At 40.9% G+C, this 72089-nt stretch overlaps 1 protein-coding gene across 6 annotated transcripts; it reads right to left on the minus strand.

Annotated features, from left to right (window-relative positions):
- Positions 1-3797: 3797 nt before the first annotated feature.
- Positions 3798-31073, minus strand: GALNT15 (polypeptide N-acetylgalactosaminyltransferase 15). Of its 6 annotated transcripts, none has more exons than XM_082046434.1 (11): positions 30967-31073; positions 29478-30026; positions 23979-24145; positions 23066-23270; positions 14615-14782; positions 13905-14022; positions 12927-13121; positions 9168-9299; positions 8040-8141; positions 7096-7236; positions 3798-6175 (listed from the first exon to the last, which is right to left on the minus strand). In XM_082046434.1, exons 1-11 carry the CDS (start codon positions 30990-30992, stop codon positions 6029-6031), a joined length of 1950 nt encoding a protein of 649 aa, XP_081902560.1. In that variant the 5' UTR covers positions 30993-31073; the 3' UTR covers positions 3798-6028. The 6 variants fall into 6 exon arrangements, 5 of the variants coding, with proteins under 5 accessions (XP_081902560.1, XP_081902561.1, XP_081902562.1 ...); XM_082046435.1 differs by having other exon boundaries at positions 29478-30187; positions 30967-31039; XM_082046436.1 differs by lacking the exon at positions 30967-31073 and adding an exon at positions 30233-30566.
- Between the last annotated feature and the right edge of the window lie 41016 nt (positions 31074-72089).

Consider the following 72089-nt stretch of genomic DNA (forward strand, 5'->3'; position numbering starts at 1 on the left):
AGGAGGTTGTTCCAACAGGAAGAACTGGAGCCGAAACTGCTCATTGTTTATATAAAAACTAAAAGTTATTTCTTTAGCGTCAACACCAGGCTCCGTTCCTGAGGTTGCACGTGTGTGCATCAACACAGACACCCCAGGCTGACTGCGTTTCAGTACACTAGGAAATCAGCATTTCCTTTGTTGCTGCAAATAAAGGACTGGAGGGCAAAGAGCCCCGGAGAAGCAGCGGCTCTTGCTGCCGTTCGGATGATCCATTGGCTGAAGTGCACGAACACGGGAAGCACTCGCTGCTCCGTCAGACAGAGCGGTCTCCCAGGCTGTGCAATTTGTTGGCTGATTTGTAAGTGAAAGCAGCTCTTGGCAGCACAGATGATGAGTTTTCGATGAGCGTGACAAATACGCAAAGCAGATAAGAAGACAAAAAGCCAGTGTTTTAGATAGACTTGGCCAAAGAGGATTTTACTGCGAGGCTTATTTTCAATTGATATGATGGGTTTTATGTATCTGCCCACCTGAAGTATTCTGATTATGAAGCTGTTCACTGCATGGCTCTTGATTTCTAAGCAGGGAGTGTGTGCTAATAAAAGGGAAAGAAAAAGAGGACACTAATGCAATGAACTTCTCTATAGAACCATTTTGCTTTAAACATTTTTGGTTTGGCTACAGCTTTTTACCACTTTTGGTTTGTTCAATAATCCCAAACCGTGTGTATAAAGAGGGATTGACAGAATACACTGTGTTTGAAGCAGCCTCCCAATGGCTTGTACTCAGATATAAATATCTGATGTTCTAAATCTTGAGAGATGAACTGATGCATCAAAGTACCAGTTGATTTTCTTTCATATCTACAATTAAATTTTTCATGTAAATGTCACATTAGATGATGAAAAAGACTGTAAAAACAACCCCAGTTTTCACCTAATAGGATATTAATTTAGAATTTTAGAAAAACTACTGTCAAAAACATAATACCAAAGGATGTAATCTCTTAAAGCTCATTTATATATATAAGTGACATTATTAGATAATTTTTTATCAGTCTGTATGACGGAGAGACTAATAAATACATGGCAAAGAATGGAGATTTGTGGTAGTCACCTTTTGAGTAATTCCATAAAAATAGTATAGATTATTTAAAAATATATTAGTTTTATACAATGCACATTTTAAAATATAGCTTTCACCCTCTTCTCAATTTGTAACACAAAATTACCACTGTAAATAAACATCATGATAGTTTTACTGAAAGTCGTGGACTTTAAGGGAGGTCATTCTGTAGCTATGCAGAAACTGAATAATGTATTCAGCCTTCAGGCTGGTCTGTATGTAACTTAGGTTCAAGCTGAAAAGAACTACCTTGCCAATAATCCTGACACCTGTATCTGTTCTGTTTCATCGAAATTCTGCTGTAGCTTTCTAGCCTACTCAGCAGAATGATAAGTATCAGTAATTTTAGAGTTAAAATCTTCAAAATCTTAGAGAGACTTTTCTGAAAATTTAAATTCTTACTTCATTGGGATTCGATCCTGCTGTAATAGAGCATCCTACACGGTGAGGTCTCTCAGGCTGTGAACAAAGAAGCCATCTGGAAAAACAATGTGCTGCTGGACATAAGCTCTGAAGAGCTGGGCGCTGGGGGTGGGCTCCTGGAAGGGATTTCAGCCTGTGTACCCTTTGGATGATGTTCCTTCCAACTAACTCCAGTTTAGAAGCCATCTAAATTAATCCTTAAGACTCCCTGTCTAACCAGCAGAGAAAGCAAGCACCTCTAGATAGTGATTCACCCGTCTTGTTACCTCTGGACGTGCTTTCTGCTGACCAGTAGAAGAAGCCTGGACAATCAGCTTAGTTATGACTACTGTTTAGGAGGCTGCAGCCATGGGGTGAAGCCCATCCCATGTGTCTAATGTATAATAATCCCCAAGTGGGAAGCTATTTCACAAAAAACTCACCATTTGCAACTAGAAAGACAGCAAAAATGCTATTCCTGCCATCCCAAGTCATGTAGCCAGATGGTTTTTCTAGTACATCCTTCCAAGCCACCTGGTGAAGAAACAGCCGTGAGCTGTCTGAGGAGTGTGCCAGAGGTCATGCTTTCCAGGGATTCTCCTTCTGTAGCCTCTGTTCAGACCTTTCCACTGACACTCATAGAAATTATGGCAAAGGACTATGAAATCAAAGCCCCTCTATGATGTTAGCGGAGTCAGAGTCTTCCTGTACATTTCTGTAAGACCATTAAGTGACAGTTAAATAAAGGTATTGCCACCGGAGGCTTTCGACAGGGTTGTTTGCAGACCAGCTGTTGCGTAGCATAAGGAAAAACAGGCATTAGCCAAACACATCACAATGAAGAGGAATAAAAACACAACATTTCTCTGTGCACTGATATACTTTATTTAGGGCAGAAGTGGTGCAGTTTGTGTAGCTTAAAAACCCGAGCCAAGAAGTCATCATTTTTTGCAAAACACTCCTTTTCTAATCCCTTCCAATATGTTTTTGAATAAAACTGCTGGAGATAAAATGAGATACAAAGGCAGAAACAGAAAGCTCCCACCCACATGTCACCTTCCAGCTGTTAGGAAAATCTGAGCTGCTACTGCTCTTCTGGTTTCCTCAACATAGCCCCATTCCTTCCTGGGGAAATCTGTAATCGAAGCTATTGCATTTTAGTCAGCAGAGAGTATTGTAGCTCAATCAGCATGTCCAAGGGAGGATATGGACTGAGAGATGCCCTGAACATTTCTCTGCTACAGGATTTAGCATAAAGGTTCTTCGAACCTCTCCCCCGTTCAAACTTCAGGTTACCGCTGGAAGAAAAATGCCACCATTCTGTTTCTCTGTGTTACTGGTGACAGGACCAATGCCAAACTGCAACCCATACCGACTGCATCAACTGCATCTAGGTTTAGAAGTCAATTAATACTTCAAGCCTTTATGTTGTTCCATTTCTAGTTAGCTGGAAAAGGAATAAACCAGGCTACTTAGTAAGTGTTGTCAACTGAAAGGTGACCTGTTCTTGAATTTGACCTTGTAGCTCAGCTTCATGGGTGGGTTTGACTCAAAGCAGTCATCATGCCTGGGCTGCCAAAGTCAAAGAAACAAGTGGAGTTAGACCGAAGATGTTTACTTGTGTTATGTTGGTATTCCTCTGCTCTTGCCCAAGGCTCTACTTCGGTTAAAATGCTACTAAAGTCAAAACTGCTACTCCGTTCTTGCCTGAAACATTTTGTCCTTAATATTTCTCTCCTCTCAATTGGAATTAGAGGAAAAGGAAATGTTGTCCCTGTCTACATACAGAGCTAAAAGTAGTAATTCCACATTTTGTGATGCTGAAAGCATCGCTGTCTGCTACATGCTACCACCATTAGCAGAGACCCTTTCTTGGCTCCCTCATACAATGGGAAGGGTCTAGTTCATGGATCCAACCACAGGGCCAAAGTGGAAATGACCACAATGAGGAAACAGCATTGGTACAACCAACCTTTCCATTTAAAAGGCATATTGGAAGGAAGCTAGGGAAAACAGGGGATGGATTTTTTTGTTTGTCTGTTTGTTTTTGCTTTATGTGTGTGTCTGTAACAACAGGATATGTTTATATCAGAGGGAGGCATGTTCCATGGTATGGCCCACAATGTGTGTCCCCTGGCTGTCCCCAGATGGAGACCTTCTGGCCCACATTGCAGTTCCCTTCTGGCCTGTGCTCTTGAGTTTAGCTCCCTTGAAAACCAAACGGATTTATACTGTTACTAAAAGCAAGAAGTATAATAACAATTTTTTTAACGGTACTGAACCATGTATTTTCATTTTATTTTTGGAAGAGGTTTTATGTAACATGTTTTTCTATTGTACATATATCTACAGCAAACCTTGTTTTCTAGGGTTTTTTCAGTATGTTAAAAAGCAGTATAGGATGAGGACATCCACATCTCTTCAGTTTTATCCCAAATTTTTTCATTCAGAAACAAAAATATTTTCATCTTTGTGATAACTCCCACTTGTGATCAATTATCATATTTGTATACACATTTTTTAACATTAAGCTAAATGCTGAAGGAATGATATTCCCAGTGTAGAGTCCAAAATATAATAAATAATACATAATTTAAAAAATCTGGCATATTTATAGTTTAAAATAAAGGAATTACATGTCATTAAAACAGCATTTCACTCAGCTTATATGCAATTTTAGAAATTCTCTTTTCTCACCCTAGATTTGGGCAATGGTCAGGGATCACTTGGTGTTCTGGAAGAAGTTGCTACCATCCTTTCAGCTGAAAGTTGAAGCATTTTCAAGAATGTCACAGGAAATTTTAAATGACACAGCAGCAAATGGTATTAGATTCCGATGCTATCAAAGAAAGAGTAAATGGTAATTATGGTGACTGGAGTGAGGCCTGAACATGGTGTGGTATCTGTAGCACTCAAAGCAAACAGAGACCACACTGGGAAATGCTTTGGACAACACAACGCAGAGTGCTGTTCGCATCTTCTGTTGTAACCAATTTCATATGCTTGGAACAATTTATTATGATTTACCAAGAGCAAGTAACTGGGAGGCTCTGAGCAGAATATCCTGTTATTCCTTCCTTCATTTAAAGTTCAAATAATGTGCTGTACATTTTACAGAAGAAAGCGATTTTCTGTCTTTTGAAAATCTCAAAACTAAATTAAATTTCATTAATGACACCCTTCTGTTTTAATAAATACATATGATTATGACTGATTCATAGTATAATCAGGTGTGGTGCTGATTTGGGAAGACTCCCGAATCTTTGTTCTTTCTTAGAAGGCTCCTGCAAAGTGCCATAATTATTGGTTTTAACTCCAAAATTGAAAGTGCCCTAACAAAGTATAGATAGAAGTTTGCTTTGTTGGTGCATATGGTATGAGACCATCCTCATTACCTTGCAGGAACTCTCCTTCACTTCTGTGAAAGGCAGGAGGTCAGTGGGCACACAGGCTCTGCAGAAGAAGCTTTTATGTTACTGTCTTTCAAGGATCAGCTTGGAGCAAGAATCTAGAAGATCTTGGCTAAAGCTGACAGTGTGAAAGACTCACTCAGCACAGTAGGCAGCAAGGAAGTGGAAGCGGGCATCAGTATTTTCTTTTTAGGTAGCCACTGTTGCAACCTGACATTTGCCTTAGTTTGCTCTTTTCAGACAGCACTTTTGTCACTGGAATAATAACGAACTCATCCCATAGCTTTATCAGAGCAAATGGATGCAACTGACTCTTTCTGTTATTCGTCCTTCTCATCTAATTCAATCTTTCATACTCCACAAAAGTTTCCTGAAGAGTTGTTCTTAAATTTCATTACAGCTAAAACAAAGTTGTTAATAATTCAGTCTCATTTTCTGATCCAAATTAGACTGTGAGAGAAGGATTTAAGGAAGGCTGCGCCAGACCCCGAGGACTGTTGGTATTCCAAGTCAATTAGAGCAGTTAGTGCCTAATTAAGTGCTAATTTATGCCCTGTGCAAACTCATAGAGGGTAGAAATCTGGCTCAGGCTAGTTGGGAAAAAAATTTAGCTATTACACATTGCACATCTATAACTTTTATGCATAAAAAACCTACTTTGTTTTATATGAGTCAAGTGCACTGTAAAACAAGGCTCAATGCTAATCCTGATCTGGCTTTCTTCCTCTTGCATTTTCAAAAGTTTCACAAATATTCGTTTTCCTGTATCCTCAGAAGTCACAGAATATGCTAAAGACAAGTTGTCTGCCAAACAATTTTCCATGTTTCCTTCAAAGGGCAAACAACTGTCTCCTGCAATAGCAGAGTTGACGCTCACAGTATCTTTATTCCCTGCTTCACAGAATAAATAGAATTTTTAGCTAGAGCTGAATAAAGCCAGGAACTGGTGGCAACTATATGAGCCACACTTTCAAAGGAGTGACCTTCCTAACTTGCCTGCATGCTACAGCAAACACAGATGTTTCATGTCCATGCAGGAAATGTATCTTAAATCCCAAACAGAAGTAATGTTAAATTTTGGAGACTTGACCTCCACAGAGACCTGTGGGTCATCTCTGACGTAGCACATGGGAATGTTCAAATTGCCACACCTGATTTGCATTCTTATTACATACACATAAAAACAAGTCCTTCTCATCATCACTCTTCGATGCCTCTATGCATTTGCCAGAAAGGACATGGACAATCATTCCATTCTACAAGATGAGAAAAGAAGGGAGAGAAAGAACAAATTAAAATTAGGGGATTTCCAGTAAAAGTTAGGCCATGTTTCTGAAACTTTTTACATATAATAGGTCGCCAGTAATGACTGGTTGTTCAAAATTTTTTAAGTATTGCTCTAAACATAATGACTAGGTTTAGCTCTGAGCCCAGGGCATGGTGACTATGCGTAATTCCTTTTGAAGCTGACAGGAGTGGTAGGTGCAGAATCCACTAGATCTCCTTTTCACCACTATTTATTTCCTATGGGTACCAGTTGTCATCAGCATCAACTACAGTACTGCAGGCTACAAAATTTCAAAAGGACCAGTGTTTCCCTTAGGAATCAAAACAAATCAGAGTAGGAACTGCACCTGAGGATTCTAGCATCTACAGGAACTGCTGTTTTCCCAGGCTGTCCTAAAGCATGACATTTTTCATTCTTGTAGAGGAGTTCCTGCTCTGCTGGGTGAAGTCCACTGAATAACACCAAACTCCTGTAATAGGAAGTTTGCTAGTCTCTTAGAATGCAGGAGGAATTGTAAAGTTTCCCCTTCTCCCAAGGGCCTCTCATTTGGGAGGGTTCAGGATCCCCAGACCCTTCTTCTATTCAACAGAAGTGGGCAAGGATTTGCCCTGCTTTTATATTCACAACCACTGATTCTGATTCTATTCCTATAAGGCCAGTAAGACAAACAGTTAAAACCAGGACATAAGAATTTAGCTAAGATTCCTGTAACTTGTATTTTTAAATCAAATTTATTTCATATAGACTGTGTAAATGGTCAAGAGACATCCTAAATTTCCTGGGTGAAAATGCCCTTCAAATACCTCATCCCTTCCCCACACACAAATCTTGTCAATCACCCACAGTCACTGTCAGCTGCCCTCCCCTCATGGCAGAGTCACTACTGACCTCCTGGACCTCCCAGCGCTGTTGGCTGTCGTCTGTCTCCTTTGTACAGTTTTGAGGGATAACTTTCCCGTGTCTGACATCAAAGCAAAATAGCGGAGCAGAACCAAGCCGGATTTCCTTCATGCTGTTATATTCAAAGTGCTGGAAAAGGGAGGGTTTGTTTGAACAAGAATGAAGGGACATCCGGATTCATTTTTAAATGCTAATTCCAAAAACAATTTCCTATACATGTTTGTTAAGATGAAACCCAAACAGGAGTGATGGAGACCCAACAGCCTTGACCCTGCAAAGCAATCCCCCCTTTAGCTAATTCTGGCTTAACTATTTACCAAAGGAAAGGCTTTGCGGACTGTAAGTATGTATAAAGTAAACTCATCCTATAATAAATTTTTCTAGCTTAATAAATATTTGAACAGAAGGGTGTTTCTGACAGTGTCCGCACACACTGCAGTTAGAAATGTGCCTGCAGCTCATCCTGAGCTGAGAGTGAGCAGCAAAACTTGCCAGCGACTTAAATATCTGCAGTCAGCCTGTATTGGTTTGGCCTCTCTTAATGCATGAACTTGCCAGTTTGGGAGTCTACAAGCATTTCCCTCCTGTCTTTGACTGCTGTTTAGGCACTAAACTTCGGTTTTAGTAACTACTGGGGAAACCCATCCCCATTATTATAGAATTGTTATATACTTTTTACTCCTTTATGTTCTCCAGACATTAACAAATATACTAACAAACAGGCCAATAATTATGTGTGCTGGAGCAAAGTGTGGGTATCTGGAGTCACTGACACATGGAACACTACCATTTTTCAAAGGACACTCAGCTGCCTAATTTTGAACGCATCAGGATTTCCACTAATATCAACCCAGCCGTTTACATGTTGGGAGACATTGTCTTCTGGATGGTTCCCTAGATCTGATACAGTGCCTATATAAAGTATACAGTACCTGGGTGAGGCTGTCACTGCAAGGGGAGAGTTCAATAGAGCCTTCTGCAGCGGCGCTTGCAGGTCTGTAATCTGCACAGAAGCCAACACCAGTATTGTAAAGCTGTAAGTAAAGGTTTACACTGAAATAAAGCACAATCAGATACAAACAAAACATCCTTCAGCCAGTGTTACCTAGTGAGCTTTGTTTAAGTTAGAGATACCCACTTCTGGTTTTAACTATGATAGTTAAAAGAAACCTGTTAAAATTTTTATGCTAATGGAAAATTGCACTTCAACTGGACACTATAGTCAGAGAAAAACAAAGATATTCCAGAAGAAAAGAACCATGTGATAATTCCTGTGATCCACAATCAGTTTTTAAGCTCTTCTCAAGCAAACTTTGATAATAAAGAACAGACAAACTAGTAAAACGACACAGTAAAATCTAGCTACAGATATCAGTGTGTGACTCAGTTAGTGGACCTTGTTGCCTTGTTGGGGGAAAATAGCTTCCAGTAAGGCTGCTTGGAATAAATTCATATCTTAATGAATTATGATTACCAGCTTTTGCTTCCTGTACATTCTGCTAAGGAACTGCTATTGCTACCACTTCTGCCCTTGGGGGAAGTGCAGGACTGAAGAAATGTTTTTTGCTCTTCATGCACACGGGTCAGCACAGAGATATCTCAGTGGCTGTTGCTCCTGCCATCTGCATGAGGCAACACAATTCTTTTCCTTTACTACTGGCCCCAGATAACCTCAGGTTAGGATTCTCTGAGCTGTGACACTGAACTGAGTCGGACAATCTGGGGTCAGCTCCTGTCTGGCTTTCAAGATTTACGTGAGAATTTGGACCAGATGCTTGTCTCCTCTGGCCAGGGAAGTGGTGGAGTCACCATCCCTGGAGGTGTTTAAAAGATGCAGATATGAGGATCTTAGCAACATGGCTTAGAGGTAAACTTGGCAGTGTTAGGCTAGACTCAATGATCTTAAAGGTCTTTTCCAACCAAAATGATTCTATGATTCTATGACTCTGAAAGCAGAAACAGCCTCTTACTGCATGCTCACTGGGTACTTGAAGTGATACCAGGGTCTTTGAACGATGCAAACCCACTAACTGCAAACCCACTAGTGTGTTTTGTCTTACCTTGCCAGAGAATCTTGGTGTGTCTTCAAGTTGGGAGAGTTCAGGGTACACATTTGATATAAACCATTGGAAACTTCTACAGCCCAGTCTCTTCTGTAGCTGAAGGCGCTCACTGCAGTCTGGCTTCTCTGCCTTCATGGAGAAAGCACAGGGGCAACAAGGTTACTAGTATATTTGTGTTAGAGATGCTGGAAATGAAAATGACTACATAGAAATTATTTTCCTCTTCTACCCTCCATAGATATTGATATGTATCTCTCATGAGCACACAAAAAAGAATCAGCTATAGCCTTCCGTCAACTTTGCGCCAAAACAGCATTTAATCTGGCATTGTGATGGAAGTAAATGTTTCACAAGTAGCATACACTGTGAAAATAAGTATTTATTCTAAAAATTATTATTATACTTCAAGATAAGTCAGTCTTTGTGATCTTTTTAATTAAAAAAGTCAGGGCCAAGTTTGATACTTGTTGCACTGAAATCAGTGGGTTTCTATTAGATGGTCATTCAGTTTAGAATTTGCTGTGCTGATTAAAATTCAATTTCCTGGTCTTTAAGAGCCCAAATTACCCTGTTATTGTCAGTCCTCCACAATCAGAGGATGTAAGTGATCACAGAATTTAGCCCAAAATATAATCTATTACATGATTATCTGACAGTCACTAAATCTAGTAAGTGAATGTGTTTTGCAGCTGTAAAGGCATAAAACTTTACCTATGATTTATGTTTTCTGGAATTATATACACACAACTTTAACTCCTACACCTCCTGATAGCAACTCTGTTCTGAGAAAAGACAAGCACCTTCAACCCTCAGTGCAGCTATGGGCATCTGCACTGCAAAGGACTGACACTCTGAATATTCGAGGGTATTTAGTATTGAAGATGGTTCTGAAAACCTCTAAGCAGGTAAATGTTTAATCCTTTAGTTTCAAAACCACACAAAACACTTCCCTAAATTTCTCAGTCCCCAGATGCTAAGAACACCTCACCACCCTCCTCTTTCTTGCCAGCAGTAGATCTCCCCCTTCACATTTCTACATTTCTAAAATGTAGCTTTGGATTCCAGGAAACTGGTCTGGATTCCAATGTCAGAAAATAAAATTGGTAACATAAGCAAAGAATTGCCCATAAATAACTTTTCCCCAGTCTAGTAATTTCTCTGCATCCATAAGAAAGAAAAAAAGACCTTTCCACATGCCTGGGGAACACTGACAAATAAAGGGCCTTGTAGATGAAGGGAGAGCTATCAGCTTCTCAAGGCAGGGATCAATCATGCCCTGTGACACTTTGTGCCAGCCCCTGTAAGCTGCACAGGCAGAGCTCAACTGTTGCAATAAAAGAAAGAGAACCTCACAGTTTAGCATCAGTCCTAGATTCAATAAGCACAGCAGCAAAGTTCAGCAATTCAGTGCCATGCAAACCTGGCCCCACGAGGTTTTCTTGGAAAAGGGAAATACAGGAGTAAAACGCTTTCTCTAAAAAAAGATGTTTCTCATGAGACTCTGCTTTGGCTGAAGAAAGTGATGGCGGTAAATCTCATTTTGTCATACTAGTTACAGTCTGCATTTGATGTTGAATAAATGGTGTAAATAATGTAAAGAAAGTTATTATCTCTGTAAACCAATCAGAAAGGAAACTGTGCTTGTAAATGAAATAAACAATCCACATAAAAAATGAGAAAAAGAGATGGTGTTTGAAACGGGAAGAGCTTTATGTATCTGTATTAACACTCACACCATGGGCATCCCATGTGGGATGCAGCTGAGACCATAAACCCAGGAGACTTCTAAAGCAACCTCCATGGGCGCCACTAGTTATTTTCTGCAGCGGGTGATGTCGGTGGTTTTGCAGCGGCCAATAGGTGGCTCCATTCAGCCTCTCAGTGCAATAAATCCCCGCAGGGCCCATCTGCAGCTGAGCGGCAATAATGTCATTGCTTGCTCGTGTCTTTTGAATAACATCCCACTGCACTGACAGACTGAAAATATTGGCTGTGAAAGAAAGGAACGGAGAAAAGGGCCTTTTATGTTATGGTATACTGAGCACAGAGATCATAAAATTGATCATTTGAAGGAGCATCATACCTAGAAGTACTAAAAGTATTCTGGCTAGAATAAATTCCCAGGCAAAAGTTCATGCTGCTTACAGCTAGTAAACCGTATCATTGGTGGCTGTAGTTTTTAGTACAGAATATTGCTTCTGAGTTGACAAGAAAGACCTTCAGGAAATTATTAAATGATTAAAGGACCTAACAGGCCATCCTAAAAGACTTGGCCTAGTGTCCTCCTTTCAACTACATGGCTGTAATCCTTGCCAGTCAATTGATGGACTTCTGGCCAGTGGAGTTCAAATCTACAACACGGACAAGGAGGGAGAAACTTTTTAAAAAATGTGAAAATAGAATTAATAAAGAAATGCAACAGTCTCAGACTCCAGGATTAGCACAGCAGGCTGACCAGAGACAGAGATCCAGTGGTGGATCACAGGGAGGTCAGACTAAGTGACAGGAGAGAAGCCACAATGCCACACAGACCTTTTCATTTCTCCACTATGGTGCAGCTACTGCTGGATCTGGCTTTCTTAGACAAGAGTAGGCACTGCAATGACTGAGGCATGCAGGACTGAAATGCAGGAACAAAACTGATTGTGAAACTTTGCACAGCACCTACCCATCCTCTGCATAAATGTGAATCTTTTTCTCCTTAAAAGTATGGCAACGTTAAATGAACAAGACGACTGTCACATTTTCATTCAAAGCTGCTCACAACTTAGTCCACTGCCTTGTAGAAGAGGATATTGCCATAAGAAAAGCTATTGGAGCCAGAGAGTTCCTGAGAACTGCAGCAACATCAACAACTTTACATTATTTGCAACTTAATATTAACAACATTAACCACAGCTGCATGACACCCAATAAACAAACATCCACTGGTTTGTAGTACATGGGATATACAGTCCCTTGACTGACTCTGATCTGCAATGGATTATACAGTGGCTTAAAAACAAGTGTGGTTGTTCTGTAGCTGCTGGAGGGTGTGCAGCCCTCAGGCAGTTCAGGTGTGGCTGCATGCCAGGTCTACCCCACATGCTGAGCTGCACGCCTGCCTTAGCATACAGGCTGCTGGGAATCCAAATCCCTGGAGGTAAGACTGCAGTCTGTGCAAAGCTTCTAATGAAAAAGTAACTTGTAAATAGTGGTTATGTTGAGATCTGACTTTCCCAGTAACAGACAGTTGCTTCTGGATGTCCATCAGTTCAGGAAAAAAATCACCTTGTCACTAGATGGCTCAGATATGTTCCCTTCCACTAGGGGAAACACCACAGTTTGCCACATGCCTGTGAATATTCCTGAATATCCTCATGAATCACATGAGGAAGACCTTTGGTAATGAAGAATGAACCCTCTAGGAGAGCTTTCAGTACTACTAGCTTCTGCTTCAGATGCACTGCAACCCTCCATGTACTATCGGTGTGAAAATAAATAAGAGCTTGTTGGGCAAGCTGAAGAAGGAGTCATTTGGAGAAAGGGTCATACTCTAAGAGACTTGATAACTTCAGCATAACTCCTAGGCACAGGTTTCTCTCCTTTCTGATCTGACAGCTCTTCCACTGGCAGGTTTCATAAAAAAACTATCCCCAGCACCATGCTTCTTGAATATTGGACTGCATACAGACACCCTCACCGCTGTTGCACCCCCTTCATCTACCTCAACACACACTTCTTCCTTCAGAAACAAACCACTATAGATGTTTTTACCTTGCTGATTAGGAAAGCCACAGTGTCATGCTTGTAGAAGTTATCTTTAAAAGAGCCCAGCCAGGTCTCTGCTATTCGGATTTTGTTCCTCACAATGGCCTCTTCATAGGAGAAAGCACGGGGAAAGTGATTTCGATAGACATGCCCAACTCGGGAGCATGGAATAATTTCTACAGAGCCACCACAGAGCCAGGTCTGAAACACAGGTGAAGGCACAAAAAGAGATTACCTTATTTAGATTACCTTTATCTAAAAAGGACAAGGTCCTTTACTATAGATTCTGCCTCAGGAAATTCTTATCTGCACGTTGCTTGAAACAGTAAGAGCATTATTGTGTGCTTCTTCATACAGTTTTCCCCACAGATACAGAGACACAGAGAAGATACTGGGCAAGACAGATATTTGATTTGACCCAGAATGGCTATTTATATGCTTTTATGTTTTTCTGTGCACAAACAGTGCAGTGTAGTGAAGAGACGTGGGAGCACACCTTCTTTCGTCTGGGACATTAACGACTCTACATCCTTTGTGCCTGCAATTTTCATTGCTTTTTAATATGTTATTTTTTGTATTCAGCAAAAATCTATGCAAAAATCTAATATAAATAATTTGGTATTAAAACTACAGGTTGGCAAAAGAAATAAAGCTATGTTCACTTTGGTGCATGTTACTTGCCGAAAAAGAAGAGGCAGCTTTCAGAAGGTGACACAAAAAAGTGACTCAGTTCTCAGGCAGATAGTGATAGCCAGTGAAACTGCCTTCTCCTCACATAATACTTTTGACAGCAGCTGCATGTTCTTGTATAGTCCTGACAGATCACGGAGCGTGGGCATAGATTTCTTCAAGGAAAGTGATATTCTCCACACCCAAAGATGTCCTACACTTAACTGCTTTTATAAATTGCTTCTTGCCTTTAAATTCAGGTTCCTTAAAAGCCCAATAGTTACCATGGCTTGACATTTTCATGAAGGTTCTTACCCTTATAGATAGCTCAAGATTTTCTGCTCCCCACATGGTCATGTCAGAATCATAAGCTCCAGTGTTTTGGAAATAATGTCGATCCATGGCCACCACTGCACCAGCTACCACAGGAGTCCTGTGTAGACAACAGTTTGGAAGTGAACACCTTGAGTTTTAGATAGGGAATTTTGTGAAGAGTGAAAATCCTACTTTTCCACAGAGCCAGTGTTACAGAACGGTTAAATACTACTCCACAGAAACTTGAATGAATTGATTATCTCACCAAAAGAAAGAAAAACTGGAACCTAATTCTAGGATTTGCTTGGGAAATGGAGCCAAGAGCTGAATTATTAAATAAGGCTCAGAACAATGGGAAATGTTGCATACATGTACACCCAAAGCAACAGACAAACAGGTCATGATTAAAACATCTGTATGATCCATATTTTGCTTTCCTTACAAACCTCCACACCTTGTCTGGTCAGGTTGTATACTAGTTGTGTCAATATGTGGAAAATGTTCATCCTGTTGAAATATGACTGCAATCTAGTTAGAATGATTATTAAAGGTCAAATAAATGCAGTGTAAACCAAAACCTATCCCTTCAAAAAATGCTACCTAAGCATCTGCAAGTAACCACATCTCTTTTCTGTTAGCTGGAAGATGACCCAAACTGTACAGTTTTGCTGCTGAGCTGAGCAGAGGCAAATTGTCTGATAGACTGTTACCTGATAGGGCTGATGGGAGACTGTCGTACCTTCTCTTCACGCTCTGGCACTGGTTCCCAATGAAAATCTAGTTTCCAATCAAATACACCTCGATGCAGGCCCATAGAGTGATAGTACTGAAAAGTCTTCCAGTCTATGACATCTATGACAGGGGAGACAACACTGTTTCTGAAAAAGAAAATATAATTTATTTTCAAAACCAAAGAACAAATTAAGTTCACTACTCTGTTAGAAAACAGTGGTTCTCTTCTTTGACAGTGTCAAGCACAAACACTTCTCTAGATGTCGAGTGTCCTTATTTTCCCTGCTGATAGAAGCTCAGGTGCTCAGTGCATGGGAATACTGAGCCTGCAGTGAAGAATTGAAAGATCAAGAATTTATTGATAACCTGTACCTTGCATTGTCATTTAAAGCTATTCAGGATTTTGCTATGAGTTAACCATCAGAAACCTTACAAAGCTGTTTCACACAGAGGCCCCAACCCCTGATCTTAAAGGCTCTGCATGGGTGTAAGGTTTATAGCAAAAGATGATTTTGGCCTCACATACTTCATCACGCTTTGATTTTCCTGTAGATGTTCTACACCCTTCATTAGTTTGTCACTTCAGTCACTTCTGCTGGTTGTTTTGCAAAAATATTTATCATCAAGTTCATGAACGCTTTTCTCTTTGTATATTATCACCAGCTTAAAATGCTCATGCAAATGCACTGTCACATTGTGGAATCTACTTTTAAGAGCCAGAATAGAGCCACTGCACCAGAAGCAGCAATCCTCCAATTCATTTCTAACCTGACTTAAATTTGGACTAGTCTGAGAAGAGGTATTAGACATTTCCCCATGGCAAACACGTCATGTTAATTCACAGCGTGCTTGTACTTCATCTTGGAATTAACTAGTAGTTCAGAAGAGCCATCAGCGTTCCTTGTTTCCAGGTCAATGACGTATCACATTTGAAAATTTTCGGAGTAAAAATGCCTTGGTATTAGGGACTGCAGGAAAAAAAACCCCAACAAACGTGTTGAAGAACAACATTATCCATTTCTTCTCTGTTACGCAAAAAGAATAGCCTCTGGTCTCAGTGTAAGGGCTTGCCTATGGACAGAAGTTCCTCTGGAGAAAAAACAGTAACATTTACTAGAGATTCAAGTACACAGGAAAAAATTACTCTTGTTCTACAGTAACAGTATCCATATAGGATATTATTCTGGAGTATCTCTTTCCCTAGAAAATAATGTTAAAATTGAGAGAGAGAAATGAAATGGTCAATTATGGGGCAAAAAGTAGTAGGTTTTATCTCCTCTTTTAAAAACTTATATGTTGGTCAGAGACCACTCTTGAGAGAAATACACTTAAACCGTAATACTGTCAATGAAGAAAGGACATCATGGAAGTCTCCAACGCAGTGAGTCCTTTGTACTTTTCCATGGCAGAGAGCAGAACCAGAAGATGCTAGCTCTGGGTGATGTTAATGTAGCCTTTTGATATCTTTTCTGCCTTTACAATCACTAGAGTAATGTAATTTTCAGTATCAGAGTGGGAGGAAACTCCAAACTTTGTTTTATCACAGTTGTGATTTCCTGTGCAGAATCTTAGAAGCCAATGAAGAAATAGACGCTACTGATCATCAGTGAATTGTATGAAGATGAACTACGTAGAGGATAACATTAAAATGACTCAGCTATTCCTTTGTTTCCTAATAAGAGCAAACTGCCCTGTGAGGAGCTAAAAGCAGAGAGTTTTAAAATAAGAAGTGATTATATTTCTCCATTCAAGTGTAAAACCAGCCTTTGTAATATGTAATAATAGGCACTCTTAGAAGCAAGCACTGGGTTTATAAATAGATGAGAAAATTTCATGGTCACCTGCAACATTTGTAGGCACATACATTTAGGCAGTGATTTGTTGTCAATTCTCTCACAGGACACAAGAAGAAATACAAAGAAATGATACTAAAAATAATAAAACTGATATGCTCCCCTGATTCTCTTGATGATACCCCTGTGATATAGTTTTGCATCCAAGACAGGAGCAGCCACTTCAAACTCAAGACAGCAGGAGCATTTCTTCTGAAAGCTATATTTAACCTTTGCTCACTAACAGTAGGACAAAGAAACTAACTGCTTCTGCAAGTTACTAAAAGGGAGTGTCCTGATGGACTCATACGAGCAGGTGTTTTTCTTTGATGAGCTGAGAAAAATTCATCTAACAAGTTAAATGGATTTTATATGACTAAACCTCAAAAAATGAAGAGTCACTGTAATTGTAATTTCTACAGCCTGCTGCATTCTCCATTGTACGAGTCTGACAGCTGTCTGGTTAGGAGTGTAGTCGCAGTTGTATCCTTCCCACCTCAGCTTGTTGCTGCTTGCTGAAATGCATGCTATTTATTGCTACTTGTTTATTAGTTCTTATCCAGACAGGACCGAGGAACTAATGACCCCAGGGAAGTGCATTTTACTATTTCAGAGTTAAGAGGGAAGTACCAGGAGGATGTATTTGAGAGAAAGCCAGAGGAGGCAACGTAGACTAAAACATTCAAAAAACCTTGAACATGAAGACTGAACCACATGTACATATCCAAGACATTTCAGAGAGAGATAATGTGGATACTCAGTTATGGTCAGATATGCCCTGTATAGGGATGATCCAGGTATTTCAGACTATCCTACATCTTCACATCATTTCAGCCATTTAAAACCTGTCCTTCTTATTGGATCCACCTTAAATCTGTTGCCACTATAAAACTCCAAACTCCAATGGTGCTTCTAGTATCAGTGCAATTGCTCATAAGAGTAAGCACCACAGCAGTAGTTCTTGTAGAAATAATCCTTTATTTTTAATGCACGCTTTTGCTTGGCTTGTTATTGGGCATTGATTCTTCAATGCCATTCAGGAAAAATACCTGCAGTGATGTAATGGATTCTGACAGTTTGGTGACCAATCGATTATCCAAACTATCTGCAAATTACAACAAGGAAAATTACAGTGCTTAAGACAGCTGAAAATAACTCACTGGCCAAGTCACATTCTACCCTGGCTAAATTCAACAATAAACCAGAACAAAATAAACTCTAATCTCCTTTCCCACAAGATTATATTATACAAACTGATAACTGTGTTTTATAGCTATTACTGTAGTAGCTCTTTCAGAATGCTGAGATTAACAGTTTTCAAGAGTATGTTTGTAAGTGTAATGGTAGATTTTCACCTGCAACAAACTGGTGTAGCTCTGCTGAAACCAATACAAACACACCTTATTTAAACTTTAAATATTGGGAGTGTCTTTATGATCTGAGATAGAGGAATCCAGTAACTTGATCTTGTGTGAAAACTGGTCAATGCCCCATTTTTTTACATATCTTTTGGTAATTTTTTTTTTAAATAAAACATCTGTTTTCTGCATATTCAATGATGGCTTGATGTTTATATGGTTCTAAATGCAAATTTGCTGCAGAAAGTAATTGAAAGTTGGAAGATGTTCTTGGCTATTCTTTTTGTTTTTAGCTGGGTAACTGGCAGACAGTCAGCAGCTTCTCGGCACTTTGAAATGAAACACACACTGGCAAACTACTGCTAATTTTACTCTGTGGAATCTAAGAAAAAAAACAGGAAATTCAAACACAACTAGCAGCAAGGCTTTGAACTGTTTGACTAATTTGCGAATATTTCAAATGCTTGGAACACGAATGAACTACAAAAGGTCACAATTCCATGAAAAAAACCAACCCAAACAAGAGCAATTTCCTGGTTTGGCATTTCTCAACCAAATACAATTGCAAAAGAAATGTCTTCCCATGACCCTTTACAGTCACCATGGACATTATGTTCTTTTCTATTTTTAGAATAAGTAAAATTATGAGAAGAAGAGTTAATTAACACATCTGTTTTGAAGTTTTAGATATGTTGTTTTTTGAAAGTGTTTTTTAGTGATCTTTGTTTAGCTGGGAAGGGAACAGACTTTAATATGTTTAAATCCCTCTTTAAATATGGAGGAACAAAAATACAAACATGAAAATTATGTATTTTCCTCAACCAGTTTCAGAGTGGATCATTCCCTGCAAAAAATACATAGCTAGGAAATCCAGGCAACCCAAGTTCTCTGGCTCTGCATGTGGTTGAAACATCAGTAAGTAACTGAGAACCCAAGCTGGTTCCACAGCACGCTGCATTTTCACTGAAATTACCTTGCTGGCTGGCTGAAGTCTTGAGGGAAATGGTAATGCAAAACATTTGAGATTAGATAGGGTTAATAAAAAGATAAAATGCAGTGATCAGACATGGTAAATGGTATAAAAAATTACTTAAATACTGCCTAACAGACCAACTCCAGACTAACTTACGGCATATGAACAGTCTCCTTAAATTGACAAACTAGTCATATGCTAAGCACTAAGCATATACTTCAAATCTCTGCTAGGTAGAGTGCTAAGGGAATACTTTACTAAAAAAAACGCAGTCTTTTGAACCTTTTTCGTTAAGATATTCAAATTTGTATATGGGGTACCAAAATCTGTAGGAGTGACCAATACCTTTTTACCCTGGACAGTCACGCCACTGTGCCATGAATTATGCCTAAATCCTCATTGCTCCTACTTTTAGCAGTAATATTTGGCTTTAGATTCTTGTCTTCAGTTTCTTCACCTCAGCTTCTTTAAAATAGGTCACCTGCTGATCCTGATCAACTGTGAAAGATTGTAAAGAGAGAGCATATCTTCACATAACATACCATGTAAATGCAGAACATTAATTTACTGAATTTGGAATGTGTGTTATTGACAAATGAGGGATATAAAAGGATCAGGCATAAAGAGAAGTCCCAGGAAGGAAGCTCTTACATGTGAAGTATATGGAAGGTTTTCAAAACAAGGAGAGCAGCATGGAAATGCGTGCTCAGAGGCTGGGGTTGTGTGGGTTCTGGAGGGATAACACCATGCTTCCTGGGCCTGTGAGAAGGCAGAAAACAGATGGCTTATATATTTGATAGCTTCAAAAGCTGGGATATGGGCCACTGAGAGTGAAGAATCAGGTGAAAAGAGATGAAGGAGCTGTTCTACTTAAATGCAAAATATTTCCCTTCTCTCTAGTGTATTACCTTAAAACTTGAGCCACATAGAGATTTTCTGGACAGCAGAACTCTGTTTCTATTCCTGTATCTACAAGCAGAGGCTCCAATTTACTCCTGAATGGGAGCAAACAGTGGATGAGACACCCTTCCGCTATGTTCATTTCTCATTCTGTTGAACAGCATTTTCCTTAAAGATTAGTGACCAAGAATCACTGAGCTAAGTAGAGGCACTGTGAATTTTAGAAATGAGACAGGCTTCTTCCAATAATACCACAGGCTTCTGTTTCCTAACATAGTATTTAAGCTGTTGTATGGGCAGTACACCAGCACAGAGGGAAACAGCCCTGCTTCAGCACGATGGTCACTGTTTTTAGGTTAAAGGAACAACCTTTTCGAGGCTTCATGGCACAGTTCATTATATGCCCCCTCTGACTTTCACTGCCTTTGGACCGAGTACAAAATAGCAGCTGTCTCCTGCACTCCCCTGGAAAAGGCAAACCCCTCGAAAGACAACTGTAATAATTGCACAGCTGCATTACTATGCACCATGCTACTCACCTGGAATTATCCTGGAACACAAACAGTTGTCAAATGAAATGATCTGTTGGGCATCTCATCTAGTTTTCTACTGTTGTCCAGGTGCGTATGCTATTCATCCTTGAATAATCAAAATGTCAAGGGATGCTTCACAAAAATGCTCAACCATTCTCTAGGCAACAGACTAAGCTGATGCACAGCATCCCAGTCAATTTGTTACATGTGGTTCACAGAACTAGTCCCAGTCAAGGTGCCCATAAATGCATGTGTAATGATTTTAGAAAGATTCAATACTTTCTGGGAAAATAATTTTGATTGGGTTAGTGAATAGAACCATCACATTGGGACATGAAATGTCATCACTCAGAGCAAGTCAAATAGCTGTCAAATATTTCCATACCTGTAAAATTGGGATAATTTTTCGTGTTTGTCCAGTCTGTCATTACCACAGGCTACTGAGAACTGGGACTATCTCCCTTTCTGTGAGTATGTTCAACTCACAGTGAGGTCTCAGTTGGGGTAAGGATCTCTCGGCATTGCTCTAAGACAGGTCACAATGATAGTGGTAGATCTGATCAGGAGTCTAGAAAATCAGGCTTAATCACAATTTTCAAATTTGAAATCTCCCTCCAGTTCTGCTAAGTTCCTGCAAAGGTTCAAGATTTGGAAAGGCTGCATTTCTTCTTGCCAGCAAACAAACTCACTCACTCACTCACTCACTCACTCACTCACTCACTCACTCACTCACTCACTCACTGTGATTGTTTTCCCATCCTGTCTCTCCAGTAAAAGTGTGTGAGTTGCAGCTTGACTGGTATATTAAGAAGAGGAATGATAGATATTTCACCAGTCACTATTAACTTTTTTTCGATGCACTTACCTCATTTGGGTAGTCTCAGGGAATGCACATTTCAATTTAACAGCTCCTCAACTGCTAAATGAAGCTAAGTTGACTATGCTAATGCTTCACATTTCCACAGTGATCTTCATGCAAGCATTACAAGCAATTTGGGAAAAATAATGAATTAACTTCCTTATCAGGTCAGTGCTACTATCACTATTCTTCAAGTGGGGAAAGAAGGACAGCGAGGAAAATGATTGCCCGGTGCCTTAGAACACGTCTTTCCTGTGCACTGTAGAGTGGCACAGGTTCTCCATACTGGCAATGACAAAGCTTCCAGGGTCAGAGACAGTGACCGAAAGGAATGGTTTAGACTGGGGGTGTCTAACTACTCCTACACTTATACAGTCCTAAAATTACATTTGGCCCTTTGAAGGCAACTGCAAGGCTGATGTGGCCCCCGGTGCAAATAAGTTTGACACCCCTGGTTTGGATCATAATATTATCCAAGCATTCTTCTACCTTTGCTCTGTGGATCCAATTAGCCATTAGCTAACTCAGTGTTAAATTCTGCTTTCCTGGAGGAACGAATGAGCACATGAGCCCTATAGGGTAAAGAATCCCTTTCTCACCCCCTGGTGACAGTGCTACATAAATCTCAGAGCTATCGCAGGCTTGGTGGCTTACCATTCCCTTAGAAGAGATAATTTTTTGACAGTGACTCACTACAATTCTGGTGAAGGTCCTGATTTCTCTCTCGCCACTGTAATTCCCTCTTCACTATAGCTCTCCTGTGAGACTTTTTGTAACTCTTAACTTCAGCAATACAGCCTTGAATAAGGACCGGCCAATTAACACAGACAGGAGTTTTGCATGAAGATCAACAATAGACAGAAGAATCATGAAGTGTATTCATAATAAACCATCTAATAAGTCTGCAGACAAAACATAATCTGCTTTTCCAAGGAGGATCTTTTAGAAAATAATATTCCTAACATCCTAGGACAGCATTATCTTGCTTGCAGTATGATTAATGCTTTCATCCAAATGATGTAATCATTTCTAAAAACTCAGATGAATTCTTTCATAAGCAAACATAATCAGCCATAAAAGCAGCTTGTTCCAGTGCCTTAGAACAGCCTTTGAAGGTCTTTAGTATGACTACTTAATGGTCTAGTAAGAGTTTTAAAGATGTATTTTTTTTCTTTTACCCCCTCAAGCAATTATCCATTTTTTCCCAAGTGGCTTATAGGTAATGACAGACAAATTAATGTATAAGTTTTTCTTTCAGAAAAGTCATTTTAGTGAAGGATTTAGTTCCATGTAATTCTTGAAACATTTTCAGTGATTTGATCTCTTTGAAGGCCTTTGGGACTGCATAGATGAGCTCAGCCGTACATTAGAGAGCAGGCCCAAGCACCAACCTAAACATGAAAGACTCAGAAAATATGAATCTGTATCTTCTTCTGTTAGTTCAGGGACAGTGAAAGTACCTGTGATTAGCTAGAACTGTCTAGGCTGCCCAGAAAGTCTATGTTTTTCTGTAGAACAGAGACAGTACAGGTGGTGTTGGTATGTAGCCAAACTGGCTCAAGGGGACAAAGCATTTTATCCTTGGCTCCATGACTTAGACAGCTAAAAATTAAAAATAATGGAGTCTTGCAGTAGTTTCTCTGGTGGATGTTTGCCAATTTCCAAACAGCTCGAGACTGCAACCTTTTTAATTCAGACCACCAGGAAGCCTTCTTATAGCTCTAACCAGATACAAACTCCAACAGTTCAGTGAAACTCTGTGTGAAGTGATAGTTATCAGCTGTGTGACCTATCCTGCTTTTCACAAATGTGAGATGCATGTGGTAATGAGGTAGAAAATAAAAGCAATATGACCAGAAGAAAGAAGGTAACAAAGAGAGGATTAAAAAAATACCCAAATCTTTCAAAGTACCTCTCTCTCTTTCACCTGAAATTAGTATATGTAGGGAGCTCAGAGGTCATGGGGATATTTACCGGTTGCTGGACAGCCTAGCTAGGAGGGGTTCCAGCCAGCCCTTCTGACACTCGCAGTGCGAATCCATGAAGACGAGCACATCTCCGGTTGCTCGTGCAGCTCCCAGCATCCGACCTCGGATGACTCCAAGCCTTTTGTTGCTCCGGATGAGTTTCACACCATCCAGCTTAGAGATGTATTCACTCAGAGCTGACTTCAGGGGCCCTGTCAGGAACAGAACAGTCACCAAAATGTTTTAGTTTTGATTCAAGCTGTTATAAAAAAGCAACAGGTAGTAGGAGATGCTGCTCATTGCTAGTAAAATGTTTTGTGGGCATTTGTTTTAGATGGCCAAGTAGGCCATGTTCCAAATATTCCCACAGCAGCATGATGTCAAAGAGCAGAGACTAATGGAAACTGAGATTCACTAGGTGCGAAGCTATTCCTGTGGGAAACTTAATAGCCTTCTCTTCTGTTTTCAGCAAAAGGTGGATGCTCTCATCATCTCATAAAAGGCGCAGATCAGAGTGAGATACTACAGGTGTTTGGCTTTCCCAAGCACTTAAGATTACTTTAGCAATGTGGAGCTTTCCACTCTATGTTTCAGCCAAAGTATAAGTCTGAAAATTATTACAGTGGATCTGGTCCAGTGGGAAGGCTGAGATTTGCATACTGTGATCTTATTTTAAAGCAAGAAAGTTCAGAGAGATTGGAAATGATGGGAGAAAAAGAAACATGTTTCAAAGTTGAAAAGCTAAGCTGAATTCTAGGGATGGAAGAGTAAAACCTGGCAGTGAGCTCAGGGCTTTGCTTAGCTCTCTTTCTGAGAGTCCTCTTTGCCTTCTACTCCCCTCACGCACTTCTTGGGAGGAGGACAGTTTCTCCCCTGGAGCTCTGGCAGAAAGTACTCACATACAGAGATATGGGGACTACCTTGCTGGCTGAGGTCGTCTACTAGGATGATATCCTTGAGGGAGGCCTTCGGGGCTGTGTCCATAATGCTGTGCACGGTTCTCAGCAGAGTAGACCAGGCTTCGTCATGGAAACAGATGATGACACTAGCAGTAGGCAGACTGGAGTCATATTCTTGCTGTAGGCACCTGCATGGGATCAGATGAGAGAGATGCTAGACACTGGTACAATGGGCTACTTGACTCTCAGAGTGAAGTTGTAAGCTACACCTCAAACTTCAGGGATGGAAAGCAGTTTAAGGTATCAGCTCATTTCTAAAAAAGCAAAGGAAGTATTAAGTGTCCGAGACTATAAGAGAAAGTGAAAACATGGGAATGACATTACAAAAATTAAAATACAAAAACAACAACATTTTGCTGTATTCTGGGATACCTCCTTCTGCTCTGGCTGCCTGAAAATACACGGCTCAACAGAAATGGTCCAGAAAGCAAAGAAAGAGAAACTGAAGACAATCAGAGCAAATCAGAGAGGGGAATAAAGCAGGTCAGTCAGCCCCCACCAATTTCCACATTTTCTCAAGTAGTACACGAAAGAGTAAACTGAAATGCAGTACCTTTAAGACTAACAAGTAAAATAACTCATCTGCACAACAGATTGGTATACCTGTGGACTGCCTGACCAGAGAATGAAGCCAACACCTCAGTCCTGTATGGGAAAGAAGTGGATGCTTACATGGGCAATGAAAACAAATGTAGGTGATACATTTAAGAAACTAAATGTATTTTCCCTATAAAGATTGCAGAGGTTGCTTTCTTCAATGAAAACAAATCAGTGATGAATGAGGTTCACAGGTGGGTAGATTATCTTTATGCTATTTTCTGTTATTTCCTTTACAGCTCCAGGTACAAACACAACCTACTGCAAGACACTGGACTGTGTGGGTTAGTGGGTTGCATTTCCAGACATGCTTCAGAGTGCCAGCTGGGGCCCACAGCTCCTCAGTTTTTCATGGGGCCAAGATTTCACACACGACATTGAAAAACTTCCCTCAAAATTACTGTGACTTGGATGTTGCTTTGAAAACTCAAGTGTTTAAGAATGAAAATCACTTTCTATTAATCCTCACAGAAACTGTATATGAAAACCATAAACCCTCATGAAACATTGGCTGTTTCATAAATGTAAGTAATAGATCTACAAATCACATTCACAATAAAAAGTGTTTTCTGATGCACCAGTCTGGGTTCAAAGAGACAGGACAGACTATACTGGCATGAGGGCACACATTTTCCCAAAAAGGCCTTCAAATGCCCATTGTAGAGATGCAAAGATGGTGCTTATATATCTGCTTTGCTTACATTAGAAAACACATTTTGAAATCTTTTCATTTCTTGAGGAGCAGTTGTTCAGTTTCCTAACTCATTTAACCCCTAGCAGCAAGGACTTCGTCCAGGAATTACAGAATTGGCTGAATATGGGCCACTGTTGTTTCAGCATTTTTGTATGGCTAAGCAAATAATCATACGGATTTTACAGTGGTTGTTGAACAATTACCTGCTCAGCAGAAACTCATGTCAGGGATATAATTTTAATATTGCTCTGTTTTTTACTATTTTACTTAGTGCTTCTATTTATGAACTGAGGCCCTATGATGCTGGACATTATCCACACAAAAAGCTGCTTATCATTTAACAGAATATATAGTCTGAATGATTTAATATTAATAGCAAATATAAATAAGCAAATATGATAGATACAATTCTGGGAATATAAACTAAAAATGAGCACAATTGTGATAATTTATTATAGTTTATAGTATTTCACATTAATGCCTTTTCATATTGAGAGGCAAATTTTCTTGAAAATTTTTACATTCTAATAATATATGTTGTCCATGATTTACTGATTTTCTTTAATCAACAATTCTGTTCTTTCACAATTTCATAAGGGATAATTGTTTCCATTTTCAGCAGGATGGAGAAAAGGATACTCTCATGACTTGGCAGTGTTTGTATTTTCAGGCAGAGAAATCTAGAGGTGATTAAGAAATGTGAAGATATGATGCAGTCCTTTTATTACCAGTCAGCTTCCAACCAGGAACATTCAATACAGCTATAAGCATCTATATTTTGCAGCATAATACTACAATGCCTTGTTGCTAGTACTGTGGTTATAGCAAGAAAATAAGGCTGTTGTGGAGTCTTAATTGGAAAAGAATTGAAAATAACTGTACTTGAATACATAAGCTAGGTGGCGAGTGTTTGGTTGCCATGGAGATTGGCAAAGACTTGCAATATAGATATCTGATGTTCAAAAAAATGCAAAAGGGTACAGGTATTAAGAAATACCTTCCCTGTAATTTGAAGCAGCTTCATAGACTGTCCATCATAAATCGGCATTTCAAAAAGTCAGGGCTGTGACTGGTATGAGGCATAGTGATTTAATCCAATTTGTGGAAAATAAAGGATCATCACATGCAACAACGAACAGGAGAACAATTCTGCCACGGCAAAGGCGCTGCCAATGGGGACTCTCACCCACCCTCAGGAAAATGTCTCATTGAGATTCAGCTCCCAACAGCCCTCAAGTGGAAGCTGCGCTTTTGTAATGAAACTGAAAACCTTTTGAGACAGTTTGCAAATTTCTGTTCGCCTGGACACATTTGACACTCAAGGCCAAGAGAGGAAAACAGACCTTTTTTTCGCACAGAATCCCATCACAGAAGTCACAATATAAGGCTTGATTCAGGTCCAGTGTCCAAGGAGGGTGTCAATGGCAGCTGGACCAACTGATAGCATCAAAAAACCCTTTAAGGGGTGAAGGTACCTCAGAGGAGAGGTCTTGATGTGGACGAACAGTTTCTTAGTACAGCTAGACAAGATGTTAGGCCTTTTCACCCAGAGACCCTGTCTGTTTCAAAACTGGTACTCAAAGTAAACGGGGCAAAACAAGGTACCCAATTCATCCGCTGGGGTATGTTTTACTGTGGGATCAGCAGCAGTGCTGGAAGAAGATTAGCATAAAACATTCACCTGAAAAGGCATGCAAGGGTTATGTTAGAAGCTGGGATCTGCTGAGAAAGGTCTAAAGTATCGCTTTCCATGTGAGGAGGTTGGATCCTGGGCTCTCAAGGTACAGCACAGCCCACAGGCTCTGCTTTATTTCGAGCAGGGCTTTGTACCCTTCACATGAAAAGAAAACGTAGTCATGCTGCTCATTGTTCCAATGTAAAGCACAACAGATCTCTTCATGTGAATTTCAAAGAAACAGCAGTGAAGTATATCTCATGGCATTTACCTTACATCTGGCACTCTGGTTTAAGGGTAAAAATGAAGTACGTAAGTGTGAAGTTTGGCCAGCCTTATTTTACAGTATCTGGAAGTGCTTCACAATTAGTAGGCATAGCCTCTGGTATGAGGAATTTGCCATCGAATTTCAGGTGAGATGAGAGAGGCTGAGTCTATGGAGCTAACTCACTGAAATGCCTCTAAATGGTTGGGTTCTCTCTAACTAAATAATAGCAGACATTATTAGGAACAACATGATTCAAACAGAACAGAGTAACAGACAATCTGATTCATTACTGGTTCGCACTTATTTTACATTGATATAAAACTGAGCTGACAGAGTTGTCAGCTAGGCTCACAGAATAAATTACACCTAAAAAAAATCATTGTGGTTTGTGTGTTGTGCCATGAAGGACAGGACTGGCTTAGAGGTATACCTCTGCCACAGGTTTATGACCTGGATTTAGATCTGAACAACTGTGAAGCCTCAGATGTTCAGATCTGTGGTTTCAATGTGGGCTCCATAAGCTGTGGTGTTGATAGCCCTCAAGCTGTAACAGGCCAGACAGGAAAACCCATCCAAAAGCTCTGAGACCGCAGCTTAAATCTTACTGAGATTAGTATTAACTAAACCTGTCTCTTGTTGGATGGCCCTCCAGCTGCCAAAGTAAAACTTCTTTGGCTCACATCACAGGCAGTGAAACTGGGTCATCATTCCTCCTTTGAACATCACATAGTTCAAAGAGCTGCCAGTGAAGCATGGTGAAAAATAACCAAAATAATATTAAGCATTACATTATCCAATGGAATTACCCGAATTAACACTGAACCTAGTCAGCAAGTGTAGAAAACACTCCCTTTCATTTCTCTTTCCTTGAGACTGTCCCCTTAGAGCCACCGTTTTCAAACATGGGGAAATGACCACTAGAAAAAATATTATATAAATTCTCTGTCTTAAAATTCTTACTGGTGCATCTTTCCAACATGTCCTTGGGGAAAGTTGCAATAACTTCTGTTACAGGAAGCAAGAAAAGATGATACCCATCCAGATCCCCTTCCCTTTCCCTTGGGACAGGGGAGTGTAGATGCTCCTCAGCCCCTTTCTAAGAAGCTGCCCCTCCTGGGCTGTAGGAGAAACTGACTCCAGAGTCTCCAGGCTTAAAACACAATGTGGGGCTTCACATGTAACACATGTGGTTTCAGATGCCACATGTGGGGCTCCAAATACAACACTCGTTCCATGTGGCCTTCCAGCCAGGCTGCTGCTAGCTTTGGTGGCATGGGCAGATCTGGCCAGACACACTCATCTCCACCATCGATCCTTCCAGGAGTTTCCTTTCAATGTTTGTGGGGGGTCACTTGTTAGACTTAAAACAAGAATAAAAGTTAAAAGCCCCAACTTCTGACTCCTTCACCACCCCAGAAGACCAGCAACCCCGTAGCTCTGGCAGAGGCCCACCATGAGGAGATGCCCAGGGCTTCGGACGGACTCATAACGGTGGGACGCGGCGGGAAGGCCGCTCGCTGTCCCGGCTCCCCGCTCTCCTCACGCCGCCGCCCGTCCCTCGCACACTGCGGGCCCGGGGCAGGCGCAGCCGGCGGGCGGGCTGAGGCCGGGGACCGGCCGAGGGAGGCGGCCGCCCTTCCCGCTCGACAGCCCGGCATTTGGGCATCCCCTTCCCAGCACACAGACATCGAACCGGGGGTCACGGGGAGAGCCGGAGCGCTCCCTGCCCCGCCGCCCACCGGCACCTGCTGCGGCGGGAGGCGCCGGGCCCGCTGCCGCCAGCAGGGGGCGCTGCCGCCTGCCCGCAGGGCGACGCGTTGCTGGGCCGGACCGGGCCGAGCTGTGTTCCCCTCCGGGGGCTGCCCGTAGCCCCTCCGCGTTTTGCCGCCTTGCGGCTGCTGAGGGCTGGAAATGCCGCCGGTGCTTCATGCGGCCTCTGCTGGCTCCGGCAGCACCTGCCGCGGCCTCGGGGCTGTGGCTGGGCAGCGCGGGTGGCCGCGGGAGCCGGCGGGGGCGGCTGGGAGCGCACCTGGCTGTGAGGAACGGAGCTGTGCGCCTCACGCAGCCTGGGGAAAAACGGCATCCCGAAGCGGAGAGTTTGAAAGGAAAGACGCGGGAATTACAGAAGGAGAGGTTCACGGGACGGGGCGGGGGGGAAGGGCTTGGACGGCGGCGGGGAAAGAGACAGGTTTTCTCCCAGAGATGAAATAGGCTGTTTTTACTTACAACGGGTGTCGTACCTCAGGCAGGTCCCTGCGCAGAGAGATCCGCTCGCTCAGCGCTTCGTTAAAGCCGTGGGTTTCCAGGCCGAGCGGCCGCTGCCCCGCGGCAGCGCCTTCCGCGGGCTGCAGAGGACGGGCCGGGAGCTGCGGGGACTCCGCGTCCCCCTCTGCCCTCGCCTCCGGCCGCCTGCTCTGCTGCTTCACCACGCGATAGCCCTTCCTGGCCTTGCTGTGGTTCCTCCGGCCCGTGGGTGACACGACGGCCGCGATCAACTCGTCCTCCCGCAGGGAGATGAACGGCGACAGCCCATCCAAAGGGTAGTACTGCTGGCTCTCCTCCTGGGTGTCCAGCATCTCTTGGGTCTCCACAAAGTCCACCTGATACCCTTCCCGGGGGTTGAACTCCACAGGCTGGAAAGTCCCTTCCTTGCTCTGGTTGCTGGGTGGTGGATTCAGCGTTGTAACCATCAGTAGCAAAAAGCCCAGCATCAGCAACAACAAGAGAAACTGCAGCTTACGTGATCCATATCTGCACTTCTTCCTCAAGAACATACTGTTGGTGACAAAATGATACAGATGGTCATGTTAAATATCACTCGGATCTTTCTTAGACTCCAGTCCTAGGGTTGCAGCAAAGCCCTGGTTTTCACTATCTGCCAAGAGGATTTTTTTGCTCCCCTCGCATTTCACTGATGCCGTTTCATGCTTTCCTTTCTGTTTACAGACAAAACATAACATTCCTATTAATATTGCACTTACTGTAGTAAAAGGTAGCATGGATCCAGTGAGATGAAGTAGATCCTTTATGATACAGAGTCCCAGCTTAGTTAGGAAAGCACATGTTTAGCTGATGAAAAGAGTGGCTGAAGTTTTGATTTTTTTCCCTTTTAAATTCTAAGTAAAAAGAAATTCCATTTCTGATCGTTTCCTTCCAGAGTAGTTCCTGCTTCTTCAAAATTTCCAGTTGCTGCCTGGATTGAAGCGCTTTATGCCTGAAAGCAGATCTGACAGCTCTCCCCCGTGCAGAGGCTTAAAGTTAACTGTGATCAACAGATGAGAACTACTCAGCCCCTGACTTGTTTCACACATAACTACGGCACTCAGTCAGGAAGCACTTTGCCAGACATAATACAGAGCAATGTGTGCGTCTTTCTCGTGGTCCTAATGCCCTCACTGTTCTTGTCCTATCAAATCAAAACTTTGCAAAAGCTGTAAGAGGTGAAATATAAGAAGCAAAACGTTGTATTATAAAAGAAATCAAGGGACACCATGAATCTCTCTATGTCTGAATAGCTCTGTTAAACTAAGAATGCTCAGAGCAAGAAGCAAGAGTTTTATAAACTGAATAAAAGAGAGAGTGCACATGATTTATTTAAGGTTAGATGTATTAGTATGGTAATGTGCTAGCTGGAGTATATGAGTATATTTCATTTTCAGTAAATATTTACAGCAGTGGGGATTTTAACACTGACATAAGGTTGTCACATTATCACCTGGCAGAATGAAGTTGTCTCCTCATCCATAAATTGGGTATTGCAGGGGAAGCAGCACTTCAAGCTTTCAATAGTCCAAGAATAATATGTAGAAAGCCTGGGCTGGAACAACCACTCACACTGAAAGAAAACAACCACTTCTGTGATTAAAAGGGGAGCTCAGTCTCTGAGGTCTGTTTGCTAGTACTGCTGGCATGGGTGCTAGTGGGCATTTTTTTGCTGCGAGATGGATGATTGTCCAATGGGAAAAAGGGTGATACAGCCCACATGCTTCAGCGTCACACGCCTCTTGGTCTGGCAGAGATCAGGTGTGGATGTAACTCAGATGTTACCAATCCTTTTGACGCTGGGGACATGGGATGTGTTTTTTTGCATATCTTGTAATATTTGATGAGCAAAAAGTACCAGCTCCAGGAGGCATGTGGTTACTAGGAAACTTCCATGTCCACCTTTTGTTTAAAAGTACATTTCTACACATTATAGGTAAAACAAAAGCCTGAAGATGTGAATGCTGTATACTCTAAAGGGAGACAAGAATTTTTTCTTTTTTTTCCTGCTTTCCCATTACTTCCCTGTAAGATGTTTTGTAAGTTCAGCCTGTGGTTCTTGGTAAACAACTCCCAAAAAATTAAAAATGAGAGGACATGTACTTTCAAGACACACACTTTCAAACTACAATGAGTCATCACCTTCAAAAGTAGGGATAGGATAGAGCACCTTAAAATTACTGAACATGTAGTCTCAGTTCTGTCTGTACTGCCCTAACCCTCTTATACAGAATGTTTTGAGGTGGTGTGATGAGTCTGCTGTGTGGCACCTTCCCTACCTCAGCTGTTATTTAAAATATATAATACTGCTTTAATAATATCTTGGGTAGAAGTAAGATTTAACCAGTATTTGATACTTCACCATTGTGTGTGTCTTCCTGTTTTAACTTAATTTACAGAAAAGTAACATCCCAGCCCACCTTCAGCCCTGAGAATATTGCTCTTTATCCTACTTTTCATAGGGAAAAAGAAGTGTTGATGTTTTCAGTTCAATAGGCAAGCATCACACACACATTTGCATTAAAAAATCTGAGTTCAAAAGCATTAATATAAAAATATGTCAGCCATAGAAAGACAAAATGAAACAGAAATGAAAAGACCTGTCCAAGGCACTCTGTAAAAAGCTGGCACCAGCAACCTGCAAAATGTTCAGTTCCACAGTCTCGTTATCAGGCATGTAGAATGGAAGAAAATAAAAGGAGAAACTTAAGAGTATGTGGAATAAATAGGAGAAAGTATTACTGGCTTTTTAAACTTTTTTTTTTTTTACTTTTCTGATCCAGCCAAGTATTTCAATTTAATTTAATTACTATTTTTGCCCTGGCTAAAATATTATAACAGGATGCTGATCAAGGTAATTCTAGCCTGCAGCAGTAAATTCTGTCCTGGTTTGTCCTGTGTTGCTGAGCAAATCCACCTGGGTCTCTCATGCAGCTATGTTGTAGCTATAGATGAAAAAAGACCCAATTAACAAATTTACAGCAATCTTTGCTACTCTTGGGATAGAGCTGATAGGTAACTTTATCACTGAAATATATGTATATGGAATCTGGCCTTTGAATATATTCTGACCATTTTAATAAAGAAGAAGTGAACAACTGCAGAAGATGTTTGGAGGTCAGTCTAGTCAATTCAGTGCACAAGTACAAAGCCCTGGGAGGCACACTTCCAGTAGCCTCCATTCCCTCTCCAGCATGGACCTCTCCATTGAAGGTTTCTCACAACCATCCCCAATTCTGCACAATGAGACTTCCTGAACCGTCAAGTGTCAAACAGCCTGTTTTCCAGCTTCGTCTCTTAAAAGTGAGCCAGGAAAGCACTGTGGTTTTCCACTGCTAGTGTACAAAAGGAGCGACTGTCATCCCAATGGATTAGCCTCTTGGTGGCTGAGAGGACAAGTCTTGTTTCCAAAATGCACTGGAAGAACGGCAGCACTTTCTAATCAGCTCCCCACCTGGAAGTCAAGAGGACCACATCCCTGTTATTTTCTTACAGCCACTGTCTTCTTCCTGGCTTCCAGTCTCTTCAGTGCTGCTTCTTGCAGGTAGCCCATGAAAGAGGATGCCCACAAAAGGTGTTGTTGTCCTTGGACTGATGTTCATACAGCAGACCCTAGAGCTCCTCAGTCAGCGAGAGGGGAACATGTTAGAAGCTGTGCCAAATATGTCAGCAATTGCTCCAGAAAGGGCCAATATCCAGTGCCAATATTGACCAGTGCCAAAATGGTGTTGTCTTTCCTGCGGGTCAACCCATGAAAGCGCTGTAAGACTTTGGCTCCTACCAGTCCTGCTCAGGCAAACCCGGTTGTGGAAGGTGTACATACCTTCAGTAAATGCAAAGTCAAACCATAACAACTCCTCCATTCTTTAACGCTTACCCATGTCTCTGACTCATGAGGAAGAAAATATTCACCATTCTTTACTGTTGCAAACTTTGCTCACTAATTGCCAAGAACTACAACATAATATCAAATTTAGGTTTTGTTCATTTGAAAAGCATTGGGAAACAGTTGCATTATCCAGTGTAATAAACCTGTCCGTTACTATGGTGTAGCTGGTTGTGCTTACCCTTTCCTCCCCATCTCATTTTGGCTTGCCATTTTGTCCAAACCATTCCCCATCACATACTTATTAAATACTATATGACATGCTATGTTATCCGTACGTGAAGAAACAACACATACTTGCAATGTGCAGAACCCATATTTAACTGCCAGGAAAATAACAAAGCAAGAACAAAAACAAGGCTGGATGGAAGAAAGACCGTGTGGACAGGTCATTACTTACTCTTTAATAAACATCTTGGATTGATTTACACTCCTCTGCCAAAAGCAGATGTGCCACCTTCCATTTAAAGACTCAACACATAGCAGCAGTCATGGTTTCATAGCTGCAAGTATTACATGCCACAGCTCTTTGTATATTGTAACAATGGCTTTATTTGCACAGATGTGAAGAAAGTCAGTGCATAAAAAGAGACTGATTACATGGTGCACAAGATTTTTGGTGGTTTCATAATCAAGTTACATTCCCCATTCTTCCCAGGATGCAATAATACATATTTACAGATTATCACAAGGCATAATTTATTTGCAGGTGTTGCAGATGCTTTGTGTACTTGGCGTTGCACCAAATATTGTTATTTCAATGACATTTTCTAATAGAAAGTTAATAATAAATTAGAACAAGATTCTGTGGAACTTGGTTTTGGAGGCTGTCAAAGCTTGTTAAAATCTGTTGATCACTGGCAGGGATTTTGGCACTAGCATTGTGATTTATGTTTGCCAATCTGTCAGTGAAAGAAATGCAGCTGAAATTCCATTTTTACAGTACTTCTGCTCATAAATCACATGGCCAACATAAAGCAGAGCATGGAAGCCATGGACTTCTGCACTGCTTTGCAAAAGCAGTTTTTTGGGCATGAAGGTCAGCAGCACTTGATGGGAAGTAGAGGAAACATGTCACAGGAATGACAGCTTCTGGATTTACAGCACCACGGTCTCTGGCTAACTCAGAAATGGTGGCTCTCAGGGCTTTAAGGGCAATAGTATGTACTCCATGCCTGAAACCTAGCATCTAACACCGCCTCAGGTAGTTACCAGCTATCATCTAGGAGGGGTGAGACCTTTGATCATCATTAGCTGACCTAGCAATGATATATCTCAAGCACTGTGGGCCACACACATGCCATCACAACCTCTTGCTTCTTGTACTCAACTACTATTAATATCCTTAAGCTGGAGAGGGTGCTATATACCTTGAACCCCCAGTAACCCAACACAGGTAGCTTGAATCCAGCTCTGAACTGGTTGGGACTATTTGTTGACTACTGTCAACATCCTTCCCTAGAAAATCACCCCATGTTGGCCATAAAATCTAACCCACCATTAGAGACAGTGGAATGGGTTCTTAGCTGGCTCTAAATTGCTGTAGCTGCATAGGTTGAAATGGAAATAAGGTGGTTTACTCTTTTGGAGTGGCTGGCCTGGCCTCTTTGGTTTTAAAAATGAAACAAATGAGATAAGGGAAATTGATCCCTTTATGTAATATTAAAAATGTCAGTGGAGTTTGAGGATAAATTCAGCCCTATGGGTGGAGGGTCACAAGAAAGAAATCACCATGGGTTCCCCCAGGGGAGCTCTACCCATAGAGTTTCATCTGTGGTTGAAAATTTACTTCCACAGAACAGGCCATGAAACCATTTGCAAACAGAGTGTCTCTAGAAATTTGGGTGATACTAAAAACACCTACAGTAAAGCCTTTTTTTCCTACCAAGTACTCTTTCCCTGCTGAGCAGCTCTAACAATACCTATTCTATTTCTTTCTGCATATACAGGAGATACACAAACAGCATATGCTTCCCAGAACCATTAAATGCAGGTAGCTTTTAAAAGCCACAATATTCCTATGGGGAGGCTGTGCCCATAACAAGTATTTTTAGTTAAAATGGTGTGTAGGCTAAATGAAAAAGAAAAAGCTTTAAATCCTTCATATATCTCTTGACACACTATTGAGTGACATGCAGTTGCATAGTTGATTGCACCTCTTTCAATGCTATGGTCATCCACATCACCTAAGCTGGAAATTACTTTTTGTTTCCTAAACAGCTCCATATTTCTTTGTGCTTGGTATATTAAATAGCCACTCTTCAGATACCTGCTGAATATTAGGGGTTTGATTTACCAGAAAAGTTAACAGAGAGTACCATATTTGTGAAAACCCTGATGAGAAAATAATATTTAATGATAGCGTGAAGTGCAAATGATTTCACTGTTGCTGGGGTGAGTTAAGACCTGAGTGCAGCTCAAGTTAAGTCACTGCAGGTGTGCAGCTTAATGAGCTGCAGTTGGGGAGCAGGTGAGCATGAACTGAGAGCACAGGGGGCATATCTTGGAGTTCTGCTACAGAAGAACTGGAGTAAATGTGAGATGAATGCTTGAGGTAAGATTACAGTAAATACTATTTTTCTGTGCTTAAATATTTAATATGAGTAAAATACAGGGAAAATTAAAGTATGCTATGTTAATATAACAGGTGTGTGAGCTGGACCTGTTACATCTCTGTATCTCTCAAACAGGACTTATATTCTTTAACTATTTGTTGAGAGGGATGTAACAAATATTATTTTTTGCAAACCTGTTGCTTTTATTTTTTTTCTTTTAAAAATATTTTATACTCATAAGAACTAGCACTGAAGTTATGATGCAGTTCAGCTGTATGTGTGTAAAAGTCAGCTTTCAAGAACAAAGGACTTGGTTCCTTCTTTCCCATACTACCATTGCAGTGCAGCTCATGGTGGGATGGACATTCTCTAAAATGTGGAACATTGTATAGCAATGTATATCTTGGAAGCACTAGTTCAAGAGTTTAAAACAAACCCTGTTCTTTTCTTTACATTTGTTTGGGATAGTTATTATTTCTATAGAGTGAATAAGCTTTGAATGTAAAGTATTAAAAATTAAGCTAAACTGTGTGCCTAAGATGTTCTAGATAAACTAGGTTTACCTCAAAGATGTACATGGGCACTGCCACCGATATCTGTGGGAGCTCTGTGTGTAGTCTATGTATTGAAGAGCAGGATTGAATTTAACAAGAAAGACAGAAACGAAGCCTGCCTGCGTATGTGTATAGAACTTCAATCTGTATGTGTACTATATGTGTGCATATATATGTATGAAAATAGAAATATATAAAACAAAAACCAACCTAGTCTACTGTCACAGATCACACAGGGGGCTGGACTGGAGCCCTCCTGGGGTTCATTCCCACCTGGATTATCCTACCATCCTGTCCTATGTGCTCTATTCAGCAGGTGACTAGCTTCTGGAGATGTTTCCTTTTTTGCACCTCCCCCATTTGTGGTGGTGTGGGGTGTGTTTGTGGTGGTTTTTGTGGGTTTTTATTTTTTTTCTTTTTTTTTGTTGCTGTTGGTGGGGTTTTTTTGTTGTTTTGTTGTGTTTTGTTGTTGTGGTGTTTGGTTTTTTTTTGGTCTTGTGTGTGTGGTGGTTGTTGTTGGGTTGGTTTGTTTGTTTTTTAGCAAGAATAGATGAAAACTTCTTGGCAGCTTAGGAGGCGGGTAGAGGTGGTAGAAAGTACAGGCTGTGGTCAGTTCTGGTTGCCGAACAAGAGACAATAGGACTAGACATGAACGGTGTTATTGATCTGATCACAAGCAAGACAGATTGTTAACAGACAACAACTCACCTTTTAAAACATATGCTTGCAAATATCATCCAGTTTGTAAGGTCATTGAGGCAGGGATTTCTAATGTCATTCACCAGACTCCGGACATGCTTTGAGCTACACAAGAACACAAACTGAGAACGGTGGCTGTTGATGCAGTTCATTTTCTCAGTGTTCGTGACTGAAGTAAAATTTGGCTTATCCTCTCTTACTTAATCACTGCATTCAGTACAAGACAATTGAGATTTTTCACTGACTCCTTTCCCCTTCATGTGAAGTTTTGATTTTTCAAAATTATTATTATTTTATTTCTCTTGGTTTAGGAAGAAAGCTCTCTAGGCATAGATGGGACGCTTGGTTTGTGAAGGTGGTTAGCAGAAGTAGTCCGAGAAGCTAGCTGGCTGGTTAATGCTTGCAGAAATTGAAACAAATGATAAAGCTGTTAGTCATTTGAACAAAGCCTTTGTTCAAGCTTCTTGAGTGCTTCTCAGAAATCATACTCCTGGCATCTGTACGACAGAGCTTGAAAGTGCTTAGAAGACAATTTTGGTAGGAAGAATACTGTTTTTAAAGATGCGTGTCTGGAGATGGCATCCTTTTTTTGAAGAATCTGGTGATTATAGATTTATATTGTGGTGTGGGTACTGGGAACCTAGGCTGTTCCTTTGCTAGTACTAACATTTTTGTCAACACAAGCCTCAAAAGAATAAGCTCATGTGAGTTTTGGGACTTCACACAGTGATTTAGAGGTTTTGTACCAAAAGGGAAAGAGAGGAAAGAAGCTCTTTTGTAGTAGAAATTAAAAAATGGTCCTGCAGGCTTCACAGGATTTTCATGTGTAAAGAAAGTCATCATGCAGAGGAAGAAATCATCGCTAGAATATTCATGGGAGATTTCTGGTTGGGTCAAAGATAGTGAGAATTTGACACTGCCACATCTGAGGCCAAACCCACCAGACCGCAGTCTGGACAAGAGTCACGATCAGCATCTGACTCTGAAACTGGTCTCCTGGATATCTCTAACTATTGAAATGCTTTATCACTTCTGCCTTACTGTAAAGCTTGTTTCCACACAGCTGTCCAGATTAGAGAAAGGCTGATCTACAATCCTGAAGCATACAAGAAGCTGTACACCAAAAGCTGGAAAAGTGGTCTACAATTTTAAGGAGAATTCTGCAAGCCAGAAAGCCAGAAAGTGTGCATGTTCAAGGGGTGCCGTTAGACTTCTGGAAACCATCACTCAGCGGGTATATAAGCAAAAATAACAAGACTTTATAGTGATTTTAATAAAATGCGTGTTATAGCACCTTTCGTCTTCAAAGAATGAACCAAATTTATTGTTGGTATAAACCCACTGGGACCAATGAAGTTGAAGAGCGAGATGCAGTTATCCATTTACTAATCAGGGTCATGATTTCACAGGACTATTATTTTGTATGTTGTCAGTAACTATTACAAAATCTGGAAGGCTGCAGTACAAATTTAGCAGCATAAGGCAAAGTGAATCTTGTGACTGCAGGCTTAATGGCCATCATTAAGTATAATATATATTCATAGCTGTAGCACACTTCTTTTGCCAAGTTTCTGGAAAGATCAGTTAAGTAACTGACTACACAAGTGTAAAATTTATACTTCATCTTACTAATGACTACTTTTATTCCTACTGCATGCAGTATGGAAGTCTGTAGATCATATTACATACAAAACTGCACCTCATTCTCTCTTGTACCTTTTGCACAACATCACTTTTGGTGCATTCCTCGACAGGTTGGAAGCTTTTAAGCCTCAAGTTATGGAAGGTGAAACACTGGCCATCATACAGGCACCCACCACCCCACACACACACAAAAAAAAAAGCAATGCTTTTACTCCTGTTACTAAAGCAAAGGTCTTTGGAAACAAGGGTACAAGCAAGCTTGCCTGTGCATTTCAGTAGGGTATGAAGATAATTTCTTCCATGTTGGCTCAGTCATTTTATGGTGTGGAAAAGGGCACAGGGCCAATAAGTGAGGCTAGCTCTTTGTTTGTTTTCCCCCTGGCCCTACATACTGGAAGTGCAAGCTGATGCATTTTGCTTGGCCCCTGCAAAGGAGTTCAAGGATCCCCTCTTTATCTGAGCAAGCTTTGGCAAAATCTGTCTGCATGTTGCTTTCTTAGTGGGAGCTTTATATAGAACTCCATTCAGATTGTTAATGACTGGCAAACTAATGTGCTGGAATATCTCAGATGTGACAATCTATGTTACACCTCAGATGTGTTCTTTATGAGGGGAAAAATAAAAAGGCAATACTAGCAAATTAAAGAAATAAATTTACATTGCCTGCTTAAAAACAATATGCAGAATCAAAACCATTCAAGTTAGATGTGAAACTTTGTCATTACTACCAGTATTTCAATACTTCGTGGATGGTATTCTTTAAGAGAAATATTACTCTTGTTTCATTTGACTTTAATGAATTCTTGGTGGAACAACTATTGTCCATATAAAAGTAGCTGATAAGTGTGGGGCTGCTTGCAAATACTTTGCAGAGCTCTATCTTAATTACAGAATCGTGCAGTAAGGACAGATTCCAGCCTTATCTTTCAAATTGCCTTCTTGGAGTTTAATGTAAAAAAAATGGGTCAACGTTGTCTAACATGGAAAAAATTATATTCCTACAAATAAATATCAGCTTGCATATATTTCTTAAATGCTTCTAATGCTTTGAGAATTTAACCTACTCTGTAAGTGTAATGCACCAAGATTTTTTTTTGCTATACTGTAATTTGTCTCTGCACTTGGTTAGGCTCTTTAGTTTCTATGAAATGATCATCTGTTCTTGGTGTATAAACATTGCTAAGAGAAGTAACCAGGAAACACATATTGGTATTACGATAACCACAGAGTAAGAGACAAGGAATTCATTTGGAAGCTGTACAAACTACTCTGTTACTTGTTGCTCTGTAAACACTAGGTCATATGCCTTGTGGTACTATCTATGCATGGAAGAAGGTAGAGGGAATTGGCAGACTCCTTGAAAGCTGCGTCAGAAAGATGTGGCTAACGGTGACAGTGCCATGGAAACTGCACAGAGCGTGGATATGAGGAGATGTGGATTCTTCCCCTCATCAGCCGTTGCTGGTGGATCACTTAACTCCATTTATTTCCTACATTTCTGTCTGTTTGGATTTCCACCTTCTCCAGAAAGGACCTGTGTTATGTCAGCTGTTGGTAGAGAATCTCTGCAATGTCGGTCTTACCATAATGGTAGCCGTGTAAAGGCTTACACCAGTTCAGTCTGTGCTGTTGCTGAAAGAGTATCCTCCTAACAGTACAGTACGAGATAGTATAAGATCAAATTATGTTAGTTATACAGAGCTTATAATAAAAATTCCAAGGTCTGTATTGTCACAGGTATTGTTCCTGCAAATGATTAGAGTACTGCAGTTTGGTTCTCTCTCCTTCAGATAGCAATTGGTCCTACAGGACTCTGTCATCCCCGATCTCCAGACAGACTTTTGTACTAGTGTGCTAAAACAAACTGTCCCATGCTATCTTCTGGTTCCACTGAGCTTAAAGCAAATCCACAGATTTCCAGGTTACCTCAGGTGCTCCACACTTCTGGCGTGGTGTGGGAAGATGAGGGACCCATGGTATGTGAGAATTTTGCCATTGTTTCCCAATACTCAGTGTTCAGTGTGGGAAAAAATGTTTGACACAGCTTAAGGCCTGCCTTAAAATCAGAAGAACCTTGATAAGTGGTAATAAATAATGCAGGGTATTTTGTAGTTCTTGATGCATGAGCTGCCCACTAGTCAGTGAGACGTCTTCATAGACTGAGGAATCACAGCCCATGCTTGCAGAGGTTTGTACCCATGACACGTCTGTGTGATTTGTGCTCTGTGTTGAACCTGTGGTAGTGGAAATATGAGACATATTCGCTATTGCTCAATTATTGCCTAGTGCCAAGCAAAGACTGAGGCAGAAGAATGAGTTGGCAACAAATAAGCAGCAGCAAACTTATTTGGTTGGACTTGTTGCCTCAGTTGACGTGAGGTATGTGTCTAGTGACAGGATGACAGGCCAAGTGTCTGAGGCTACAGCTGTGGTGATGTGGTAAATGGGAAATGCAGAGTTTTTTTGTGGAGGCAACTTTAGGCTCACAGAGAGATTCTTTATTAGTATTGACTGGGGGCAATGTGCAAAGTGAGGGGCAAACTGGTTAATCCTAATGAAAACCACCCCACATCCCTAGAGACATTCAAGGCCAGGCTGGCCAGGGCTCTCAGCAACCTGATCTAGTTAAGATGTCCCTGCTCATTGCAAGGGGGTTGGACTAGATGACTTTTGAAGGTCCCTTCCAATCCCAAACTATTCTGTGATTCCTGGTGCTCTCTCAGGATGCTCAGCCCATTATGATGCTCTATATCATTTTTGCCTTCTGCTCCTCATCACTCATCATCCCATGCTGTGTGTGGCTTGTTGTGCTAGGCAGCAACAGTGTTTGGTGTTTTGGTTTATTACTTATTTATTTCCTCTGACCCAGTAGTGACCTGCTTTCTTGTGGTTAATGCAGGTGCATGCACTAGTGGTTGCAGTAGTGGGGAAGGAAGGTGGCCTGTAAAGGGTGGCTTCTCCAAAACCTTGGTGGAGCTGTGATACTGTCAGATGTGGACCCCGCAAGTGCTAATGTATAGGTCAGAGGTGGTAAGCTGGCAATTTGGAGGGTGTTTCTATCTGGGTGTGATGTTATGCTGAAGGATTTCTGTTGTGGGAACATACTCTGTGCATCACTGGGGGCTTTGTCTGCTTTTATACCAGAAAAAATGCACATTTATTCCTTCTGTTTGTACCAACCTCATCTCAGTCTCTCTGTGTGTTTGTGCGGGTTTGTTTGGGGTTTTTGGTTGTGTGTGTGTGGCTTTTTTTTTTTTTTTTTTAATATAAGTCTATGTTGTCCTGATGCTCTTCATAGAGCAGGAAACTATCACCACATCTCTGAGATGTTTTTTGATTGCTCTGAGAATGAATTTGTCTTTACAACAAAGCAACTGGCCCTACATGTTCCGCTCTACTTCTTGTTGTGCAGAATTTGCCAGAAATTTATACTGGAGAATATCCCTGTGTACTTTGCCCTGCAGGGCTCCTCCTCAGGGTTCCTGTGCAGCTGGGAAATGGCTCTCACCGCAGGGCTGCACCCTGGGCCACAGTCCTAGACAGTGGATGTTGCCCAACAGGAGATCTGTCCCTGTTAGATCTTCCTCTTCAGATTCAAAATGTACTTACTCATATGGTGCTTCTTGAGACAAATATCTAACTGACAGTAATTTACAATCCACATTGGTGTGATGCAGAATTCCAGATGTGCTAGAACAACGTAAGGGCCTGTTACACTCAATTAGTCTCTGGGGTGTGAGCTGCTATTGATTATATGATATTCTGGTCTCCCCAGGAACATCGCCAGCGTTGCTGCTGGAGAAAGCGAGTTCATTTGTGCCCTGTTGTACCAAGGTGGCTGGCTGCTGGGCCTGCTGCCTCGTTACCTATATTGCAGAATGAATGGCCTCCTGCCTGATTATCTCACACCTTTTCCGGAACAAGGAAAAACTTTTACATTTTTCCACATACCGAGTTCACTTGCAGTGTGATTTTTTAATTTTATTTTATTATTTTGGTTTTGTATGATCACGGTGTTGTATCTTGTGAAAAAACAGACACTTGGGTCTGTACATATCATGGGTGATATGTACAGAATCATTCCCAGGATACTGAGAGGTCTTGGGGTTCCTCCTCAGTTGCAGGACTTAATTTTGCCTGTTTATATCTCTCAATCCTCAGAAATTCTAACATGAATTTGTAACAGTGCAGACATTCTTGTTTTCAGCCTTCTAGCAAACTAAGCATCATCAGGCAACATCCATTCTCCACTGGTGTCTTTTAATTTAAGCGTATTAAATATGGATCACATTCTCATTCTATAGCTTTTAGAGTAGGCATTTTATTTTGACACTGTTTTCTACCAGCTCCTTAATCGAGGCTAATGGGAATTGCTTGTTAAATTTCTAAATTCAAACTTTATTGCAAATGATTCAAACTCACACTTGCTAAGCTGTAGCCTACTGTCAGACATGATGTTAGTTGTGCCATTTCTAATGAAAATGCTTTTATGTTCTCTGCTGCAATATGGTCATTTTGTTAATGTTTTGCACAAAGGTATAATTCAAGTACACTTTTTTTTCCCCTGCTAATTAAAAAAAATAAAAATAAGAAATCTTTGCTTGTGTTGCTCTTGAAGCAAAGATTGGCTCATTTACCTGAGCTGGTCTCTCCTTTTTGCAAGAAGTTTTGTCACTTTCCTCCAAAAGAAATCTGCTTCGTTTGTGGTCTGTGCTCTGGCTGATTAACTCTCTCTGTAATGAGAGAGTAGGTACAGTGCATCAACCGATTCTTAACAGCATGATCTTCTACATTTACTTGCTAATGACTCACCCAGGCTTAGGCACACACATGCGATTTCTAGTCTTCTAGATCAACCATTCCTAACCACATTTAAGAGATACGCTTACCTCTTTGGGCATGGAGTTCTTACCCTTGTTCCTTTTGCAAGCTTCAGGAGGAAAGCTGAGAAATATAAAATCTGGCTCCTCTGCACTCCTGTGTGCCATGGCAGGGAGCTTTCTAGCTTCTTAGGTAGAGTTTTCTGGTTAAAGCTGGAGGGTCTGAAGACCCACTGCCAAGGATGGAGTGAGGAAGGATTAGAAAGAATGACTATAGTTCAGGTTAAAGTTTTATTATGTCATGTTCTCTGTATGTTCAAGAAAAATATTCTGCACAAAATTGTCTTCAGAAAAAAACATCTTCTGCCATCCCACGAGATTGCAGATCACATCCATGGGACCTCATTTGTTGCCTCTCATTCTCCTGTGGAAGATGCAATTCTTGCAGTCTACTCCAGGGGTTGTGCCAGCAGCTGCTCTTTCTTCACAGATAGTTACTCCTCCTGGAAGATGGTAGCCTTCTATAGCAAAAGGTGTTATACTTTGAATGCAAGCAGTTATCTCTGGTCACTATATTCTCTATTCCTTAAAGACATTAATAGAAACTCTTTCAGTTAGCAATCAGAGCCCTAAATTTAGGACCATGGACAATCTTGGGTTGCAGGGTTCATTCCATGTTTTTGTGTAAGGCTACTACCTAACCAGTTTTGCATATTGACACTCAGTGGGATTTTTGTTTGTTTTTTGATCTTGGCAAAATCTTCCTTATGTTTTACTGTGTTGGGGAATGTGACAGTGATACTTGTTTTAGAAACATGTCTTAAATAGATGGTTTAGACCTGTGCGAGACAATCAGTGAAAATAACCCTGCAGTGAATCCTTAGACCTTAGTAAAAAGCAGCACAGGAAAATGTTTCTCCTGTCTGGAGGTTTCCCTATTACATCATAGGGGTGACGGATCGTCTGGAAGAGGGCAGGCTGCTGAAATGCTGGGATACAACCTGCTTGATTGTCTTTACACAAAACACATCATTAGCTGTATCTAATCTTTGTTGCTGCTGGTCTAAATGGCTCAATGCTTCATCCTACTACAAAGGTCTGCTTTTGCTCAAATGTGGTGTGCCAATTCTTCTTTATTTCAAGGGCAATTTTTCAGGGGTTTGGAGTGCTGTACCTCAGCCTGCTTGGACGTATTCCAGTTTTTAAAAAATCATTCAAGAGTTTAGAATGCCTCAGAAGTACTGTGAGGTTGTGTGGCCAGCTTCTATCCTTTCATATGCAGTTGCTGTAGCTGAAGAGGCTAGGTTTGGCTTCTCCTGCAGAACCGATATGGCTTTAAATTAAAACTTTTCTCCATTTTATTGTAGCTACTGTGCCATTTATCAGATCTGACTCCTCTGTGAATATGGCCATATCTAGTTTTGATGCTTATGTTTCTTCACAGATGAAATGATGCTACTTGGAGACATGCGACTGGGTATTTATCTTATCTGCTGAGTTGCTTAAATTACGGATGTTTAAGTTGTGTAAACCCGCTGCAGTTTGCACAGTTATCAGAAGGCACAATATGAGATGCCAGGGTCTATATAGCTGCAGTATAGCTGTTGTGATGCTTGAGAAGAACTGCAAGATATGATAAGTTAGGTTTATTTTCATGTTTGAAAGGGTGTTTATAGGGATTATGATCTAAAAAAAAAAAAGGCTTAAATGTTTGACATGGAAATTACAAAGTGAAAACTGACAAAAATAAATGGAATTTTGCAGTGCTACATTAACAGAGTTGAAGTAGAGCTGGCTATCACAATTCATATAGAAAATTATATTTCAGATTTTGATCTACCATATAAATCATGAACAGGAAAATAACACTCTTGCATGATGATACAGGATGCTTAGTAGGAGAGCCAGCTGGGGCAGCACAGTACGGCTTGCCTGCTGCTTTAGTCTTTGTTTAAATTGCCTGCCTGTGCTTGTTGTTACCATTCAGAGTAGCTATTTACTGAACTCTTAAAAGATATTTGATATCTCTCCATTTGACAACTGAGAGATACTTGGCATATCTGCTGATGCTTTTTATCTGTGCTCTTATTAATATGTATTTATCTCTTTTTGTTCTGTTTAAGACTGAATTACTTCATCCAAATCCATCATAAATAGATAGTGTTATTGTAGCCACAGTCATCTAGGGTATAAGAGAAACAAGCCTCACCTCCTCCTATAAATTGGAGCTTTCTTATACAATTGTTTAATGGCTTCATTTGCTCCCATCAGAGTTTTGATTATTTTGACAGCTGAAATAGTTTGAGATTGTATTTTTCTGAATAATATAACTCTGATTATTTTGAGAGGGTGTTTTCTTGCACATAAATTAAATCCCATCAGAGCAGCTGTAGTTCTCCTTAAAATGCTAGCTACAGAGCTACATTTTCAATGTTTAATTAGCCTTCCCATGCCATTAACATTTCTTTAATATTCACTCAGAAATACTTGGCTGTTAAAATGTAAAAAAGCTAATGTATACATATAGCTTATTTATATGCATAACTTATTATAAACATGAAAAATGTAGGCTAAATGCCCAGATAATCTTCTTTGACAGCCAGCTTAGCTAGACTGTGGAATTGAGCCTCCTGGCAGGCAGGCTTGAGCAGCAGAAGATACCCTGTGTGGCACAAGGGGCAGAGATGTGGGTTTTCCAAGCTCTGGACTGGGTGATCTGACACTCTCTGGTTGCCTCTGTAGTGTCCTCCCTGCTGAGGACAGTGCTCAGGTGCTTGTTTTAGGACAGGGTCAAGGCTTGCTCTCTACAGGTAACAGGGTGATTTATGCTTTGTCTGACAGTCTCCATCTTATGACTTCAGGGTTGAGAAAAGTATTTGACGAGGGACAAGTAGCAGCCACCACTTTCCTTGGATCCACTTGAAATCAAAAGAGGGTGACTAATGCTAGAGTGGTATTAATATTTAGATATGCCTGCAAGTGGACACCTCTGGAGAATCAGTGGAGAAAACCACTTCCCCCAAAGCTTGATGTAGAGTGCATTGGGGATAACCCTCCCTTGTAAGTAGTTAAGGAGAAGGAAATGGCTGAGCTTTACATTACAACTCCAAATCTGCTGAAAGAGGAAACCTTTCTGACATTTCAGATACTGTCAGGTCTCCTTCTGTAGCTGCTGATGATGTATTATACCTCTTGCTGCCTTCAGCCAGTTACCATCTCCTCTCTCATGGAGTGGTTGAGACTAGAGGAGGGAAATAAATTGGAAATAGTTATCCTTCATTCTTGGCAAGTGAAAGGTATGAGGGCATGCTTGAGACATTTGTTTTTTTTTCTCTCCTTCTGCTGTTCTTTTCCTATTCTAGTTCCTTCCTCTAATAGGAGCTGCAGAGGAAGAAGCATGGGAAAATTCACTGAATTTCTTTCCAAACCAGAAATTAAAGGACATATCACAGTATCACAGTATGTTTGGGATTGGAAGGGACCTCGGAAGATCATCTAGTCCAATCCCCCTGCCGGAGCAGGAACACCTAGGTGAGGTCGCACAGGAACATGTCCAGGCGGGTTTTGAATGTCTCCAGAGAAGGAGACTCCACAACTTCCCTGGGCAGCCTGTTCCAGTGCTCTGTCACCCTTACTGAGAAGAAGTTTCTTCTCAAATTTAAGTGGAACCTCTTGTGTTCCAGCTTGATCCCATTACCCCTTGTCCTATCATTGTTTGCCACCGAGAAGAGCCTGGCTCCATCCCCATGGCACTCACCCTTTATATATTTATAAACATTAATAAGGTCCCCCCTTAGTCTCCTCTTCTCCAAACTAAAGAGACCCAGCTCCCTCAGCCTTTCTTCATAAGGGAGGTGCTCCACTCCCTTAATCATCTTTATTGCCCTACGCTGGACCCTCTCCAGCAGTTCCCTGTCCTTCTTGAACTGAGGGGCCCAGAACTGGACACAATATTCCAGATGTGGTCTCACCAGGGCAGAGTAGAGGGGAAGGAGAACCTCTCTCGATCTACTAACCACCCCCCTTCTAATACACCCCAGGATGCCATTGGCCTTCCTGGCCACAAGGGCCCAGTGCTGGCTCATGGTCATCCTGTTGTCCACCAGGACCCCCAGGTCCCTTTCCCCTACACTGCTCTCTAATATGTAATTTCCCAACCTATACTGGAACCTGGGGTTGTTCCTGCCCAGATGCAGGACTCTACACTTGCCCTTGTTAAATATGAACTGGCAAATAAAAAATAAAAAAAAAAAAAGAGAGATAAAAGAAAAAAAAAAGCCCTTTGTTTCTCACTGCATAAATAGACCAAACATGGTGGCAGGTAGTCAGAATGGCAGCTAAAGTACTTGCAGGCAGATGACTGTAAAGCTATCTGTTTTAGAAGGCAGCTTAATGTAGAGGTAAATTATGCACCATTCATATTGGGCAGGGGCTGAGTGAATCCATATATCTCTGTAAACTCATATTCTGAGAAAAAAGCTTCATCAATTTGGATTCTGGTAAGGTGGCAATTTCACTGCCTTAATTTTGTAACTTTTGGTCTAAGTTCATAACTATTTAACTGTAACACAAGACAAAATGTCAGTTCTGGATCTTTACCTGTTACCCAGCTGCCATGATTAGCATGAGGTACTTTACAATATGCTGAAGGCTTCTATTACTTCACACAAGAAAAATATTCAAAGATCCTATTTATAGCAAAATGGCAAAGTTTTGTCAGCAAAGTGCAAGGCTAATTCGTGTACGTTTAGAGAAACAAGAACAATAAATACTACTAATATGTGAGTTTATTAGTGTAACCTTGGAATGTCTCTCATGATTACATACAATTATTTGCTTCCTTCACTCTGGAGGCAAAACTCTGCAAACGTTCCCACACTACTATTTGACAAGACATAAACATGGCACCCGCAAGGCAGATACAAACTGTTATCCTTGCAGGCTCAAGCTGTACTGAAGCCAAGGCTTGCTGCAGTCTCACTGATATATTTAAATGCCAAGCAGTTGAGAAGAAGAAACTGTTACTTCATCTATCTTTCTGACTGAATGCCCTTGCTTCTCTTACATCTTGTTTATTCATGAGTATTTGGACACATTCTTCAGTGTGGGTTGTGTAGCTGAAATTTTCTTGCCTTGGAGTTTGCCTCCTGTTCATTTAGTTCATTGAATATTGTCTTTGCAATTAAGGCAATGCTGCTTATTACTTTGTTGAGGCCAGCCTGTTTTAAGGAAAATTGTAGGAACTGTATCTAGAGGAACAAGCACAAAGAGATGGGTGGGAAAGGGATGGCAAGAGACTCCACTGAAATTAGGCTCAAAGAACTGGGAAGGGAAAAATAGAGACAAACATTGCTAGAAAGGGGCAGGGTATGGAGGAAAGCCAAAACCAACCTTCTAAAATAGGAGTCTAGAGATGATGGAAAAATATGAATTCCTTTATTAGTACGTAACATACTTGTCGGGCAGTTTCATTCTTGGGTGGTGAGACATGGCTGATTACCAGTTAGAGAATGAAAGGGGGAAATAGGCTGTAATGGCTAAAGTTGCAGAGTAAAGGAGTTTGGCTCTCTTTCTGGTTAGCCCTCTGATAACACTGGGAGGTCTCTGGTTTTCCATCCCTACCCATTACCCAATGTAATTGGAGTGGACCCAGCTGATCAAGCATAGAGGGGACTAACAAGCCTTCTTTTGCTTCAGACTCTTGTGATTCCTTCTCAAATTGTTACCAAATCTTGTAGTCTGTGAGTCTGGATATTTACTCATTGTCTTACATCTAAGATTAATTTAATTCTTATTTCCAGCTATTTTGGAAAACCCATAATACTCTTAAGTAGATAAAATAGTCAAAATACCGTGTGCAATTTCCAGTGTAGTTAGTGGAAGCCTAAAGGCTCAGTATTGAAAAACTATAGGAGTGGTCCAAGAGTGTCAGGCAGACAAGGAATTAAAATACCCAGATTTAATGCATTTCTAAGTTAATTGCCTCCAAAGTTTAAAATTGGCTTACAAGTACACAGGAGTATTTAGCCCCCATTTCTGATACAAGATACTGAGATAAGTTGGCCTCCTGGATGAAGTGAAGGACAGCAGCTGTCCTGCTCTTTCTCTGTGCTCTGTAATCATGCCACAAATATTTAAAAATAACATTAAGTTTAAAAAAAAAACCTGAAGAATGAATTGTACCCATTGACAGGCAGAGATGTCTGCTCCCGTGATCTCTCTCAGCATGCAGAGCTGATGCGTGGTTGTGCTGCAGCGGGGAAGCTGCTTCCTGGGGGAGAAACTGTATTAGCCACAGATCAGCTGACAAGCTGGCCCCTCTCAAGCAAGAGCAAAGTCAAAGGCAGGCAGCAAACTGTTTCAACAGACTGTGTTTTTGCTGAGAAAGGTTTGACCAGATGGACATTGTGGTCCCTTCCAACCCAGTATTCTATGATTCAAACCATGCAGTGGGGCAGGGAGAGACATGGATACCTGTAGCATGTCTTTGTGGCACAGCACAGAGCAAATGGTACCTGTAGCTTTTAAATGTTTTGCACCAGAGCTGGAAGTGCAAGTGCTGATGCATGGCATGAAGATAGTGCCAGGTGACTACAGGAAGTGGAATAGAGCTCTTGGGTAATGCAGATCATAAGGGATGGAAAAATCAGTGAAGTAGCTCCAGTTCTCATTGCCCTGTGCAAACTGACAGATCCCTAACAATGTGCATGTAGGATGGACCCTGTCCTGGCAGGACACCATCCTTTGGTGTCTTTATTGCTGCCACTTTTCACACTTGTCCACATGATGGTGAGTAGCAGGATTTGTCAAAGAAGTGGCCTTGAGCTTTCCCAGGCTGGGCATCAGCCTGGTCTGTGAGGTGGTGCTTGAGCAGAGCAAGGTGGAGAGGGCCAGATCATATTTAGCATGTTAGTATGTTATAATGGTGCTGTCCTTGGCACATCGAATACTATCGTGGTATTTTTATGTTTCTTTCCTGAAATAACTGGATTCTGATTGTGTTTACAAAGAGCTATTCTGAATTTAGGTGGTGTATATTGTAAGTGAAATCCAGCTGAGAGGAAGGATGAATTTTACGCTTAGTTGAAAAGCATACGCTTAACTGTACCCATAGAGAAGCCACAACTTGTCAGCTCTGGAATCATGATAAATTGAGCTGATTACTGCTGGAAAAACAGGTGGGGTTTGTTGTTGTTGTTGTTAACAAAAATGTGAAAACTAAACTTGCCATGAAAACAGCAACAACTGTTACTCTAGTACAGACCAAACAATGCCAAATCAACATCAGCAAGTAGAAAAAAGATAATGAAACGCATATTCAAAAAACAGTCTAATAGAAATGAAAGTTCATGCAACCAATAAAAAGTGTGACTCATCTGTACTACTTCCACCCCAACTGCAGACCGATGTTCCAAAAACCTTTCCCAGAATTAGTATGTGGAGAGTGTTTATAAGCTGAAGTCTGTTTAGAAGTTTAAAACTCAAGAGCAGGCAGCTAGCACACAGAGGGTTTTATTCTTTCATCCTACTTGATGTGTTATCCATAAAAAAGATGACCACTCGGATCAAGCAGTCTATAAATGGTCCATGAAGATTTCTGGCCTGTAACCTGACTGAAGTCATTCTCTCTTTCCGAATGCCATTGGATTCACTGCTGTGTATGGAAAACAATGGCCATGCAGTTTTTGGAACAGACCCTGAAAGGGCTGTTAGTGAGTGACCTGCAATTTTTGAGGAGCTAGGGGAGTTAATTTTTATTTAGTATTATTTAGCATCATTATGCAATTCTTATGTTAGTCATGGAATACTATTTATTTGGATGGCTAAGCCACCAACTGTTACAGTTAAAAAGATACTGATCTCCCTCTTAACACCATGTTTCTAAGATGCTTCTATTGTTCTAATGTGGTGATGTATATAAGGGTTTTCTTTGTTGGAAACAAATATGAAGTATCAGAGGTTAAAAGATATTTGTTTCACTGATTCAGATGATAACAAACGGATACCAAAGACATCGGTCCTAGTGGATCAGTTCATCAATAAGTACTGACAAGCTCTTGTCTACTGGAAGTCCTTCATTTTAATATGAAGTGGACAAATCAAATGATCATTTATTATGAGCAAAATTGTTTTCAATTGGTAAAGCTTCTAGTTTTTCACTTTCTAGAAGGAGGAGAAGTAATGCATCAGTGCAATGGAATGATAACTGCACAGTTGTTCCCCTTTGGGAGCAGTGATACGCAGAAATGAAACTTGGGTCTGGCAAAACTCATTTATGTAATTGTCTCATAGTATACCTATACATGCACTCAATGGCATAGTTTGTTTATTTATTTAATGTTGGCCTTTTTACAAAGAGAGGATGTAAATTAAATAATTTGGGGTCCATTTTAAGTGCTGTTTTGTTTCAGTGTAAGCAAGAAGTAAACATTTATTTTCTTCTTTGATACGTGCTCTTTACTGTCTAACCCTCTCCAAAACCATTAGTACAGTGGGTTAGGCACGCTCATGACACCTGGCTCTGGTTAGATCGGCATTTTTGATCTATGAATGTCTGGAGGGGTAAAATCAGTAAAAGTGAAGGCTTTGAATAGACCTGTTGCTGTTAGTTTCTTAACTTCCCTGGTTAGAAGATTATGTGTCTTGGAAGAGTGGGAAAGGTTGGGAAACTTTATGGAAATGAAGCCAAAATAAATAAATCCAGTCCGACTGAGGTAAGACTTGGTAGGTAATGCATCCACGCAGCAGGTGTAGTCTATCTAAACCTCATAAATATTTTATATGATCCTTTGTAGAATTACTGCATGCTCTTAAAAAACACACACACACAAAACAACAACAAAAACCCCTCATGAATCATTGCTATAAAATGGATAATACAGAACGGGGAGAGAGCTGGCTTAACAATTTCACATGCAGAACACAGCAGGCCAACTACTGATTTATTGAAAAGTGACTTTTCCTGCTGGTGTAGAATACTTGTTCTCCCATAAACAAGATTCATCCAGCGCTCAGCAAGCACCAAAAAGGTGGTACCACGAGGGGTTGAAATGGAAGCCAAAGAGCACCTGAAGGGGCTATAACAAGTGGTGCCTCAAAAGATCTGGAGAAGTGTCTACCTTGTTTGTTTGGTTTGTTTGCCCCAATATGTGATTGAACAGATATCTTGGCATCAGGCATGCTATAGTTGTGTGTGAGAGTAACTCCGCGAAGAAGCTAAGTAAACAGTCGTCTTCTGGCTGCACTGGCTTGAAATTTCCTGGCAAACATGTTCTGGTAAATAGGCCAACAGCAAACTGATCAAATCTTTGTGGGTTTCTTTTAAAAATATGTGAATTTTCCATTATAAGTGGCTTAATTTTCTATTTGTTTTCATGCCAGGTAGTGCAATTTCATTAAATGAGTATTGTATTTCTAGCATTTTGTACCAAATTCTTATGCGGCTTTTGGCATTGGTTCATCCTGATGTGAGCATGAATTTTAACCTGACATCATGCCAGATTTGCTGTATCTTTAAAACCTCTCTAATAATTCAGTGGATGGGCTGTGTGGATCTCTTTCTGAAGAGACCTCTGCACGATAGGGAGAGCATCTACTCTACTTCTTAAAGAAGAAAGTCCTAGGCATGAACATGTGTGACATGTAGTATTGGGAAGTGTTTTGTGTTGAGTCACCACAGCAACTAATTATCTTAATATTTTGCTTCTGAGTTTGTCTTAACTTGATATTTCGGTTATGCCTTGCACTGAAACAGACTAAAGTGATGGTGCAGTGGAACAGCTTGATCCATCCAACTGGATGGATCATAAACCATCCCTGAGGTTGAATTTGCTTGGTCTTATGAAATAAGTTCTCAAACTGTGATGTAATGCTACTGTTCTATTGCAGTGCAATGTAGCTGGCTTGTGAAAACAACGATGGTTCCTGTAATGGTTAGAAAAGGGATAGATGTATTCTCTAGTGGACCTCATTGCAGAAGCATCTTACAGACACATAATATATATAGGTAGTCAGGACCTTCCCTTGGGATATTAAAGTTGTGCAGGGCAGCAGGAAGAAAAAAACCAAAACACTATAATCCTTGTTTGTTTGCTAGAAAGCCCTCAAAGGCTGGGGTGCTTGTGCTGGTGGAAGGGCAATAGGATATTTGAGGTGTGACTCAGAGTTATGGGCCATCAACTTTTCTCAAGACAGCAGATAAGCCAAATTCAAAGGTTCACAGGTCTTTTTCTTTGGCTCTGCATCCCATCTCTGCACCCTTTTAATTTTTGTCCTTCCTGTAGCAGGAACAGCTCAACCTCTGATTCAAGTTCCTTATTCCAGGAAGCAAAATGCAATCTTGCCCACCTTGCTGAGAAGCCCTGAGATAGCTCTGTTTATAGCCATGATTCTATGGTGCTAGTGAACATCTTATAGGCCTTGCTATGTCTCTGTGGATTCTCCATGTTTCTGATGCTAGTTTGAAAACAAGCTCAGTGTTTCCTCTCAGCTGAAGTAAAATCTGGAGCTTGCCTCTAAGTATTTTTACAGGCATTGCTAATCATCTTTCAAAAATTTTCCTTGTAGGAGGTTCCTTTGGAGGTATTCTTTGGGTGTAAATTATCAAGTTTGCAGAAGACCTTGTAATTGGAAAGGAAGTGAACAGAATCAGACTCTATAAAGTCTGACTCTTTTCTATAAAAAGACCTGAAAAGAAGCAGAGTTTTGAGACTGCAAGGGAGAAGAGTAGTCGATTGTTTGAAACCTTTCTCCTGGAGAGAAAAAGTATATAGTAAACACTGTTACACAAATAGGGCTAAGGATATAAGCAGTGACTGCCCTGTTGCAGCCTGGGGTTGCTTTTAACTTGTTGCATTTTGATTGAGTTGATAGTGTTTTAACTTTTAGTGCTGCCTGTCCAGGGAAGTGTAACCCAATAGCATCTGGTCCTTTGCTGTGTACAGCCACTTTATACCCATTATTTCCTGGAACAAGTATTCAGCTGCGTACCACAGATTATTTAAAAACAAACCAAAATAATGGAGGCCTTTCCCATAGCCGTGCTCGCGTCACAACTGATTTCTGTTCAGCCTATCATAACAGCATCTACTGTATTTGAGTTGTAATCGAATTTTATGTTCCTGATAATTTTTTGTCTAGATAGGAGTAGGGGCAAATAATTTAAGTTTCGTGGGAAAGTGATATGTTCTCATATGGAAACAAGTAGCAACCACAAAACTGTGGCATGAGCAGGATGTTGTAACCAAGACACTTTGTGTAGATTCTTCTTCTCTTATCTTGCTGTTCTCGAGTAGATCACAAGGCTTGTGCCCAAAGACAGCACTGTCACTACCCTGAATTGTCTTTCTTTGCCCTGTTTTTCTTTCTTTCTTTCTTTCTTTCTTCTATTGTTTATTTGGATTGAAGCTTGTTTGAAGCAAGGACTGTATTGATGCAAAATTTAGCTTGGGTTTCAGACTTTACAGGAGACTCAAGTCTGTTTGTAATGATAATTCTCATTTTCTACATAATTCCATTTCCTTTAAATTTTTCTCAGTTTCATTTGCAAAGTCCTTGCAGAAGTAAAACCAGAAAGCTGGACCATGACTTTTTTTCTTTTTGGACTTTGTTCTGGCTGAATTCATTCTGGTTCTGTTCTCATGCAAGCTACTGTGGGCACTTAACCCTTTTGGTAACACCAAACCAGTTTAAACCCATGTGAGTTGGAAAATGGACCATCTCGGAGCATGAGAGACCTCATAGGAGAGCCACTGGGGATGTTGAGCGTATAGGCTATACTTACATAAGATATAACACAGCATTGCAGACCTGCACAGGTGCAGCCAGTCCTGGTGCTTGGCAGGTGCCTATCTGGAGACACCATTGGTAGCTGAGCTGTTACTCTGATTAGCAGAAAGACTTTTGGGAGGCTGGTATGAGCTTAACAAGAACTTAAAAACATTGTTTTGAATGGATTTTGGGTAGGATTATGTTTGATTCAGTCCCCCATTTGCAGTCCCCCATATGCCTCCCCACCAGGGAGGCATAGAAACTGCTTTCTGACCCTGGATGTTGGCAAATAGCATGTGCTCTGGCAGCAAATTCCTCTGAGGGAGGATCTGAATGTAAGGCCTGAAGACAGTGTGTGTACATTGTCATGGCACCGTGTGCTAGGAAAGCTCTGGCTGTTCACAGCCTGTCTGCTCCATGTTTCCCTGATCACCTCAATGCTGCCAACCCTTGTCGTGACTTGGAAATGGAGTAATCCCTTGGCTCTTATCTGCTCTTCAGATTGGGCTGGTGAGCCCATTGTACCCTTAAGCTTCATTAAAAAAATATTCATTGCAGACAAGGATTTAACCCTTCATAGCAAGCATCAGTCCTGTGGCACAAAAAGCAGCCAGACAAGTGAGCTTTTTCAACAGTAAACAAGATTATCCTCATCTCTGCAGGACAGGGTGCACAGCAGGAGAGCCCTGATTCAGTTACCAAAAATCTGGCTCAGACCTGCACCACATCTCAGGTCCTGAGCTGGGTTTTGAAGGCACAATGTCTCTGGTATCTGTGGTTTTCAGATTTCCTGAGAAATTCAGTGGTTCCTTGGACTTGCTGTCAACCCGTCAACTTGCTGTCTTTCAGGTTCCCTGCAGGAGCCTTCTGGAGAAGGTGATACAGTGCTGGGGGAGCTCCTCCTTGTTCCAGCCTTGGTCCAGAGTCTGGAAATAGGCCACTACTTTTTAGTAATATCTTTGCCAGTCTTCATTGTTGTCATGACCATGGAGGAAGTATCCTAATTCATTCTCCTTTAGGTTGTACTGGTCATTTCAAGCACTTTTGATCATTGAGATGGGGATGACTTCCTAGCAGAATTAAACCCAGAAATGCTGCCCTTGTATTTGTTCATGACTTTAATCAGACCTCTTAGAAGTAGTCTACAAGTCTCCAGAGTCCACTGAACTCAAGTTGAAAACAACTGTTTATTACTATACACACAATTATGGGAACTGTGGAAAACACATTATAGTATATTTTCATATTTCCCATATAGCTGTTAAAATTCCTTTCTCTAGTCAAGATCAGCATGCCTATAAATTTGACTCAAAAGGTTTTTTTAAATGTAGGGGTATTAATGTATTCAAGGGTGCTGCAAAGCCTGTGCAAGGTGCTGCATATTCTATGTCTACACTTGTCAGCCTTATTGGATTTGTATTGATTTACAATCCATAGTTCATGACCTGAGTACCTATTTTCCACTGAAAGAAGCACATGTAAAAATATATGTAAAAAACCCGCTGTCTCTTGTTATTGTGAAATCTGAAAATAAATGTTCCCTTTTGAATTCCAGCTCCACTCAGTGATGCTCCACATTGTATTCCCATCCAGAAAAATATTAGTGGAAGCTCCAAAGAGCATAAATTTAAATGCAGGTTCAATTTCCCTGGATTTGAAGTAAATAATGTTATTTTGGTTCATATTAAAGGAATTCTTCCATTGATACTCATACAACATATTTTGTGGTGAGCTGGAAATGTGAGCAAACAACAAAGGCTGCAGGGTGGACAAAATAAATGATAGATAAAAAGTGGATAGGAAAAGGTTGTGCCATTGAAAAACTGTAAGACTGAGATGTTTATTAACATCTGGATGATGTTTATGAAGAGATTGAATGATGGCTGATGGGAGTGTGGAAGGGAAAGAAACTAGAAAGGCATCGAGTTTCTAATGCCTGTTTTTGTGCAGACTGAAGCAGCACTTGACTGGTGCATTTCATGGTATCTGAAGCGGCAACAGAACAACTATAAAATGTGTAGTGATGAAAAAAGGTGAGGTGGCTCTGCACTTCTCTTTTAAAGTGAGATGGAATGTGTGACTTAGCAAAAGAATGTGCTAAAGATTACGCAGTCTGTCTTATGTGAGGAAAACAACCATCTCTTTCAAAGGTTTCATTGGACTCAGGGATCTATTTTTGCCTGTGAGTCAATATTTTGTTCTGCTTCTTACTTGCTGGAAAAAAGCAGTTAAAAAAAAATAGTAGTAAGAAGTGAGGTCAGTACAAGCAGAACTATTGCTGATATTCCAGCTGGCTGAAGTTCAGAAACAAGGTGAGATACTAGTAGAGGTGCATAGACATCCCTACTTGAGTGCAAAATACAGAAGAGGATAAAGCTTGTCAAGATTAAATCCTTTGGGAGTATCTCGTATCTGTTACTGTCTGCTTCTCTACAAAATCAGGTCAGAAAACATTTGACCTCTCTAGAGTTGTTGGACGTTTTGCTAACCAGGGGCACATTAGAAACATTACAGGAGAAGAAGAGATCACAAAGAGCTGGATCTAACTACATCTAATTCTGCATATCTACACAGAAACAAAAGGAATGCTCTTAAAGCTTGACTTTGGAAGTGCATTTAAAATGTCTTCACTGTGAACCCCTCAAAGAGCAAAACTATATGAACATAAAATTATTGTCTCTAAGCACTGTTTGACATTAACTTAAATGTTTTTATGCCAGATGCCTCATCTTACCATTTAGAAATATCTTCAGTTGACTGGTGAAATGCTGTCCCTAGTGAACTCAATGATAGATGCCTGTGCATTTCAGAAGGGCCGGGATTTCATTCCACATATTCCAGATACCATAGATCTGTTGTTCCTTGAATCAGTCATGCTTTTTTTTGGCCTATGAATCATCAACAGATCAAAATAAAAATGCAGTATGCATAAAGAAAACAGTAGGGAAAAAACATGAACTTTAAAAGAAAAATCGAAAAGGTTTCCAAATGGTAATTATCCACAAGGGTCATATTTTCTTTATTTATGACTGTAGTTTAGATCAGTGGTTTTAGCTCTTTCCTTTCCAAACTACTACTACCATCTGTACTGATGGAGTATGTTCCTTTTAGTACCTAGCACAGTGCACAGGATGCAATAGCAGTCACCTTGACGTCAGCGCACAATATCAAGCTTGCAAAACCCTGTTTTGATAGACAAAACCCAGAGGAAAGAGAAAGTGTTTTTCCAGCTCGGAACACGATGTCTTTGTTCTGTGTAACATGATGCCTTCGTTCTGCTTCTCAAAAATGCAGGTTTGTGCCAAAAATGACAATTTAAAGGGCAACACTGAACGGAGTCATCGCTTTCTAGATACATATGTACCTACAAGCAACAATGACATTTACAAAAGATGCCTGTATGCTTATGAGCAGTTCTATATATCACTGGCATATGCTGAGAAAGAAGCATTTCATCCAGCAGACTTTCACTTGATAAACATCATGGTATTGCGTAGGGGAGGGAGGAAAGAGGATGTTCCTTCTGAGATGCTTTAATTCTGAAGGTTTGTTTTGCTTTAAGTGAAGCCATCCTTTTCCCTTTTCTGTTTTTTCTCTTCCCAGATTCAAGAAGACTATACCAATCTCTTGAGAGTAGTCTCTGCTCTTGTCTTTTGTAGTTTTCCGTCTCTTCCTTGCAGGATAGGAACAAAATACATAACAAGCAGGGGTTACCACAGAGGCAAAAATACCAACCTTATTGCCCAGGATGTGATAAATGATCATCTGGTTATTGCCTACCCTCTACCATTCCTCTCTCTTTTTGGGTTTAAGACATGTAGCTGTTATGCAGATAATTTGTATTGAACATTTCACTGTGCAGTGAGTGCAGCTTGTTTGTTTTTATTCAGAGCATGATTCATTTGGTGCTTTATGAAGTTCTGGTGCATGAGTTGTACACGCAGACCTATGAATTATGTCCCTGTAGGAATGCTGGCTATTATTAGCTCTGCAGAATAGACACTGTGACTCTCTGGGAGGCTGCTGTGATAAAGAGCCTTATCACGGAAAGGTCATGTGCTATTTCTATTGACTCTGTTGATGCAACTGAGAAAAAGTTATAGTCTAATAAACTGAGGATGAGACTGGAGCTGGGACTTCTTAATCCTGCCCCTGAGAGTAATTCCTGCAATAGCCTTGCAAAGATATGCAGGGCTAGATCCTGTAAGCTGTTTTGGTACCTAAATCCCACAAAGGCTGGACTAAATTGGATCAGGAATCATTTTGTGTTTCTGGTCTTCTGAGCCTGTATTTGCCAGTTGAGTGGAATGTGTAATACTCACTGTAGCATTGTTGGAATCAACCTATAAATACGGTTTGTTTGTGTTTTTTTAAAAATATTGTAAAGAGAAAGTCTCAGTGCCACACATTGGTGGTAAGATTTAATTCCCTGTCATATTTACTGAAACAACCTAAAAAACTCCCTAATAATCATAGAATTGTAGAATCATAGAATCATTTCAGTTGGAAGAGACCCTCAGGATCATCGAGTCCAACCATAACATAACCTAGCTCTAGCACTAAACCATGTCCCTAAGAACCTCGTCTGAACGCCTTTTAAAAACCTCCAGGGATGGTGACTCAACCACCTCCCTGGGCAGCCTGTTCCAATGCCTGACAACCTTTTCCGTGAATAGTTTTTTCCTAATATCAAATCGAAACCTCCCCTGGTGCAACTTGAGGCCGTTTCCTCGCATCCTATCACTTGCTACTTGGGAGAAGAGACCAACACCTTCCATGCTACAACCTTCTTTCAAGTAGTTGATAATTTGACCTCCTAGAAGACAGTGAAGTGCAAACATAAATAATCCAGAAATACACAGAAAATGGTGGGCCTATAGACTCCAGTGTTGGTTTCTCTGACTCAGACTGATGTATACCGAGTTTACTTTAGATCTTTTAAATAAATATGTATCTGTATCTGCAGTTATATAGAGCTCTGTTGTTGGTTTGGAAACCCTGCAATTGAATGTTACAGAATGCACATCACTTTCACAGCAGTTTGTGGCAAGAATCCCTCGAGAAATGGTTGAGAGAGCCTAAGTTTGCCAAATAATAATGTTTAGTGACTCAGAAACTGCTATCTGTTATATAGACTCTTAACTTGAGCTCTGCATATTGAAATAGACTCTGAAACATCTGCAGTTTTCTTCTTGACACTTGGGCAAAAGCATCTACCTAGCTACAATCTCCCACTCCATCCTTGACCCCTCCCCCCAGAGATAATTATTGTGGCTCTTTGGTTTTTTTCACCTATTGTAGCATACTTTCAACTATATCTACTCTCACATATATCTCTTATTTCATGCTCTTAAACAAATGCTTCTCTTCAGCCACTGTAGACCAACATTTCTATGGTGTTCCCAAGGTGAAAATTTTGCTTTTAAGTACTAGCATTTGGGAAACTCTGAAGGAGCAAAGTTGGCCATTGCATTAAACACACTGTTTTGGTAGAATTCTCTCTCTGACACTGTTGTGATCTGCTGTGAAGTATCCAGAACTATACCTTGTGCATTGTGATCTTCCAGGCAGAGATAAGCCACAGAAGCCCACTGAATAGTCTGTATGTCTTGATTTCATCTTAGATTTTCATTCTTTTGGGGAAGGTGAAGAAGGAAGAAAACAAGTAACAAAGGCTGGAAGCTGAAAGTGGCATTAGTCCTGACAGAGATCTGTGCAACATAGCTATGAAATACAGATGTGAATGAAGGATGTATAGATGCATGGGTGTGTGTGAAGGCACATTAAATATGTGTTCCTTTCTGATAAATAACCATAGATGAACGTAAGAGGAAGTGTCAGTTGTAAAGTTCTGATGCTCAGGCTTCTTTTTTTACACTGAGAATGAAGCTCAAGGAATTGAGCGAGAACTCCAAATCACAGGTCAGCCACAGGCAATGCCTTTCTATTTATTTATTTTGTAGTTGTTCCAGTATGTATAAAGACATCATACTCCAGGAAAATGTCCTAATACATTTATGTGATATGATACTGGCTAAGGACAGGAATAATCTACAGCAACACATTAGTTTTAGCCAGAAACTGACCTTGTCTACACATTACCATGAGATTCAAATATCTTACCAAAAGAGTGGCTATGAATAAATCTCTTCAGAAGTGCAGAATAGAGAGATTTTGCATCTGATGTTACAGAGAAATAAGATTCCTGTAAAGGAGTAAATTCCATCTGGAGAAAGATTCCCTTGTGAACAGGAGTAACGATTCCTCTAAAACAGCTTTACATGACAGTATACTCACTTGGATACAATTTTATTTTTTTTAAACTACTTATTACACAAAAAGAGACATTGCTTGATTAATTGAAGCAGTTGTTCACATTTTGAATTCACAGGAATATTCGAATTCTTAATTATGGTGATGACTCATGGATTAAACATCCCTGAGGAGCTTTCTCCTCCATCTCGCCAGTGAAAATCCAGATATGTGATCCATATCCCACTGTCTTTCCCTTATTTTTTTGGTGGCATGTGTCCAGTGTGGGCACAGTGGGAGACAGATGTTTAAGCAGCTGGGGCTGGTTTCCTTTGAAAGCACAGGTAGAGGGAAAGATGCAAGAAGAGGACTGAAACTGGGGGCAGCGCCATGGCCACAGAACAGTGGAGAGCTGGTAGTTGCTGTGGCCCTTGGGGCAACCATGGGAAAGTACTAAAACATAGACCCAGCCTATGCTCTCAAAGTTTTGCTGGCATAGAAATGTCAGTAAGGAGTAAGAACCTTTTGGTGATGTGGCGGTTGCAGAATAGCTCCAGTGCGAATGCTGGCCAAAAAATCCATTTGCTACTGTAGCATGTTTTTTCTTAAGGACTAGATACAAACCACATGGACAGAAGAACTTTTTTGGCCAGCTCTTAATTGTGCTTACCCTAGGAGGAATTGCTGGTATGGCTATAGCTTTTAAATGCAGAAAGGCCATAGATGAAGAATTACATGCATGTCCTCTCACATTTTTGCCAAGGGCTGATTGTGATGTGTGGATTACAGATTAATTCATCGATTAGTTTATGCTGAGCCAGTGCTTGAATTAGTTCAAGGTCTTTGCGTCAACATTTTGTGTGGAGAGGTAGCACCTAAAACTGCCTTGGTAGCAGAATGATTAAAAGTGGCAAATGTGATTTCATCCTATAAAACAGATTTTCAGGAGGATCTGGGAATTAGGAACTCTGTCTGTATCAGAAAAACTATAGGAAGTGTAGTAAAAAGTAGTCATGTAAGGAGATGCATAAACAAATAAGGTATGTTAGGAAAGAGTCATCATCGCTTTTCTAGAAGGACCTCATCCCTTGCAAATTTATTAGAGTTTTTTTCTAGAGTAGCAACTAGTATGTGTGCAAAATTTATATTATAGGCCTGGAATTCCGAAACAGCTTTTGCCAAACACTTGAAAAGGAACAAAACTACTAAGCAATGTGATGAGTCTGTAACTTGTTAAGAAACAGGAAACAAAGAGTGGGATTTGGTGGCCTAAAAATAGGCACTTTGTGCCATCTGGGATGCTTTGTGATATCCAAGACATCTGCATGAAGCTGGCAGACGCGACCTGGGATTTGAGGGAAACGTGCTTGTCAGCACCATACAGGCTATACCACACGCAAAATTACATGAGCCGTTTTTCTTTGTGCACTAAATCTTACTCACACTATAGTGATAGATAATGATCTTTCACAGGGAAGGGGATCACTGGAGTCTCCTGGAGAACAATATTCAAGACAGTGCTGCCCAAATTGTTCATGAGTGATAGAGAATGATGAAAGGAAGTTTTAGAGGAGAAACAAAGCTTATTTCAGAGTAGTGAAGAAAGATTGCATTTAATAACTAGGTGAAAAATGCCATCTGATAGTTACTGTTAATAAAAGCAAAATAAAGTAGCATGCTTTGGAGAACAGCCTTAATTTCACATATACAGTGATAGCCTGTGGAAGTAGCTATTAGTAATCACAAAAGATCTTGGAGTCATTTTGGACAGTTCTGTGAAACTGTCAGTCGAGTACTCAGTGAGGGCCGAAGAGGCAAAAAGAGTATTTTGTGTGTTAGGGAAGAAATAGAGTAGAAAACCAGGAAACACAGTTTTGCCACTGTAAGAGCCCATAGTGTGCCCAGCTCATGGATCCTCCATTCTCAAAACGAAGAGTAAAGAGAAAACATACAAACAGGGAAGACAATGATGACCAGAGACACAGAACGGCTTCCTTTCGAGGCATGACTAAATAGTTTACGGCTCTTCAGCATGGGAAAGAATTACTTGAAGGGAAGAATATGATAGAGATCTATCAAATAAAGAGTAGCAGAGAAGGTAGACACCATTGACTTCTGTTGCATGATGCCAAGTGAAATAAAAGCTTCAAAAGTTCAGAATAGGCAGAGGTATTTCCTTCCATGAGCCATAGTTAAGCTCTGGCAACTTTTGCTACAGAGCAGTGGAAACCAAACTCTACCCAGGTTCAAAAAGCAACCAGACAATCTCATAGAAGAAAATGTCATTACAGGCCAGGATACAGAAGCATACTCTTCTGGTTTGGGAAGTCCTAAACCTGCTGATTGCTGGGAGTGCATTCTAGCAAAGCATTGCTGTGTGCTTAGCCTGTTCTCATAGTCTGACATCCCTTACTGGTCCCTGTCCAGGAAGGGAGACTGAGCTAGGGGATGCAGCACTCTGTTTGGTATAGCTGTTTGTTTGTTTGTTTTTCCTATGAGGAAAGTGCCTATTTGGTTCAACAGCTCCCCTGAGACACAGGTGATAAACCCAATAACTTGCTGCATCCGGATGTGAATTAAGCTTAAATCAGCAGTGTCCCAGTTTTCCATTATGCAAACCTGGTCATATTGTAAAGTGCTGTGAGTCTGTGAGCAGGTAATAGAAACAATACAGGATATTGATGCTAATACTTACCTACTGATATATTTTTTGAATGCTGCATTTCTTTAAAAAGCTTGTTTTCCCATCCTCTAGTGATCCAGACCAACTCTTGAGCTACTTGTGTTTTGGAGTGAAAGTGAACTCATCAACAAGAAGCAAAGGAAAATGAACAATATCTTTTTGAATTAATTTGGAGCTCTGTTAATCCAGCTGAGAGAAAGACTTCCTTATTATATGCATTTTAAGAAGCGGGGAGGGTGGATAAAAACAATGCCTTTTAAATTTTTTTTGTTTTTCTTCAAAGTGAGTTTCATAATTCCCATAGTGTTAATCTTGCTATTGGCTATTAACTTCAGACATTATACTTGGAAATAATTATTTTCCATATTCCATATTTCCATATTCTCCATTCCTGACCCTCCAATTTTTCAGTTTCTGGTGTCTATGTGGTAGAGCGCAAAGCTCTCCTACTTTTCACTTGCTAAAAAACAAACTGGCAATCATTAATCCACTTCAGAATAAAATTCTATCTTGCATAGGTTTGTATAGTTACCATAATCTTTTTCAAACAGCAAACATACTGTAGAGTCTAAATGCTGAAGGAAGATGTTACTACGAAGATGTAGATAAGACGTTATTGAGAAACTAACAGTTTCTTTATGTAGACATTACTTGGACTAGCTAGCTGGGGAAGTTCTTGGAGAAAATGGTTGACAAAATGCTCACTGTTGTTGTCTGGTTCCCTTTTCTGCCATAAACAGATAATGTGCAGAACAATCAGTTAAGAAGTGTTCCCAGATCCACCAAATTTCCATAGGTGTGAATAACAACGACCCAACCCTGTCACCACTGGTTTGTTTTGTACTTTGTGAGTTTTGGCATTGTTGTGTTGTGGTAGGTTGGTTTGGTTTGGTTGGCTTTGATTGTGGGGTTTTTTTGTTTGTTTGTTTTTGTTAGGGTTTTTTTGCTATTGGGGGACAGTGTGTGAATGTTTTCATGGGATTTTCAAGTGCAGGTAATTTTAATGAGTTGAAAATGTTTTCTTAGAGGAAATTAAAATCCAAATTAAAGTAAGTGTCACATAGGTCACAAATAAGTGCAAAGCCAAGGATTGCTTTTGGTTTTCATGGTTTTGTTTGTTTGTTGTTGTTTTGTTTTTTCCCTACACTTCTGCAAAATTTTTCTTGATCCTGGACAGTGATGATGAAAGGCTGATGTGGCCAAGATTTATTGGTGGATTGAACTCAGTGATTCTAATTTATCTCAGTTCAGAATGAGGAACAGAGAAAGTTTCTTCAGAATCTAGATACCAGGTTTTGAAGTGAGGTGGCCTCAGGAACGGTATGCATTAACTGTCCTCTTTCATGTCTGTCATGGATGGGAGAAGAGTGGTTGAAAAATGTAACGGTAAAAAAATATCAGCTCTGCTGAAGATGGCAAATGTGAGCATGGAAAATCAAGGTGTTATTTGCTACTTTACTGCTGTGGTTAGGTGGACTGCTCACTGGAGAAGGTATCTGTTGCACAGTTTCACAGTGTCAAGAGGAATAATTGTGTGGGAAGTGCCTTGGAGTAGAACAAAAACTGCAAACACCCTTGCTGTGCCATCAGCCCCACCAAAGACAAAACCAAAAATCCCGCCTGTTTCTCAGTGTTACTTCCTCTTATTGATTAAAAGTAGCTTTCATTTCCAAATGAAGTGAAAAACAAAGCAGTGATTAGTGTAACGAAATAAGACCTGCAGATGCTGCTTGCCCTTGTGGTCTTGTGTCCCAGGCAAGGCCTGGGACTGCCATGGCCCCAGTGGCACTAGCACGGTTTCAGTGTCCATGACTGGACCTCCTGGGGCCTCCCCATGCCCTGCCCAGTTTTATTCTGATTTGTTAACATTTCTTTGAGAGAGGAATGGTAATTTGGAAGAGAGGAAGGGTTTTTGGCTTGCATACTGGGAGAAGAATCCCAGTGGTTAAAGAATCGAACAGCAGCCCTAACCTGGTCCCATGTCACCCCTGCTACATTGCCACCACCCCAAAGGATGTTCTCATGGGAATGACACTGGCTGAGGGCACTGCAAGGTCAGGAGACTCCAGGTCCCACCAGAGCATGCACTGAGAGACTCAGACCAGTATACTGGGTGCTGCAACACTGAAAAGATCTGGATGGACACCAAGGCCAGATGGGGGTAAAAGCAAAGATGAAATCTCAATAATTCTGTCATAGCTGTGACCTATTGTGGCTACATCTGCTTCTAACAAAAGCGTTACATTTTCTTCACCCCGTTTCTTTTGTTCTGTGCTTGCCCAGAGCAAAGGGCATCTCTACCTTCCTTTTCTTGCAATTGTGGTGGAAACAGCAATCTGGACACCCCAGGCCTTTTCCTCAGCATTTGTCCCAGCCCAGGTTTGTACTTCCCTCAGGCTTGGGACACCCAGCCCTGGGATACTCTGGACTCTCCTTGGGCAGGCAAAAGTCAATCCAGGTTGTCTTAGTAAGTCTGTGTTTCAGGTTATTCTCTCTTCAAAGTGCCTTGGAAACACTGGGCAATGCATCTTCCCTGACCTTTGCTTTAGCACTGACAAGTTAAAATTCCCACAGGAGGAAACTTGGGTAACAAGTTCTGAAATTCATCCCTGGTATCTCGATGGCACATCTAATAAGGTCCTGGTATGTTAGGATGTACTGTATTTCAGCCTGAATGAGGATTAAATGTTCTCAGCAAAGGAAGCCCAAGTATTTGTGGTTGAGGGGAATCAGCAAATCGACAGATCATAATGTGCTGGCACAGCCATCAGTAAATCTCTATACTGAGTCTGGATATGGCAGTTTTTCATCAGCTTTATTATTTCCCAGAAAGTTCACACAGGAGGACTCAAACCTATTTTTCTTCTGTCCCAAAGGCTACCAATAGCTTATGGCTCTGGCCTTTGTCTTGTATCTTTTTCCTGTTTACCTCTCTACCAGTTTGGACAGTGAGAGAAAGTTATTTGATTACAGTGCCTTTATAGCCCAATGCTATTTTTGTGATTCTATAGCAACTAAAGTCCTTGTAGGGGTTGTGGGAATTTTTTGTCCTATTTTTTTGACAAATATCTGTCACTTGGTTTGCCTGCTTGTTCCCTTATTACTGCCTACGTAGCCTTCAGTTCTGCCTGGAAAACTTGCAGAGGCAGGAGAAAACCTACTCGTTAGTGCTGACATTTAGAAGTTGGGGGTGTATTACACAATTTGGCAGCTTTGTGGGGAGCAGATTATGACATTTGTGCTTCCCACTGCCCCCAGCCTCTTGCTCCTCTCCCTGCCCTGTGCTTCAGTGTTGCTCCTCAGTTTTACCAGTAAGATTGCTAAATAAATTAATTTTTCTTGATGCTTTACTTCTGAAAGAGATGGCAGATAGAAAATAGCTTGCATCTGCCAGGCCAAACAGGCTCAAGCATATGGATCCAGTGGTGCAATGCAGGACAGCAAACTGCTTTGTCTGCTCTGGGCTGGATTAGCTCCCCAGAGGTATTGAGGGTGCATTGTGCCGATGCTTGTTCATACACACATCCCTAATGATCCCTGACCAGAACGCATGCAGAATCTGCATGGCACCAGAGGCAACTGCTATCAGGTGGGAAGGTGACAGGTGAAATGGCCAGCTGGGCTGGTTGGACAGTTGCTGTGTACTGGCTGCTTAGTCCTTTCAGTGCTGCATGTCACTGCCCATGCAATGATGTTGACCATGTTGTCTTATAGGCAGGCATTAGCCAAAGCCAGAAAAGACATCTGTGATGCTGTTAGGATGTTGAAAGGGAACACTGTACGGTGAGGAAGATGTCTGTCACTTCAGGCGCAGGTATGTGGGTGTTATTCTGTACCCACATTCTCAGGCTGGTAATTGTATGGCACCGGTCACAGAGACACTTATTTATGCTTACATCTGAGTAAGTCTTTCTGATGAAGAGCTCTCTATGGTGACATATGTTGTCATTATTTGGCAGATTGTGAAGCTCACTGCTTTGGGGCAGAGAAACACAAAATCTTCTTGTAACTGAAGCTAGCACAGACTCTGGGTTGCTTGGGTAGCCTTACATGCAAAAATGTAATTTTGTGTCTGCGAGGCCATCTCCTTGTGTGCTCACGGATGAGGTTGGGTGTGTTTCTCGCTGCTCTGCCTGAGGCTGTGCTCCCAGACCTAGAGGGTCTTTGTAGTCCTCTTTATCATTTCTATGAGAGGCAAGGTAGCTCTTGATCACAGTTCTCTACTTAGTCTTGGTGTTAAGTTAAACGGATTGCCTGACAGAGGATGAATATGATCACCGTGGAGCACAGGATATCTACATGACTTCCGTTGAGTTGACTTGAAGGTGGAATTCAAGGACATAGCTTGAGCAGTTACTGCCCCTAATTCACACCACAAACATTTCTCCAAAAGTCTTTATCAGTGCTGGAGGCACAGCCAAGCAGAAATAAATGTGATCATGAGCTGGAGCTTGTAATGAGTGCATAAATTTGAAGTCAATCATTTTATTTCACGCTAAAGTGTCAGGCTGTAAACTGCAGCAGGCAGACACTCCACTTGGCAAGTTCTTCTGCATGGGTGGCAACATTTGGAGTAAGGTAAAAAGGACAATCAAAGATTAGCAAAATATACTTCATATTATGGATTGGAAGGTTTGGTTCTACAGAGAGGCAGATGCAAAGGTTTCAACTGTGGCTCTGATTTTAAGCTTGCATAACAGGGGTCCTCTTTTTTCAGAGAAGCTGGTGTTGAATTTGATGTAATCTTCTGATAGAATACTGAAAACTAAGGTCTTTGACCTGTCAAACTGGCAGCCCGTAGATGTATCCTGTGGGAGCCAGTGTTCAAGGAAAGAGGTCTTACAAGATCAGGCAACAGTTGTGAATTTTAGTATGTTTGGTGAGGTTGCCTTTAAGCTACTTTTGTGAGTAACTCCAGTCCTGGGGTAAGTTATGCAGCCTCATACCCTTATATCTGCTGGCATTAAGAGTGCCTTGTACTCGGTGATGGGTTATATTCCTGGAGTGCTCAGGACTCTCATCAAGATGGTGCTGCCTCAACCTATAGACATCAAAGCAGGACCTCTCTGTACACACATTTGGCACCATTTGTCTACAGGAAGGTTTTGCACTCACATTTGAGACTCTTCCAGGTTTTGTTGGAAAAGTCTTCACAGAATATTTCCAGCCAGGTTTTGCTGCAGAGCACTGCCTCTCACAGATTTATGCTGCTTTGAGTCATTTGCCTGTTTAAATACCGCATCCAGTGCAATGCTGTAAACAAGTGAGCAAACAGCCACATAACTCTGTTTCCCAGGAGAGAATGATCTGTTAGAAGGGGAAAGTGCTTGTTTGGTCACAGCTGAATTACTAGTATTCCTATAAATTGCTTCTTTAGGGTTGCATAACTTGTTTGGGAATGTGGCAATAAGATGTTGAAATGGGGAACAGGCTTAGAGTAGTAGAAATGGGAAAGAAGCCAAGCCAAAATACACAGCAAGCCTTTTCCAGAGACAGGTCAGCAGTGATCCAAGTGCATTCCCACAAAATGGAAGTTCAGAAGGGAATCGTAAGCAGTGGAAAATATTACATGTTCAACTTTTGTTACGAACCTCAGTCACTCGAAGTTCACTGCAGAAAAAAAATGTTCCTAGAGTTTAAAGCCCCATTTTATTCTTTCCCCCTTTTCTTCTCCTATGTTTAAATATTTTTGGGTTTGTTAGGCTAAAACTCAGACAAAAAAAAAAAAAAACAACTGCTTTTTCTAACATAGGAAACTTCAACAATAAAAAGTACTTCAGAACTTTTCATTTATAGCATTTGTCAGGATAAAACATTCATTTCTCCTCAGGAGGAAGGCCGCTCAAAGGAGGAAAGTTTCATGGGGTGTGTTTCTACTTGACTTTTATCTTTGTTTTAGACTTGACAATTACTTGCTGCCTTGCTACTTTCTACTGTCTTTACAGATACAGACACTGTCCTACTCTAAAAACAGCTGCCCAGCCAGGGTCAGGCAGCACCCCTGTGGCTGGCAGTGTGGAACCACCTGGCCTGAATTCAATATTTGTTCTCAGGTGAACACTTTCATTGGGGAGCATCATGCAAGCAATAAGACAAGTCAAAGTATAGCTGCTACACTCAAAACTCACACTGGCTGTTCCCACATACACTTGGCCTGGTAGTTGCTGTTTCTGTTTCAGACCTGGAGAAGGGCTTATGTACCCCAAAAAGCTAAACCACTGCATCAGATGTGCATGCTTGCCTAATAAAAGCTGTTACAGCATTGCGTCTTCTTATTATACCTCGCTTGTTTGAGATGGGGTACCTCTTGTTAGACAGCCAACTGTCTCATGATAATGTTTTGGCAGAAGGTGGGATTTTTTTTTTCTTTTTTTAATGTGTGTGTGTGTATATATATATATATATAGTCTGTTATCTTTAGCATCTTGGTGGCTACACATTATTGTAGCTAGGGGATAGTATTGGGGATCACTCACAGTGATCCCCTGTGCTTGCACAGTCCTATAAGCCATTTTCTATGAGTACGTCCCCATGAAGAATACTTTGTGAGATGTATTAATATTTAGCTTGTTTTTAATTGTAAAACTATTGTTTACTGTGTGCATGTCTGGTGTCAGTGTGTTGGTATCTAATCACAAACTAGATGCACAAACTCTGCTTTTCTTTTGTTTGGAAGCAGAGAGAAACCATTAGGAAAGATCAGAGAACAGCCTGCTCTACAGCTCTGACACTACAAAGAGAAAAGACAACCTGGTAGTACTAACAGCACCAAACTTCTGGCAGTGATTATGTTTCTAAGTCAGGAACTAGACTCTTTAACATTATTAATGGAGAGAGAGGGAGATGCTTCATCTATTGAGAAAGGGGATTACAGCAGAAGTGTAATTTAGATTAACCTGCTGACCCTAGGGGGATGCATCCGTTGCTCCCTCTCACTATTATCTACAGAGAACCTGAAAGTCTTATGGTTGGTATCAACAGTTAGGTCATATGAATATCCACCTCTGTCTCAATTTTTAATTTAATAAGGAAATCTCATATCACACTTGCTTGTGGGGTTTTATTGCTGCTCTTCAGAAAGCAGAGCAGACAACTTTGTGGGTTTTTCCTGCTCGTGATCTCCCAAAAAGGAATAGGTGAGAAAGCCTTCTCCTCTTTCTTCCATCTGTGGCTGGTCAGGTTGCCCATCTTCATTTTCTGACTCCGCTGATCATTTATTCTGTTGGCCCGGAAAGGCCAGTGCATGTTGTAAGCTTGTTAGAGTGTTTCCAGGCTGGAAGCTTCTGCACTTACTTTATATTGAAATTGAAGTGAAAGAGGGAAAGGAACCTCTTCCTAAGATTGATCTGAACAATCCTGGAAATTCAGCTGATTTGAAACTTGAGACAGGGAAATTCCTTTTGCCAGCCAGCCTTATGGAGATTATCAACGGTGTTAGTGCTCTGGTCCCTATTCTGCTGCCACAGGAGATCTGAGATCAAACTCAGTCTCCTGGTTCATAAAGGCCTAAATAACTGGAGATTTAACAACTGCCAAATCCATGTGCCACAGAGCCAACTGAGCTTTTTCCCACCCTGCCCTTTAGTGGTTATTGTTCAACTCCTCTCTGCTGGCTTTTTCCAGGTGGAATTTGGTGTATGTTGCCCTGTTGCTTGGGTGGATGCTCAGCCTTGCTGAGGACATGGGAACTGTGACTCCTTTCTGTGTCATCTCT

This window comes from Streptopelia decaocto (genome assembly GCF_964273445.1).
Source record: "Streptopelia decaocto genome assembly, chromosome: 2".
Taxonomy (NCBI): Eukaryota; Metazoa; Chordata; class Aves; order Columbiformes; family Columbidae; genus Streptopelia; species Streptopelia decaocto.

Excerpts from the sequence above, each read along its gene's own strand:
- GALNT15 (XM_082046434.1), bottom strand. The coding sequence starts at position 30,992 with ATGAGGAGACAACTTCATTCTGCCAG. Across the intron at positions 13,122-13,904 it reads ATCTTGAGCTATCTATAAGG|ACCTGGCTCTGTGGTGGCTC; the intron begins GTAAGAACCTTC and ends CCTGTGTTTCAG. Across the intron at positions 6,176-7,095 it reads AGCGCTGGGAGGTCCAGGAG|AATGGAATGATTGTCCATGT; the intron begins GTCAGTAGTGAC and ends CTCATCTTGTAG.